We start from the raw sequence: 72,089 nt of genomic DNA, 5'->3' as shown, positions 1-72,089 counted from the left end.
TCTCCCCCAGTCAAAAGATCTGGGTTAAATCCATCGTTCTTTTGCCCACTATGCCACCCCAGTTTGGACCCAGCCATATGCAAATCAGTCTTGACCCTGTGCCCCATGGGAACAGTCCAGACCGACTGCCAGGCCAGGTCCTCCCTGGACCGGAAACAAGCATCCTGGGACCGATTTCAGGGTATGTCACCCTTCTTCAGCCAGGCTAGCTTGAATCTAGTGACGCAGAAAGCAAGGGACCCACGTCTGGGCATACCCATCCCACTTAGGGTGAAAAGTGTTGCAGCAAACAAATGATGGACGGAATGCTGGCAATGCAAACATTCTCCCCCAGTCAAAAGATCTGTCGTTCTTTTGCCCACTACGCCCCCCCAGTTTGGACCCAGCCATATGCAAATCAGTCTTGACCCTGTGCCCCATGGGAACAGTCCAGACCGAACTGCCAGGCCAGGTCCTCCCTGGACCGGAAACAAGCATCCTGGGACCGGTTTCAGGGTATGTCACCCTTCTTCAGCCAGGCTAGCTTGAATCCAGTGGCGCAGTGAGCAAGGGACCCACGTCTAGGCATACCCATCCCACTTAGGGCGAAAAGTGTTGCAGCAAACAAATGATGGATGGAATGCTGGCAATGCAAACATTCTCCCCCAGTCAAAAGATCTGGGTTAAATCCATCGTTCTTTTGCCCACTACGCCACCCCAGTTTGGACCCAGCCATATGCAATTCAGTCTTGACCCTGTGCCACATGGGAACAGTCCAGACCGAACTGCCAGGCCAGGTCCTCCCTGGACCGGAAACAAGCATCCTGGGACTGGTTTCAGGGTATGTCACCCTTCTTCAGCCAGGCCAGCTTGAATCCAGTGGCGCAGTGAGCAAGGGACCCACGTCTGGGCATACCCATCCCACTTAGGTCGAAAAGTGTTGCAGCAAACAAATGATGGACGGAATGCTGGCAATGCAAACATTCTCCCCCAGTCAAAAGATCTGGTTTAAATCCATTGTTCTTTTGCCCACTACACCACCCCAGGTTGGCCTCATGGATGTAGGCAATAGCTATGTATATATTCCTCTTCATTGATATTACGCTGAGGGCCCCAAGGGCTGCAAGGGATTTAGCTGTGTGCCCTCTTTTCTAAACATAAATTTGATCTATATAAATGTGGGTTACAGGTCCAATACTTATACTCCTTTCAGCCTTTGAAGTAAGCACACTTCAAAGGATAGTGTTTGTTGTGCACAGATCCTGCCTTGCCCTGTCCTGGCTCCAGACACACTACAGGGGGGTTGAGACGGCTTTGTGTGAGGACAGGCACATCCCTATTCAGGTGCCTGTGACAACTCCTCCCAGCACTGTAGCTCAGAAAGGCCCATCAGCCTGGTGATGGGTCATCAGGATATGCAGGGCACACCTCAGCTCCCTTTGTGTGACTGTCTAGAGTGAATGCACAAACAGCCCAACTGTCAGTCTAAACCAGACGTGGATCGCAAAGGCAGGCAGAGGCATAGAATTGTAAAGCAAAAAAACGCCGACTCTTTAAAAGTGAATTTTTCAAACACACAATTTAAAAACCACCTTCACAGAAAGATGTGGTTTTATATCCCGAGTTCAGGGAACACAAACTCCAAATCTCTATCTTTTTGGTGTCACAAGACCGCTCCAATGATAACCTATGGGAGATAGTCCTTACAATAATGACAAACAAAATTGGCATTATTTCACTGTCAGTACATGTAAAGCACACCGGTACATGTCCTACCTTTCACATACACTGCACCCTGCCCCTGGGGCTCCCTTGGGCCTACCTTAGCGGTGCTTTACATGTAGTAAAACGAAGGTGTGGGCCTGGCAAGTAGGTGCACTTGCCAGGTTGCCATGGCAGTTCAAAACTGCACTCACAGACACTGCAAGGGCAAGTCTGAGACATGTTTGCAGGACTACTCATGTGGGTGGCACAATCAATGCTGCTTGCCCACTAGTCACATTTGATGTACAGGTGCTGGGTACACACAGTGCACTTTTCAGGGAAGTTATCAGTAAATCTAATGTGCAAATCATGTACAACCAATCCAGGGGCGTAACACAGGCCCCCGCAGCCCCCGCGGTGCGAGGGGGCCCCAAGCTCCAAGGGGCCCCCTCAGCACTGCACTCTGGCCAGAGAGATCCTGATTGAGCCCGGAGGGGTCCCTGTACGTACAGTGCAGGGAGGCCCCCTCACTTTTCGTTACGCCGGTGAACCAATCATAATCACAAGTTACACAGCGAGCACTTGCACTTTAGCACTGATCAGCACTGGTTAAGTGCCCAGAGTCCTAAAGCCAACAAAAACAGAGCAGAAAAATTAGAAGGAAGAAGGCAACAAGTTTGGGGATAACCCTGCAAAAAGGCCAGATCCAACACAACCCCCTTTCAGCCTAAAGCCAGGGTAGACTAATCATCATCTTTATTTTTGCTCAAATGAGCCATAAAAGTATACAAGAACACAGCACATTAAAATAAATGAATAACCAATACATTGATGGACTTCTCTGCTTAGGGTGATAGAACATGGCCCCTGGCCTGCAACAGCAGGGGTACGTTCCCGTTCTACACCTCTCTGAACCCAATTGGATCACTCTGTCCATATTCTCCGGGCCCACTAAGCTAACTCATGGGTGCTCCTTCTCCTCACCTGTGGATCCCGTATGTGCAGCACCTAGGCTTACTTTGTACGCAGATTTCTCCTAGTAGGCAGACAGTACCACCCTGGCCAACACAGTGGTGTGGCTCATGCCACCCCTTGGGTGTGACTCTTGTACCCAACCTAAGGGTAACTCTGTTCACCAGGACAGCAACCCACAGTGACCACTGACAGTTGTCAGTGCCAAGAGCCAGGCCTCAGGCCTTTCAGGGCTCTCCAACCTCTGTGGTTTCTCAGAGTGGGGAGGGGGCAGGTGTCTGTCACCCTTTATCTTCTCTTCCTCCCACCAGTTCTGGGATGCTAGCGTTCGACTGGTCCCCCAATCCAGGGTGTGCCCGTAAGGCTGAGCAGGAGACTGGCAAGCCAGAACTTCCGGGGGAGTACACCCACCCCTCCAAGGGAAACATTTACTGTGAGTGTTGTGCAAGAGACTGCTTGGCAATTTTCTCCTGCACACTGTATATCTGATAGTGCATGGGGCCACCCAAGCAAGTGGTGCGCTCACCAAGGTCAGTCCTGGGGGGCTCTGACCTCAGATCAGGTAACCCCTGAACTGCTAGTCCTCCCACTGGGGACTGTCTCCCCCTCTCACCACACCATCTGGAAATCTGCACCCTCCCTTCTGAGTGGTGCTGTCAGACACCCGAACTGGTGTGGTGCTTGTGAGAGCCACCCCGCAGCCCTCCTGACACTATGGGGTCCTCCTCGGGGTATGGCCTCCTTGTACAGACTAGGCCCCCCCAGGTGCTTCTCTGGAAACCAGTCAGGCCTGGGACTGGGTGTAGGGCAAACTGGGCATTTGCCCACCCCCACCTCTCCTCCTACCCTAAGAAGGGACATGGGATCCTCTACCTTTCCCACTACACTGGGACCTATCTGGGCTTCTGTGAACCTCCCCCATTTCCCTAGGTTGGGTAAAACCTGAGCCACACCATTCAGGATCACTCCAAATAGCCTCTCCAGACCCTCTGGAATCCAACAGAAGGTCTGCCTCCAGTGCAAGCTCCATGGGGTCGAGAACTCTCACTCCACCTGGTGTTGGCATAGCTCTGGAAAACCGTGACTGAACATATGGTCTCCAGAACTCAAATTGTACAGCCCGACACATGTGTTAACCATACTACCCTTCACCCCACCATCCAGTGCCCTGAAAGAATACCCCACTTCACCATCCTGAGACTGGTGAGACAGTATCTGACTGTCTTTGAAATTCAACCCACACGCTTCTGGAGTGTCTCTATACTTCCTTACCAGGGCTTCTACCATCAGGGATGACCTCTCCCCATCACTCAACCCCTAGAGCTTGTAGAGTGTCCCTCCTACCATTAGGAATATGACTCCCCATGCCAGTTCCCCAATCCTCCTCAGGGACCCTTATGACCTATGGAGCTACCTAATAAACCTGAACCCCCCTCATGTATGTTGTCCCTCTCTGTGAAGTTAGGAACCAAGTCTCTGGGTATGTAAAACTTTCCTGCAGTACTGGACTTTACATTTTCACTGAGCTGGACTCTGCTCTCCTGGCTTTCAGCTCCAGCTCCTTCAGAAATCAACTCATGAGCCAAAAGCAATTTCTTTTCTTCAAGAATAAAGGTCTTATCCTACTTCTGTTGCTTTTGTTCCATTTCAAATGTCTTACTTAAAATTTCCCATTTGAGATTTTCCTGTTTCAGCTTGATCTTTACAAGCTCCATCCTTAGCTTCTTGGCCTGTCACCTGTTCTCCAGCTCCTCTGGGAACAGACCTCTAGATGATACACAGCTGCCAGTCCTGGAGGACGTTCCCACCCCCACAGGCAGATCCTGAACTCCAAAATCCCCCGTCTGGCTCAGTACCTCCACCTCCACATCCTCACTCTGTCTCCCCAGCTTCTCTTGCTGCCCACCAGGCTGTCAGTGCCTTTTGCAGCTCCTCTTTTCTAGGGGAATGTTTAACAGGGCATTTAAGGTCCTTCAAGATCTGCTTAAATTGAAGCACTTTACAGAACTCCCGCCTCTCTATCTCAAACACAACCTTTGCAGCTCCTGGTTCACCGGACTGAGACATGATTCATAGACCAAAAACTCAAGAGTTGTCAGGAACAGAAAATTTTAAAAAAAGGATGTGGTTGCGTAATTGTCTGTGCTATGAAGTAGTGTACACCAATCACTGCATCTCAAGTACAAACACAAGTCCAATTCTTGCCGTTGACCGCCAACGGTAGAAATGGGGGTCTCTAGGTGGCAGTGGCTTGCACCCTGTTTAAGTAGGGACCCTTCCTTCTAGTCAGAGTAAGGGGATTACACAGCTAAGATAACCACTGCTCACCCCCTTGGTAGCTTAGCACAAGCAGTCAGGCTTATCTCAGAGGCCATGTGTAACCCATTTGTGCATAAATCTCATAGTAACACAGTGAAAACACCACAAATGGACACCACACCATTTTAGAAAAATAACCAATCTTTATCTAAATAAAACAATGCCAAACAGACAAAAACAAACATACATAAGCAGAGCTATCCCTTTTTAAAGGTTTTAGCAAGTTTGTCCATAGAACTCTATGGATGTGTTGATTTTAGCGCAAAGTACCTTTTGATGCGCCAAAATCCAAGACGAAAAACAGCCACAGAGGAGGGAGGTGTCAGAAAGCACAAGCGAAGCGTAAATTCTTGAGACCCAGAGGAATGGAGGTGTCAATTCTGCTGTATAGCAGGAGAAGCAAGTACAAACAATGCCTCAAATTCTGAACTCAGCCTCAGCTCCTCACTCCGGGGCAATGTCTCTGGAGACTCGGCGGACAGGTGCAATGCATGGAAGACATCAGCACGCTGGGTCGATGCGGTGGTGAAACAGGGGCTGCGTCAATTTTCCCAGCTGTAGGCAGGTGACGCATTGATTCCTACAGCTGAACAGCAGGGCCTGCGTCGGAGTCAGAGCGGGGTCTCAGACATCAGAGACACGGTGCCCAGGATTTGGGCTGTGGCAATTCCTCAGCTACACTACAGGCTCTATGTCGATTCTTCCGGCTGCACTGCGGCAAAGTGTTGGTTTTTCAACTGCACAGCATTGTTGCGGCAGTAAAAACAGGTGCTGAAGGGCGATATGTGGATTTCATGTACTTGAAGCAGTAAAACCACCTCCAAGGGCCCATAACTGGCATTGGCACAACTTGGCATGTCAGAAATCCCAGGCCAGGAGTTCAGGAGAGCTGCAGATGAAGCCTTTAAAGGCCCAAGACTTCCAACAGGAAGCGAGCATACACAAGCCCTTGGAGAACCTTGACAAGCAGGATAAGAAAGTAAAGTCCAGTTCTTCCACTTCCCAAGACAGAAGCAGCAACCTGCAGGCCAGAACAACACAGCAACAAGCAGAGTGGCAGTTCTCCTCCTACAGCTTTTTCAGCTCCTCTTCTTGGCAGAATTTCCTCTTGGTCCAGAAGTGTTCTAAAAACGTGGGGTTACAGGTCCAATACTTATACCCCTTCCTGCCTTTGAAGTAGGCATACTCCAAAGGATAGTCTGTGTAGTGCACAGATCCCGCCTTGCCCTGACCTGTCTTCAGTAACACTTCATGGGGGTGAAGACAGCGTTGTATGAGGACAAGCACAGCCCTATTCAGGTGTCAGTGACAACTCCCCCACCATTGTATCTCAGGAAGACCAACCAGCCTGGTAATGGGCCATTAGGATATGCAGGGAAAACCTCAGCCCTCTTTGTGTGACTGTCTACAGTGAATGCACAAACAGTAGGCAGACGCACAGTATAGTAAAGCGAGAAAATGCCCACTTTTTAAAAGTGGCATTTTTAACACACAATTTAAAAACTACCTTCAGGAAAATATGTGTTTTTAAATCCTGAGTTCAAGGAAGCCAAACTCCAAATCTCTATCTTTTCCCAATTGAAAGTTACACTTGTAAGGTGTTATACAGCAGCTCCAATGATAATCTATAGGAAAGAGAGTCCTTGCAATAGTGAAAAATACTATTGGCAGTATTTCACGATCGGGACATGTAAATCACACCAGTTCATGCACTGCATCCTGACTATGAGGCTACCTTGGGCCTACATTAGGGGTACCTTACATGTAGGAGAAGGGGAAGGTTTAGGCCTGCCAAGTGGATGCACTTGACAGGTCAACATGGTAGTTTAAAAATGCCATCACAGACACTGCCGGGGCAAGCCTGAGAAATGTTTGCAGGGCCAGGGCAGTTATGTGGGTGGCACAATAAGTTCTGCAGGCCCACTAGTAGCATTTGATTTACCGGCTCTGGGCATAAAAGGTGCACGTTTCAAGGAAGTTACCAGTAAATCAAATATGACAATCATGGATAGCCAATCATAATCACAAGTTACACAGGGTGCATCTGCACTTTAGCACTAATCAGCAGTGGTAAAGTTCCCAGAGTCCTAAAGCCAACACAAACATGTCAGAAAAATTGGGAGGAAGAAGGCAAAGAGTTTGGGGATAAACCTGCAAAAAGGGCAAGAGAACAGCAGACCCTTTTATAGTGTTTGCAGCCTTATTACTGGTGGTAAGTCACTACTTACCACTACTAACAATCCACTTTCCAACAATAAAGACATGTAGGGGGATATAGAAGAGTACTACAGGAGTACTACTTCACATACACATACATAGCCTTGTAAATAAGATCCTCTATTTGGGGGTGTAATAAGCAATAAGAACAGATTTGTTGATAGTTGGGACAAAGGCGTGAATGGATTGGATTGCTCTCTTGAGCTCAAAACTGTAGCAAAACAAGTTAAGGTGGGAGTAAAAGGTGAGAGAGGGCAGCTGATTGTGTAGGCGATCCATAATGACCAGCCTCCAGAGTGGTGTATGCCCGGAGGAATTTAGAACATCAAAGAAGACAAGGTAATAAGGTTCAGCATTGGTTCAGAAGTGGCAGAAAGAGTGAAAAAGAAGGGACTCCTGGCAGGTTTAATGATTGTGTTAGTGTTTGTAATGGTTAAGTAGTGTGTTTATTTTCTGGGTGTATGTGAGTGTTTTCAGTTGCTGGCTTCTTGTGTGAGGGTGTCTTACAGTGTATGTGAGTGAGGACTTTGTGGGTACTCTGTTCTGCTTTGTATTGTGCGTGTCAGGAAGGAGGAAGTGTTTCAAATTTTGTCTTCTGTTGTGTGCGTGTGTTTGAGTGTCAGATGGCCCTTTGTGTTATTAACAATCTCCTGAGCTCATGGTATTCAAGGAATCATGTAGTCAGAGGATTCTAGGGGCAGGCGGATGGGCAACCGCATGGGAAGATAAAGTTCACATAGGGGAAGCAGTGGATTTTGATGTACTTGCAAATTATCCTTGGAATTGAAAGTGGAATCTTTCTTCTTGATTGGTATCAAGTGCTTTGTTGTGTGTATAAATATGAACTTATGAGAGGAACACTGCTCAGCATCACAAAGACCAGAAGGCATTGAGATTGCCGATGCCCACGGGAGCGTGGTTACGAGGGAATTTAGGTGCTGATATTGCTGGGTGTCAGCTGTGTGAGTCTGCCCATGAAGAAGTGCGGAAGAGCATGAAACGCGTTTGGCCAAGAGGGCTCGTGTATTGGTGGGAGTGACTTTCTTCTGAAGCTGTCACTATTAAAATGCTGATATTCATTTCCTGCTGTGGCTTTCTTCAAGAGGACAACTCTTTGCTGAAAATATATATAAATAAGGTGAGGGTGGAGCCGTATCTTTTATACAGCTGCATCTGAGGAAGGCCTTTCTGGCCGAAATGCATTATGTCTGAGCTGTTTGAATAAAAGATCTCCCGACGTTTCCCCTAGTGGCCTCTACTTCTTCCTTGTGGAGTGGAATGCTGTGGATATTTTTGCGCTTGCCAGAGGCGCATTGGAGGCCCCATTCCCTGAAGAGGCTGGAGTATCACTGGCACCCGCTGCTGTTGCAGCCTTCATGTTGTCAAGGGATTGAAATGACTCCGGCACACCTTGGAGTGCACGCCATGCCAGCGGCTGCTGCGGAATGCAGTCCGTTATTAACGGGGAGCCAGGTTCACTGATATGCTGGCTCACGGCCCGGCCAGCACACGCATATCAAGGCTGGAGCATTGAAGAGGACTCTAGGGCGATCTACAGAACACCGTTACACAAGAACTTTTTAATTTCGTCACTCGGCACATTTTAGTTTTATTACTATCACCCACAGAGGTTTTATTTTAAAAGTCCCTCCCAGGCAACACTTACCCAGAGATACAGCATTCTGGGAGCTGTAGTTGAACTATAGCGAAGTTGTGAACACGTGACTACTGGTCATCGGTCTACCGCCAATGGGAGATACTATGGTCAACTAAAGGTGAGGGTAGAGGCATATCTTGTATACAGCTGCACCTGACGAAGGCCTTACAGGCTGAAATGCATTATGCGTGAGCTGTTTGAATAAAACATCTCCCGACGTTTCCCCCGAGTGGCCTCTACTTCTTCCTTGTAGAGCGGAATGCTGTGGACATATATATATATATATCACTGAAAAAACCCTAGGATTCAGGCACGTTCTAGTTAGAACTTAGCATTTAAAAAACCTTAGAAATTCACTGAAAAAAACATAGGTTTCAAGGATGTTATAGTTAGTTGGACATTTCACTCGTGCAAAACCAGAGAAATTCCACCATTACAGTTAGTTCAGCTAACTATAACTCAGGCCCCCGCAATGCACTGCTGATGACATCACATATTACATCATTCATGACATGGTCAGTGACATCACTGACGACATCACTGATGACATCAACCATGTGACTGTGTGTTTCTATAAAGTTTAAATATGTTTTATATATATGCCAAGGTGTACTGAAGAATGAGTGGGTGTATAAGTGTCTGGATGGAGGATGTAGTAGGTGCATGACTGAATGTATAAGTGAGTGATTAAATGTGTCTTACTGAATGCATTGGTTAGTGACTAAACTGTGTGAATGTCTGTATCAGTCTGTCTTATGTTGTGTAAGCTGCTGCATGGATTGGTGAGTAGCTACATGTGTGTCTATATGAGTTATTGATTGGTTGCCTGAGTGTTTGTATGGGTGCCTAAGTGTGTGTAGGTGGGAGGTGTGTGACTGTGCATAAATGTGAGTGGTTGATTCACTGGGTGTATGGGTTCAAGAGTGCACGTGGAAACAGCTGTATGGATGGGTGAGTGTGTGTATGGGCGTGTTGGTGAGTGAATGGATGTCTCAGTGGTACATGTCCAAGTTACTACATATGTAAAAGGCAGTGTATGTGAGAGTTGGAGTATATAAATGGCTATACGTGAGAGTCAGTGATTGTGAGACTGGCTGTATGGATGAGTGTGTACTTGTATCAGTGATTGTACAAGAGAGTAAGTATGCGTTAGTATCTGTATGAATAAGTGAGGTGGTGTGTGTATAACTGTATAGGTGAGTAAATGGAAGTGTGATTGATTCTTTGCATGACTGACTAGGTGTGTGAGTAACTCTGGATGAGTGGCGGTGTGTGAGTGTCTGTTTAGGTGTATGAGTGCATATGATAGTGTTGTATTGATGAGTGACTGCATGTATGAGTGACTGTATGGGTGAATGAGTGGATGTGTGTGTAGACCTATGAATCAGCGAGTGCGTATATAGTAACTGGTAGTGGTGTGTCTATGGTTTCGAAAATGGTAGTCTGTATTTTAGAGTGGGCGTATCAAAGGTTACATTAGGGTGTGAGGAGGTGCATCGGATTTTCACGTGGATGATGTTATCAGTGATGTCATTTGAGATGTCATCAGTGATGTCATAAGTGATGTCACTGACCATGTCATGAATGATGTAATATGTGACGTCATCAGCAGTGCATTGCAGGGGCGTGAGTTATAGTTAGCTGAACTAACTATAACGGCAGAATTTCTTTGGTTTTGTATGAGTGAAATTTTCAACTAACTATAAGGTCCCTGAAACCTATGGTTTTTTTCAGTGAATATATATATTCACTGAAAAAACCATAGGTTTCAGGCCTGATATAGTTAGGAATTAGCATTTAAAAAACCTTAGAAATTCACTGAAAAAACCATAGGTTTAAGGGGTGTTATAGTTAGCTGGACATTTCACTCGTACAAAACCATTGAAATTCCTCCGATATAGTTAGTTGTACTAACTATATATCGCACGCCCGCAATCCACTGCTGATGATGTCACATATTACATTATTCATGACATGGTCAGTGACATCTCAAATGACATCACTGATGACATCATCCAGTGAATGTGGTTTGGTTCGTTATTTAAATATGTATTATATATATATATAGCAATTTGCATTGAAGAATGAGTGGATATATAAATATAAATATCTGGATGGAGGATTTAGTAGCAGTGTGATTGACTTTTTACTTGACTAATTTATAGTGTCTCACTAAATATATTGGATAGTGACTAAACTGTGTGAATATCTGTATCACTTTGTCAGTTGTTGTGTAAACTGCTGCACCAGTTGGTTACTAGCTACGTCAAAGTCCATATTAGTTATTGATTAGTTAACTGAATATTTGTATGGGAGAGTGAATGTGTGTGTGGTTCGGTGGGGGGTGTGTGACAGTCCAAAGATGTGTGAATAGTTGATTCAGTAGGTATATGAAGTTAAACTACATGTTATAACAGTTGTTTGGGTGAGTGAATATCTTTATGGGTGTGGTGATGAGCAAATATATGTCTCAATGGTACATATCCAACAAACTAGAAAAATAAAAGCCAGTGTATGTGTCAATTGTATTTAAATTAGTATACATAAGACTCATTGATTGTATGAGTGACTGTATGGATAACTGTATACTTGTAATAGTGATTTTCTAACACACTAAGTATGAGTTACTATCCATGTGAAAAGATGAAGTGGTGTTTGTATAAGTGTGTAGCTAAGTAAAAGTAAGTATGATCCATTGTTTACATAAGTGAGTAGGATGACTTCATAAGTGATTAGGATGTGTGCTGGTGTGTAATGTTGATATAGGTGTATAAGTATATTTGATAGTGTTCTATTGATCATTGACAAAAAAATGTTACTTCTGACACCATAAATAATACAAACTTTAGCTTAACAGATGGATTTTTATTTTCCACTGGTTTGCAATTGAATGCAGATCTATTTTTTGTATTCCATCAAGACATGTTGATCCTATGCAGCGCTTACTTAAACAAAAAATGAGTGCTCAGTGCAATTTTACAATACATTCATAGGGAGCAAGCACAATAAATAAATTATATAGTCAACACATAAACCTTCTCATACAAAGGTATCTATTTATATCAAGAATACAGTTACTAATCGAGACTTTTGAAAATGTGAGAAATATTTACAGGTGAAAAGTTTAATCTAAATGAGAGTATTAAAAGGGTTAAAGAAGTGTTAACCTTTTTTTAAAAAAAAAACATTAAAGTGACTAGCATGAAGACTTTTGATAGTAAACATGCTTTTGTCCATTTTTTTGTTATAGCCTAAAGATCCTTCCTCGACTAAGAGAGTTAAGGATTCTGAAATCCCCTAATCACAGACGTGGTACGTAATACTCTCATTTAAATTAAACTTTTCACCTGTAAATATTTCTCACATTTTCAAAAGTCTCGATTAGTAACTGTATTCTTTATATAAATAGATACCTTCAGTCCTTCGTATAAATACAACTACCCTGATGAAGACCTTTGAGATAAAAAGCGCCATGCAGAAGGTCGAAACGCGTTGGTTATTTTCGTGATGAGGCAAGCCTAAGAGAATCCAGGACAAATCGATGTCAAGTCGCTGTCACTACCTGTAAACTACACAATACGGTTTTGTAGACCTGGTTTCTAAACTCGGAGGCGACCTCACCCTGGCATTTAAAAAGACTATTGTACCGTGAGGGCCTTACGAAAAGGAGTCCCTGTACTCTCGTTCAAAAAGCGTAGGACTTTTCTTTGTACGTAAACTTCTAGAATTTGATGTTTGTAAATTGTATAAGAAGGTTTATGTGTTGACTATATAATTTATTTATATGTCATTGTGTTTACATGTAAGTTTGTTTTGTGCTTGCTCCCTATGAATGTATTGTAAAATTGCACTGAGCACTAATTTTTTGTTTAAGTAAGCGCTGCATAGGATCAACATGTCTTGACGGAATACAAAAAATAGATCTGCATTCAATTGCAAACCAGTGGAAAATAAAAATCCAACTGGTAAGCTAAAGTTTGTATTATTTATGGTGTCAGAGGTAACATTTTTTTGACTATAGTATTGGGAGTCCAACCTCTGTACTCCTTAACAGAATCAATCCCCTGTTTTTTATAAAGCAATTGATCATTGACAGCATGTATGAGTGAATCTATAGGTAAGTGATTAGATGTGTGTATAGATCTAGGAATCCCTGAGTGGGTGTTTAGAAACTTGTATTGATGTGTCAATGGTTTCAAATATGGCACTCTGTATTTTACAGTGAGTGATGAAAGGTTATACTAGTGTATGATGAGGTGTATCTGATTGTCACATGGATGATGTCATCAGTAATGTCATTTGAGATGTCATCAAAGATGTCACTGACATGTCATGAATGATGTAATATGTGACAACATCAGCAGTGGATTGGGGGCGCGCAAGATGTAGTTAGTACAACTAACTATATCGGAGGAAGTTCAATGGTTTTGTACGAGTGAAATGTCCAGCTAACTATAACACCCCTAAGACCTATGGTTTTTTCAGGGAATTTCTAAGGTTTTTTAAATGCTAATTCCTAACTGTATCAGGCCTGAAACCTATGGTTTTTTCAGTGAATTTCAAAGGTTTTTTAAATGCTAATTCCTAACTATATCAAGCTTGAAACCTATGGTTTTTTTCAGTGAATTTCAAAGGTTTTTTAAATGTTAATTCCTAACTATCAGGCACATGCATCAAAGGAAAAACCGGTCACAAACGGGCAGATTCTCAGAATCTGCCCCTTTGCGACCGGTATTTTTGCATTTGGGATGCATCATCCCAAATGCAAAAATCGCAATTTAAGGAATCTCTAAAATGCGATTACTTAAATTGCAATTGCATTTAAGGAATCCCAAATTGAGATTCTTTAAATGCAATGCATTTAAGTAAAATTAGCAATTTCGCTAATAGGGGGAGCAAATTACCATGAAGTTGAACTTTATGGTAATTTGCAAAAACTTTGAAAAATGCACTTTTGTGCATTTTTCAAAGTTTCATGTTGCGCACACACATGTCCTTAGGGCATGTGTGTGTGCAACATATGTGCACAGATCAATTTCAGGGCTGCAAAAGGGTGTCATTTTGACACCCTTGCACCCTTGAAATTGCATGAGCAATTTGCGACTTCCTACTGGTACTCGCAAATTGCTCATGCAATCTCCAATTCATTCCTTTGGGCCTGGAGGCCCATAGGAATGAATGTGACGGCATTCCTTAATTGCGACTCGCAATTTGCGAGTTGCAATTAAGGAATGTGTAGGAATCGCTATTTTTATAGCGATTCCTACATGCATAGGCTTTTGCAATTCCTTAATTGCGATTCCTTAATAATCGCAATTAAGGAATCGCAAAAGCCTACGTTGATGCATGTGCCAGTATATCAGGCCTGAAACTATGTTTTTTTCAGTGAATTTCAATGGTTTTGTAAATGACAATTATTAATGTATTAATTGTTATACTGATTTTTTTTATACTGATTTACTACATTTTTTAAACTATTTATTTTTAGATATTTTATTTTTTTAATTACATTATAATTTCATTATACATTACAATACAAAATACATTCTCAGAATGAATTACTTTAGTTTAAATACTTTGCAAATAGGCAATAGAATTTTAAGTACAGTAGTTACAGTTGTTGCAATGGGCAACACAATTTCAAACACATTGCAACATTGAGCTCAATGTGATTTTCTAGTCAAATGCAATTAGTTACTTTATGGATTACTTTTCTAACCACAGGACTGGATCCTAGATTCAGTCCTTGGACATCTCCTGTAAACAGTTGAGTAAAAGCGTTTTGGTCACAGTAGTGATTTTTAAGGAATATTATTGTATTTTAAAAGTTGACACTTAGAAATCTTTTCACATAGAATCACCAATGTTATCCTATGGCAGAAAATTCACTTAGCAGGTAAGTAGTGTTATCGTTAGTTTTTCTTACTCTTTGTGGAAACATTTTTTATTATTTTCCAAATCAACAATGACCGTTCATTACACCACGGGTCCCCGTGTGCAGTAAGAATATCTTCCCTCCCAACCCCAACTCGTCCCCCCCCCACCCCCATGTCAGTGCGCCTCTGTCCCCTACTTCTCCCCCGATGTGCCCCCCCTTCCAAGGAGATCATTTACAGTTGCTCACCCCTCCTCTGCGTAAGCAAATCATCCCTCTTGTCCAGGCCTCTGATTTATGTCTAGGGACCTCCTTCATTCCCTTCCCATCTCAATCCTCAGTTCCCCTCGCCTCTTGCCGATCCGGAGTGCTCCCTCCGTCTCCCACCTCAGATATCAGCCCCTGCAGCTCCACTACCAACGCTTCCCATGCCCTGGCCGTCGCTAACACTTTCTCATCGTCCCCTCTCAGAGCCATCTGCACCCGGAGTGTACCCTCCGCCCCCGCCCATCTCACTAGTGCTGCCCTCCACCGCAATCGTTAGTTTTTCTTACTCAGTGGTGGATCCTGGATCTGGTGCATCTCCTGTAAACCGTTGAAATAATGTGTTTAAGTCATACAACAAATTTTTAGGAATATTTTTAGTTTGTGAAAATAGACACAGAAACTTTTCTGCTGAAAATCACACAATGGATTCCTATGGAAGGAAATACAAGTTACTGGTAAGTACGCTTAGAATTACTTTTCAGGGTCAGTGCTGGGCTAAAAGATGCAGCACTGGGTTCTCTCCTGATAACAAGTGAGTAAATCAGAATTTGTAGTTCGGCTGATTTTAGAGAATTAGTTGTACGTTTCAAAAATCGACACTTAGATACTTTTCTGGTGAAAACCACACAATGGATTCCTATGGACGGAAATACAAGTTACTGGTAAGTACGCTTAGAATTACTTTTCAGGGTCAGTGCTGGGCTAAAAGATGCAGCACTGGGTTCTCTCCTGATAACAGGTGAGTAAATCGGAATTCGTAGTTCGGCTGATTTTAGAGGAATATTTGTACAATGGTGAAGGAAGAGGGCGGGGCCTGAGGTGACGTGTGCAAACACGCCCTGTGAGGCTTACTGGAGGTACCTGGTGGGCTAGTTGGCCCCTAGGGGACCTCTGGATTGAAGAGGAATTAATTCCCCAACTTAAAATCACCACAGGGCGTGTTTGCACACATATCACCTCAGGCCCCGCCCCCTACCTTCACCACTGTGCAAACACGCCCTGTGGTGTGTTTTAAGTTGGGGGATTAAGTCCCCTTGAATCCTGCGGTCCCCTGGCGGCCAACTGGCCCACCAGGTACCTCCAGTATGCACCAGGGAGTTGTAGAGAGATGTAGAAAGGGGCGTGGCCTCATTACACCTCTCTGCAACGCAGCCCTCGGCGTATACTGGAGGTTCCTGGTGGTCTAGTTGGCCCCCTGAGACTCCCAGTATTCAAGGGGAATTAGTTCCCCCTCTGCAAACGCGCCAGGGGGCTCGATTGCAGAGTGGTGCAAGGAGGGGGCGTGGCCTCCGGCCCGATCCCGTTTTTTTTTTTTAAGAAGGGGGGCTGTGTAGCCCCCCTTCTTTTTCTAATTTATTTGCCCTGGGGACCCCATCCCCCAGGCCTGACCTCAATTTTTTTTTTTAAATATAAAAATCAGGAAGGGGCTGCGTGGCCCCCCACCCGAGGCCATAATTTGCCCCGGGGATCACATCCCCCGGGGCATGGGCCTTTTTTTTTTATTTTGGAGGGGGGCTGCCTTGCCCCCCTCCTGTGGCCACTTATGATCCCGGGGACCCCATCCCCCGGGGCCGTTTCTTTTTGAGGGGGGGTTTGAGGAGGGGGGCCACGTGGCCCCCCTCCCGGGCCACTACTTGCCCCAGGGACCTAATCCCCCGGGGCTGGCCCTCTTTGTTGGGGGCCGTGGCGGGGTCCCCAATCCCCCCACGGTCCCAGCCGGCTCCCCGTGTCCTGCAGGAGCCGGCATTGCTTTTCCACATGGGGACCAGCTAACATGCTGCTCCCCTTGTGGAAAAGCAATCTGCTTTCCTATTTGGAAGAGAGAGCAGGTTTCCTGCTCTCTCTTCCAAATAGGAAAGGAGTTTGCAATGACAGGGTGGGAGCCGCGAAGCTCCCACCCTGTCATTGCAAACTACAGTGTCCCGGGGGGTGGGCACCCCGGGACACTGCAGGAGCCGGCCCTGGGGGGTGGCGGTCCCCAGGGCCTAGACAATGCTCCAGGACGGGAGCCTCCCCCACATTTTGAAGAAGCCCCAGGGGTGGCGGTCCCCGGAGCTGGGTGGGCCTGAGAGCCCCGGGGATAATTACCAAAGAGCGCGGGAGGCCGCGCTTCATTTTTTAAAATATTTTTGGCCGAAATTCACGCTGGGTGCGCAAATCTTGCCGACTAAGAGCAGTGCATTATATTGATTGTGTCCATAAGAAAATCTGTTCTGAGTTTCTGATACTTCATAATCTACAAATCAATTTGAAAGGCGAGTTGTACATTTGTGAGGTGTACTATGTGGTGCCTTTGTTTTTAAAGATAAAATATAAATCATGAACTTTGAAGTTTGAGATATATTTTGAAATGTAGAAATGTTTATTGCAGTTTGTTATAATGTATTTAAATGTTGTTTCATATAGATTCTGTATAGTATTATGTGTATTTTGGAATATGGATTGCTGATTATGGTAGTTTGTTTCAGTGTGTGGATATGTACATTTGTAGTATGCCGCATAATTGTAGGTATGCTTTCAAATTGGAAGTGCATATGTTGAGTTAAGGTATTAGTGATGAGGCTAGTTTTTATAAGTCTCGAGAGGTACAGTTGAAATATGCCACATAATTTTTGATGTTTGGTTTAAAATTGAAGTTTGTTCTGTGAATTTATGAGGTGTACATAGTGTTGTGGTAGAGAGATATCCATTTGTGTTTTCAGGAATATGGTGAGACTTATAGCAGAGAAATGTGAATGGTTCCTGCTTTGTATTTGGCTAGGAGTAACATTAAAAGTAGTTGGAAAATGGTGAAGTAGCAGCAGAAATTCATGCATTGCTTCAATTTCATAAGCACTATCCTTGCAGTGCAGCCATCTCTCTGTCAGTACTCATACACTCCTCCAATCACCCATCCAGCACCATATACGTATCCTATCACTCCGCCAATACTGAAGCACTTATAAATTCACCTTGCACTCTCTTGGAAGCACTGTAATCATTCAGTCACTACACACCTAGTCATGCAATGGTCCAGGCCCTAACATATGCACTGCTATAATCCTCTGTGCACTATCCATGCAGACCTCTAGCCAGCTACATAATACTGATTCATTCCTCTAATTACCCAGGTAGTACACATGCAGTCTAGCAGTCCCCCTGTCATTCTCCATGCACTCTTACAATCACCCATCCAGCACTATGTACTTTGCAATCACTCTGCCAATACCCAAGCACTTATAAATTCACCATGCAGTCTCTTTGCAGCACTGCAATCATCCAGTCACTACTCACGTACTCATGCAATGACCCAGGTACTAACATATGCACTACTGCAATCTTTTGTGCACTATCCATGCAGACCTCTAACCATCTACATACTACTGATTCACTTTTCCAATTACCCAGGTAGTACCTATGTGGTCCAGCAACCCCCCTGTCACTTCCCATGCACTCTTACAATGACCCATCCAGCACTATGTACTTATGTAATCACTCCGCCAGTACACAAGCAGTTATACATTTACCATGCACTCTGTTTGCACTCCTTTAATCATGTAGTCAGTATCCACATACTCATGCAATGACCAATGGTACTAACTCATGCAGTGTTAAAATCTCCTGAGGACTACCCTTGCAGTGCAGCCATCACCCTGTCAGTACCCATGCACTTCTGCAGTCACCCAGCCAGGACCATGTACTTATCCAATCACTCTGCCAAAACACAAGCACTTGTAAATTCACAATGTACTCTCCTAGCAGTACTCTAATCATCCAGTCAGTATTGTGTACTCATAAAATGACCCAGGCAGTAACCATACATTTCAAAATAGAAGTGTAGTCTGTCAAGTTTTAAAATGTGCATTGACTTGTGTGTGAAGTATGTCTGTACTTGCATATGTTCAGTTAAGTTATTTCTGATGAGACTCGTTTTTATAAGTCTCTAGAAAGGTACAGTTGAAATATGCCACACAATGTTTGGTGTTTGGTTTAAAATTGAAGTTTGTTCTGTGTATTTATGAGGTGTACATAGTGTTGTGGTAGAGAGATATTGTTCTGCTCGATTTTCCCGGCCTTCTTGTGAGGAAAAGATGATTAAATGTGACTTCAGTCTCTTACCATTCAAGTCTAAGGGTTAGAGTAGTGAATGGAGCCTATTTACTAGGCACTTCGACATGATTCTGTGCTCTTCCCCATAGATCAGGGCTTGCACACATAGCCTAGGGGATAGATTCGTTAGTATTAGGGATAACCTGTCCTGTAGTGAGGGTATTTCACGGAGCTGTGCTGAATTCAGGCCTGGTAGGCCTCAAACGGGAGAGACTCCATCTTTCTTTCTGCTCCGGCAGCTTGGGATGCTTCTAGGTCAAACGTAATGTTTTAGTTATGAGGTGTTATTCGCTTGGAGAGAACCGGTTCAGGCCGGCCCTTATCGAAGGATTGTATTTTTCTTCATGCCGAAGACACTACATCAGGCCGGCCGGCTGGGAACGTGTCCTTGGTACGGGGAGGTACAAGAATTTGGTGGGCGGCAGGTTACAGGCCGGAATTGTCCATGAGGAAACGCACCTCTATATTAGTGAAAGTCTGAGGCAGTTACATGTTCAGTCCGTAGGCGGCATCTAGCCGTTAGCAGTAAAGCTACTACTTATTCCAGGGAAGACAGACGCCATCTTGAAGGCGGAGAAGAACCGAGAGACAGATGCTTTCCTAGCAGAATAGCCAGAGAGGAGAGAGAGTAGCCGATAAGGAAGAGGTCCCAGTGACTCGGAGAAGGGTGATTCCAGGCGAGCCGAGGCACAGACGAGAAGGGAACCTAGATGACCACTGAGTGCAGGCTACATACTACTAAGGTGATGTCGACCCTTTCTTATTAGAGTGTACAACTTAATCTTTCACTTTTCTTTGCAGGTTATGTGTTATATCGTAATGTTATGTGATTGTGTATGTAATGAGTAATAAAGTATCCAGTTTGTAGTGAACCAACATGTGCTGCGTGTTCTTGTATAAGAGGGTAGCCTATTCTTCTAGTCAGCTGCGGCTACATGAACAGATGTTAACCCTGATCAGGTAAGTGGTAACTGAATAAGGGAAAGAGGAGCCCCTCGAACCTGAGAACAGGCTATGCTCGAACTGGCAATCTTTGTGTGATCTGATGAATAGTGAGACTGATTCCCTTTTTGTATGTTATGGTGATCATAGGATGAACTGTCGTATGAGACTGCCGTCTAGGTAGAGAGGTCTGGATTCGTAGGGGATCGCGAGGCCGCCACTTGTGATACTGTCGTATGGGCAGAGAGGTCTGGATTCGTAGGGGATCGCGAGGCCGCCGATTGTGCTGAGACTGCCGTCTGGGTAGAGAGGTCTGGGTTCGTATGGGACCGCGAGGCCGCCACTTGTGATACTGTCGTATGGGCAGAGAGGTCTGGATCCGTATGGGATCGCGAGGCCGCCGATTGTGCTGAGACTGCCGTCTGGGTAGAGAGGTCTGGGTTCGTATGGGACCGCGAGGCCGCCACTTGTGATACTGTCGTATGGGCAGAGAGGTCTGGATCCGTATGGGATCGCGAGGCCGCCGATTGTAAGATAAGAGGTCTTGGTATGTATAGTAGGAATTCCCTGTCCTTAGGTGATAGATATATGTGGTTGCACTATTGTAAATAGGTTCTAGGGAGGGGGTAACGTTCTGGCTGGGTTAGTGAGGCTCTGATGAGCGGGTTCTATCTGATCCGAAAACCCAAGCAGAACATTTGGCGTCACGAACCGTTTACGAAACCTGTGTGCATTGTGGTTGTATCGTGTTTGCCTTCGGCGCGTGCGTGGTTTTGTTTGTATAATATTTGTATATACCTGCGTGTAGTTTTCTTTTCTCTTTCTTCTTTTTCTTTTTCTCTTTTTCTTTCTTTTCCGAGATGTTTTCTAGAAAATCGAAATCTACTTTTAAATTGCCCGTTGATATTCCCGGCTGGGATTCAACGCCTTATGAAGCCTTAGCCCCTGAGTGGGCTGATTCTACTGGTTTGAGTGAGAATTGGAATTCTTTTTTGGAGCTGGCGGAGCCGGCTAATGTGATTACTTGTTTACAGAAGGCGCCGGTATCTAAGGGTGATGAGCTTCCCGTTTTGGGGCGCAGAGGTTGGATTGTTCTGTCTGCGTAGAGAATTCTGCATGAGAGGTTGTTGAAGTTGCAGAACTTGCATAAGGATTTGGAAGCGAACTTTGTTGAGATTCAGAATGCTCATACTTTGTTGCGGTGTCAAAATAAGTTGCTTGCTGATAAACTGGAGACGTACCAAACTATTGCCGAGAGGGCGGCTGTGCGAATTGCTCGTTATAAATACAAGAATCGTCGTGGTCGGGTTTCGACGTGAAAGGTGCGTCTGGTCGTGGCGAAAGCCGGACTGGATTGGAATCCTGATGAATGGGATGGTAATATCTGGAACTCGAGTGATTCTCCTTCCTCGGGTGAGGAGTCTGCCAAGCGCGAGTCCTCTCGCTACGGCCGTAATTGTAAGTCTGCTTCTTGCGCCTCTGATGGTGCACCCCGTGATTGCGCTCGTCCTTCGAGCGGAGTCGATGCTTCTTACACTGATTGTTCCTCTACGTGTCCTGGTCGAGCTCCTTGTGATGCTCGTCCCGCGGTCTCGGTGCATCCAGTTTTTCGGCGGAAGGTGCAGCAGGCTCCCGGTGCTCCGAATGGTATTGCTTTAGACTCTTTGGAGGATTTTACTCAACAAGAAATTAGTGATATTTTGCAGCGATTTCGGCAGCGAGCTGGTGAGACCTTACTCACATGGATGGTGCGCCTTTATGAACTGAGCGCTGCTGGCATTATGTTGGATGCTGGCGATTGTTTGAAGTTTTGTTCCTTGAGTTCGGATTCTACTGTACAGGATCATTTTCGTAACTTTAATGCTGGTGGTCAAATTTCTTTGCTTCAATTGGCGACTGAGGGTTGTAATCAAAAATATCCTACTGAGTCTGACTGGCCTATGAATGACAAACCGTGGTATACTTTGCGCGATGCTGCGCAACGTCTCAAAGAGGAGGTGATGAAAACGGCAATTTTTCTAAATACTGCCGACAGGTTGCTTGATGGTTTCTTGACATCTTCTGTGCGGAATCGTATTATTCGTTCTTCCCCTGTTGCTTATAAACAGGTCATGATGACTTTATTGATTAATCAGACTGGTAACATGTTATCTGTGGTGCTGGAATCGGTACGCCAACTCGGTGAGTTGGGAGAGTGGTTTAAACCTGAACGGCAGTCCCGGCCTGACACTCGTACTCCTGGTGACAATAAACTTACTAGACGTGATATGTTTTTTGGTCTTATGGCCGATGGTGTGCGGAAGGAGGACATTGACGGTGAGACTACTTCTCGTTTGTGGGAAATGTTTCGCAAACGTGGCTTGGATCGAAAGGAGGGTGCCCGGGGTGTTCGGACAACTGAGTGTGATCGTGGTTTTTCTGACGGTAGCGGTGATGACGACCGCCGTGGGCGCTCTGATCGTCGTGATGATCGACGTTATGTACGTGATTTGTCCCCCCGTCGTGAGAGAGACAGGGAGAGAGAGGGGGAAAGAGAGAGGTGGAGAGATGATTATGTTAACAGCAGACGTAGAGATGATAGGGATCAATCCCCTGAGTTGAGAAGGAGAGAGGATCGACACATATTGGCCGATCGAAACCCGCAGTACAATGCAAAGAACAGTAATCCATTTCGTAATGGAGATGGATATGAACAGGAGGTATCGATACCTAGGAAACGTGAGAGTCTTTATCCTGATTTATCCTGGTACACAGAACACAGTAAAAAGGACTAGGAAATAGGTCAAGCTCCAGTACACAGATGGGCTCACAGAGATAATAGACCCTATGTAGATATTGATATTTATTGGAGACATCGTAATATCCAAAGGGCCCGAGCATTGGTAGATACAGGAGCGAAGGCCACTCTTATTCATGGAAAATCAAAGAAGTTTAAAGGTCAGCCTTTTACAATTACCGGATTAGGTGGAAAGGAAACTCCCGCAGTTCAAACTTTACTTGAAATGAGAATAGGTAGAATTCCTAGAAAAGAATACTCTGTATTAGTGGTGCCACACTTAGAATTCATAATTGGAATTGATATTTTGAAAGGAATGACTTTGCACTTAGATGATGGATGTTACCAATTTGGAAGTAAACATTATATATCGTCCAGGCCTGTACGGGTTGGTCGTTTAAGAATGCCCCCCATAAAAGTTCCCCAGGCGACAAAAGTGGTTCGTCAGAAGCAGTATCGTATTCCAGGTGGTCATGAAGAGATTAGTACCACTATTCAGGAGTTGGTGGATGCAGGAGTTATAACCCCAGTTACTTCTGCTTGGAATAATCGTGTTTGGCCTGTACGTAAGAGTGATAATTCTTGGCGCATGACTGTTGATTATCGAGAATTGAATAGACACACACCCTCTTTGACTGTTGCAGTACCGGATGTTATTACCCTAATTGAAAGAATCCAAAAACATCCAGGTACATGGTATGCGTCCATTGATATTGCTAATGCTTTCTTTTCGATTCCGATTGCCCCTGAGTGTCAGGAACAATTCAGTTTTACGTGGAACGGGCGTCAGATGACGTTTAGAAGTCTTCCCCAGGGCTATGTGCATAGTCCTACGATATGTCACCGGCTGGTGGCAGAGCATCTGGCTGAGGTACCGGTTCATCCGCAAATTCAGATATGTCACTATATTGATGATATTTTGATCCAAGGTGAATCACAAGAGGAAGTTCAGACCCAATTGGATAGAGTCATTGAGTGCTTGCGTGAGAAAGGTTGGGAAATCAACCCGGATAAATTACAAGGTCCGTCCCAGGCTGTGAAATTTTGGGGCATTAATTGGCATGAGGGGCACCGAGAAGTGATCCCTCAGGTTAAACAGAAAATTCTTGATTTTGCAGTTCCGAGGAATAGGAAAGAAGCCCAAAGCTTCATTGGCTTGTTTGGTTTTTGGCGCCAGCATGTTCCTCATTTAAGTCAAATATTGGCCCCTTTGTACCAGGTCACTCGTAAAAAGAATGCATTTGAATGGGGTAAACCACAGCAAGATGCGTTCAGTCTGGCAAAAGAAGCAATTCAGCATGCTCTGGATTTATGGCCTGTATGTGATGGTGATGTGGATTTGAATGTGTCTGTACAAGGCCTTTATGCGAATTGGAGTTTGTGGCAGAAACAAGGCAAGAGTAGAGTACCGTTAGGTTTCTGGACTAAAAAGTTACCTGATGCTGGTGAGCGTTATACACCTTTTGAGAAACAGTTACTTGCATGTTATTGGGCTCTGGTGGATACCGAGCAATTGACTTTGGGACATGATATAGTTTTGCGACCTGAAATTCCTATCATGCAGTGGGTTATGAGTTCGCCGAAAACTCACCGAATTGGACACGCTCAAGAGGCGAGTGTGATTAAATGGTATATACAAGACAGGGCACGTGTGGGACAAAAAGGAGTTGCATCTTTGCATGAGCAGGTGGCACGGGCGCCATCAACTGAGACTGAGAGTGAATGTTCCGTACCTTTAGTACAGGAGTCTCCTGTTAAGTGGGGTAAACCTTTTGATGATTTGTCCGCAGAGGACAGAAACCATGTCTGGTTTACGGATGGTTCAGCAAGGTTCATAGGGACGAAACGGCATTGGAAGGCAGTGTCCTATAATCCGATCACACAAAAATTGCTGAGTACAACTGGTGAGGGTAAGAGCAGTCAATTTGCTGAACTCTATGCTGTTTATCAGGTTCTGAAACAAGAGTTACCTGGCACATGTCATATTTTTACCGATTCTTGGTCTACTGCCAATGGACTGGCAGTTTGGTTACCGACTTGGCATTCCCATAGTTGGAGAATCCATTCAAAAGAACTGTGGGGAAAAGAATTATGGCAGGAGATTTGGGAAATGCTCCCACAGAGTACTGTTACAATCTTCCATGTGGATGCTCATACCCCGATAGACTCTCTTGACAAATTCTTTCATAATATTGCAGATGAGAAATCTAAAATTGCTGAGGCAGTGGTGGACACGCAAGATTCTGATATTGCGGGATTGGCGAAATGGGCCCACCAGAAAGCAGGACACTTTGGAGAGAAAGCCACTAGCAGGTGGGCTGCTGATCGAGGAATTTATATTCCCCTAGATTTAATCAAAAATGTTATTCTACATTGTCCCATTTGTCAGCATATCAGGCAGCGCAAAGTGCCCCAAATTGTTAAAGGTCATTTACATCGCGGGAAATTGCCCGCTCAAATTTGGCAGATTGATTACATCGGTCCACTTCCTATGAGTAGGAATTGTCAATATGTTTGCACTATTGTTGATACATACAGTGGCCTGTTGGTGGCCCTTCCCTGTAAGCAAGCTACCCAATTGAATACTATTAAAAAATTGGAATTGATTATGATGTATTATGGTGTGCCATTCCAAATTCAATCTGATAATGCATCCCATTTTCGTGGAAGATTGGTACAGGAATTCTGTGTGGAAAACAATATTGAATGGGTGTTTCATATACCATATTATCCACAGGCCTCGGGTCTTGTGGAGAGGTTGAATGGCCTGCTGAAAGACCAATTGCGCATATTAACAGATGACAAGTATAAGAATTGGCGAGACTTTTTGCCTCAAGCGCTATTGATTTTGAATAACCGTCCTTTTCTAAATGCTGAATCCCCACTTATGCGTTTGTTTCCTCCGAATGTTGATGCTAAGCCCAATGATATCAGAGAGACTGTGATGTACTGGGAGATTACTCCCGGAGCTTTGGCTCCATGTAGAGCGACCCCAGGGTCGGCAGGTTTAGACTTGCATGCCATGAATGACACCGTTATAAAAAGTAAGGATCGAGTCATCATTGAAACCGGTGTTGGTGTTCATATACCAACTGGAAATTTCGGATTAAGCGCCCCTAGATCGGGGCTGGCTGTAAAAGGCATTCAGGTGCTTGGAGGAATCATTGATAGTGATTATCAGGGAGAGATTAAGGTGCTCCTGCTGAATAGCAGTGAGGTTGACTTACTGATACATCAAACTGACCGAGTGGCTCAATTGCTAATAATGCCTGTTTTCAGTGGTGAGATGATAAAAGGCACTGCCCCAACGTTGCTAACTGTACGAGGCCAGAAAGGTTTTGGCTCCACAGATAATCCTGGGGCCAGAGTTTGGGTGCAGTCGCCTAAGAATCCCCCTGAACAAGCAGAAGTCATTGCAACCGGTCAAGACAACACCATTTTAGTTATGAGACCAGGGAAAGATAGCTGGGAAACAGTCCCGGCTGACAAATGTTACTTACGAGAATGAATAATGCCTGTATTTGATTCTCTTTCAGATCATTCTTTGGACTGTTGCTGCAGGATGTGTCGGCGTTGGACTCCTTTTGGGCTGGTACGACGAGAGAGGAGGGATCCCATCAACCCGGGCTGAGTTGAGAACCCGAGTGTCGCGTTCCATCGCTGCGTGGGATTCGTCGCCGAACTTTAGGATTACATTGGCCAAGCAAGTGACTAAAGCCCCTCATTTCTGCTTGACACCGATGAGATCGGTGACGGACATTCTGGCAACTTGTTTAGTTGCTGTCCCTGCTTCATTGGAGACTTTGACTCATATTTTTAATATATCAAATGCTCGCCCCAATGTTCTTCTGGGCGATTTCGCTGCCCATGAGTATTGCCCCTTGTGTACTGTACTGTCAGACCCGATACCCCCCATCCAGTCCCAAATAGTTACCTATAATATCACACAGGGTGATTTATGTTTTTTCCTTACTTGTGATCCTAGTGCGATTTCTGAATGTATGCGTTTAAAATTGAAAGGGGCCACTTCATTCACCGCTCATGAACGGACTTTGTGCCTTCAAAGGACACCGAAAACATGTACTTCTGTTCAGAATAACATGACTTGCAAGAGTATGGTAGTTACCCCCAGTCACTATCGCACGATGTTACTACCTGCCGGATGGCTTTTCTCATGTGGTAATACTTCCTGGCCATATATCCCCGCAAATATTTCTGGAGGCCCTTGTGCCATTACTAGACTGAGCTTACTAATGTTTTCGTCACATCCGAATGCCAACTCTCGTGTGATTCGAGATACAGTGAGGTTACAGGAGGATTGTGACTCATCTTTGCATTTATATTCCAAGTCTGAATACCTTAGCCTGGCTGTTTCAATTGTTGGTGTTCCTGCTTTGGCAGTTTATAATGCCAAATCTATTGGGAAAATGGCCTGCTGGATGGTAAAATCCATCAATCATACTTCTACAGTCCTGTCTGACATGCTATTAGACGCCCAGGGTGAACGTAGGGCTATCTTGCAAAATCGAGCGGCCATTGATTATCTTTTGCTTAAACATGGACACGATTGTTCTGATTTTGAGGGTCTTTGTTATTTTAACTTGTCGGATCATACAAAATCCATTCAAGCTCACATTGATAAATTACATGACTTGACAGAAGAAGTTAGAAAACACATTGACCAGGGCTGGTTTGACTGGCTCTTTAATTGGTTACCTGATTTCCATATGTTACGTCAAATATTAGGAGGTATTCTGATTACTATCGGCATTTTGATTTCAATCTGTTGCTTTATTCAGTGTATTCCTTCACTACTTCAATTCTGCACACCAGGTACTAGACATAGATCAGTTAGTCTTGTTTCATATTATTCTTCCACAGATATTAGTTCCGTTTAATTAATGTATAATAGACTGAAGTCAAGGGTGAAATGTTCTGCTCGATTTTCCCGGCCTTCTTGTGAGGAAAAGATGATTAAATGTGACTTCAGTCTCTTACCATTCAAGTCTAAGGGTTAGAGTAGTGAATGGAGCCTATTTACTAGGCACTTCGACATGATTCTGTGCTCTTCCCCATAGATCAGGGCTTGCACACATAGCCTAGGGGATAGATTCGTTAGTATTAGGGATAACCTGTCCTGTAGTGAGGGTATTTCACGGAGCTGTGCTGAATTCAGGCCTGGTAGGCCTCAAACGGGAGAGACTCCATCTTTCTTTCTGCTCCGGCAGCTTGGGATGCTTCTAGGTCAAACGTAATGTTTTAGTTATGAGGTGTTATTCGCTTGGAGAGAACCGGTTCAGGCCGGCCCTTATCGAAGGATTGTATTTTTCTTCATGCCGAAGACACTACATCAGGCCGGCCGGCTGGCAACGTGTCCTTGGTACGGGGAGGTACAAGAATTTGGTGGGCGGCAGGTTACAGGCCGGAATTTTCCATGAGGAAACGCACCTCTATATTAGTGAAAGTCTGAGGCAGTTACATGTTCAGTCCGTAGGCGGCATCTAGCCGTTAGCAGTAAAGCTACTACTTATTCCAGGGAAGACAGACGCCATCTTGAAGGCGGAGAAGAACCGAGAGACAGATGCTTTCCTAGCAGAATAGCCAGAGAGGAGAGAGAGTAGCCGATAAGGAAGAGGTCCCAGTGACTCGGAGAAGGGTGATTCCAGGCGAGCCGAGGCACAGACGAGAAGGGAACCTAGATGACCACTGAGTGCAGGCTACATACTACTAAGGTGATGTCGACCCTTTCTTATTAGAGTGTACAACTTAATCTTTCACTTTTCTTTGCAGGTTATGTGTTATATCGTAATGTTATGTGATTGTGTATGTAATGAGTAATAAAGTATCCAGTTTGTAGTGAACCAACATGTGCTGCGTGTTCTTGTATAAGAGGGTAGCCTATTCTTCTAGTCAGCTGCGGCTACATGAACAGATGTTAACCCTGATCAGGTAAGTGGTAACTGAATAAGGGAAAGAGGAGCCCCTCGAACCTGAGAACCGGCTATGCTCGAACTGGCAATCTTTGTGTGATCTGATGAATAGTGAGACTGATTCCCTTTTTGTATGTTATGGTGATCATAGGATGAACTGTCGTATGAGACTGCCGTCTAGGTAGAGAGGTCTGGATTCGTAGGGGATCGCGAGGCCGCCACTTGTGATACTGTCGTATGGGCAGAGAGGTCTGGATTCGTAGGGGATCGCGAGGCCGCCGATTGTGCTGAGACTGCCGTCTGGGCAGAGAGGTCTGGGTTCGTATGGGACCGCGAGGCCGCCACTTGTGATACTGTCGTATGGGCAGAGAGGTCTGGATCCATATGGGATCGCGAGGCCGCCGATTGTGCTGAGACTGCCGTCTGGGTAGAGAGGTCTGGGTTCGTATGGGACCGCGAGGCCGCCACTTGTGATACTGTCGTATGGGCAGAGAGGTCTGGATCCGTATGGGATCGCGAGGCCGCCGATTGTGCTGAGACTGCCGTCTGGGTAGAGAGGTCTGGGTTCGTATGGGACCGCGAGGCCGCCACTTGTGATACTGTCGTATGGGCAGAGAGGTCTGGATCCGTATGGGATCGCGAGGCCGCCGATTGTAAGATAAGAGGTCTTGGTATGTATAGTAGGAATTCCCTGTCCTTAGGTGATAGATATATGTGGTTGCACTATTGTAAATAGGTTCTAGGGAGGGGGTAACGTTCTGGCTGGGTTAGTGAGGCTCTGATGAGCGGGTTCTATCTGATCCAAAAACCCAAGCAGAACAGATATCCATTCATGTTTTTAGGAATATGGTGAGACTTATAGCAGAGAAATGTGAATGGCTACTGCTTTGTATTTGGCAAGGTGTAACATTAAAAGTAGTTGAAAAATGGTAAAGTAGCAGCAGAAATTCATACACTGCTTCAATCCCATAAGCACCATCCTTGCAGTGCAACCATCACCCAGTCAGTACTCACACACTCCTCCGATCTCCCATCTAGCATCATATACTTATCCAATCACTCCGCAAATACTCAAGCACTTATAAACTCACCATGCACTCCCTTTGCAGCACTGTAATCATTCAGTCACTACACACGTAGTCATGTAATGGTCCAGGCACCATGCTACAATCCTCTGTGCACTATCCATGTAGACCTCTTACCAGCTACATACTATTGATTCACTTCTCTAATTACCCAGGTAGTACCCATGTAGTCTAGGAATCCCCCTGTCACTCCCCATGCACTTCTCCAATCACCCATCCAGCAATATCTACTTATCCAATTTCTCCACCAATACCAAAATTCTTATAAATTCACCATGTACTCTCTTTGCAGCACTGTAATCATCCAGTTACTAGTCACCTACTCAATGGCCCAGACACTAACACAAACACTGCTGCAATACTCCGTACACTATCCATGCAGACCTCTAACCAGCTACATACTATTGATTCACTCCTCTTATTACCCAGGTAGTACCCGTGCAGTCTCGGAATCCTTCTTTCAGCCCCCATGCACCTCTCCAATCACTCCTCTAATTACGCAGGTAGCACCCATGCAGTCTAGGAATCCCCCTGTCAGTCCCATGCACTTCTCCAATCACCCATCCAGCACTATCTACTTATCCAATCACTCCGCCAATACCTAAGAAGTTATAAATTCACCATGCACACTCTTTGCAAGACAGTAATTATTCCAGTTACTAGTCATGTACTTATGCAATGGCCTAGGTACTAACACAAGCACAGCTACAATACTCTGTGCACTATCCATGCAGACCTCTAGCCAGCTACATACTACTGATTCACTTCTCTAATTACCCAGGTAGTATCCATGCAGTTTAGGAATCCGCCTGTCGGCCCCCATGCACTTCTCCCCTCACCCATCGAACACTATCTACTTATCCAATCTCTCCACCAATACCGATGCTCTTATAAATTCACTATGCACTCTCTTTGCAGCACTGTAATCATCCAGTTACTAGTCATGTACTCATGCAATGGTCCAGACACTAACAAAAGCACTGCTACAATACTCCGTGCACTATCCATGCAGACCTCTAACCAGCTACATACTATTGATTCACCCCTCTTATTACCCAGGTAGTACCCGTGCAGTCTAGGAATCCTTCTTTCAGCCCCCATGCACTTCTCCAATCACCCATCCAGCACTATCTACTTATCCAATCACTCCGCATATACATGTGAATATTTTTATATAATAATTTTAATTATATTAAACTGTTTTCAAAACTGTTCTCTTTTTACAGATATTTTGCATAATTATTAAGAAGGTTTTACAATGACAAGAAAACAGCAAAAAAAAGAAAATGAAGAAAAGAGGTCTATGTAAAGAAAATAGCAGAAGAGCAATTCGATCAAGTACAACATGGATCCTTAAAGAAAAAGCCTTCTGATAAGAGAAGTAAAGATTTTTAAAAATATTTTTTAAAGAGTATTCTGAAAATAAAGACGATAAAGATAGAACAAGTACACTGAAACGAAAGGAAAAGATAAATGTACAAAAAAGTGCAAAATTGGATTATCAGAAAAAGAATTATTTTGGAAGCAGGAAGAAACAATTTTCAGAAATTTGAAAAAGATTGTATAAAAGTAGAGTACTCCAAAATGTATTTAAAAAAATAAAAGGAGATCAGCATTATACAAACAAAGAAAGGAGATTCTAAGTGTCATTGAAAAAGCATTTGAATTGAAAATAAAATTGTTTATATAATTTTTAAAAAGATTGCAAAAGTTAAATTCAATAATGCAGTCTACGAAGGACAAATGTTAAAGAAAAAGAATTCTAAATAGAACTAACTTTTGTAAAATATTTTCTGGGGAATGGAAGCATACTTCTAGTACAGAACCTTTTTTTAATGAAGAAAGCTATTTTCAACAAAATACATTAGTTCATGCGGTTGATACCTGTGGTCGTTGTTACGAACTGAAAAATGGTTGTCCAATTGAAAAAGAAAAGATGGTTCCTAGAAATGTGTAAGAAGTAATAGCTGAGGAAGTTCAATGGAGACGTACCCAGGCTCCAGTGTTTACATGGGATTGTATTAGTATTTGTAGTATACGTCAGGAATCTATTGATATCTTATTAAATTTCTTAAGAGAATATGGAAGAAAAACTGTGAAACAGCAGATTAAGATATTACAAGGACTGGATCCTTGCAAAGTGAGAAAAAATACAGGGCTGCAAGGTAATTCTCTGGCTTTTTTTTTCTAAGAAAGTGGGTCATAGTCGTTTTCATCATTTTAGAATGTTAGCAGTACATCATTCCGAAATGCGGAAGTTAGTAAGAAGATCATACTATGTGAAAAGTCCTGCATTATCTCTAAATGAAATTAACACAGCTCTTTTGCATGGTTCAGTGTTGGATGTACAAAAAGTTTGTGATGATATAGAGTTATGTTTCTTTGCTGGTTAAGAGGAGTGTAGAGAAAGTGAGAGTTTGATAAGTGTAGGTGTTGAAGAAGAGATAGAAGTTACAACTGATGTGAAGTTTGAAAAAGAAATAACAAAGTTTAAAGTAGTTTCTGGTGAAAATCCCAACTATATTTGTATTTGTTGTCGACGTACTCACTATAAAATTCAAACTAGGAATGTAGATGTGTTTTTAAAAAGTGAAAAGGAAAACAATGATAAATGGAGGAAATTTGCTGCTTATTTGTTTTGTGGAAGGTCGTTTTGAGTTAGTGAATTGACCTGGTTCCAAGAGTTGATGTGACACAGCAGACGTAGCCAAGATAGATCTTTAGGATATTTGTTAAGTTAATAAGGTCCATAGAATAGCCCCACCAGGAGCAGCCTGCTAGCTGCTCAGCCCATCCTCCCAACTGTCTCACCCCACACCAGCACCCAAGCATTCCAGTCAAGTCAACATTCCACATGGAACTCTTACACTGGCTTAGCAGCTAATTACAAGATAAAGGGGAACAGTAATAACATTAGATGAAGATACTACAATATCTTCCTTCTTTACAATGAAAATTAAACAAACAATACTAAAAATTCAAAACAACTATACACAAAATGTACACAAGAAATAAATAGTCTAAATCCCAGGGGACTATAAAAAGGAAGAAGAAGGATGAAAAGATAAAAACAACTATCACCAACCTCCTCTTTTAATAAGACACAAAAAGAACGTTAGACTCTCAAACAGAAATTGAAAAGACACCACATAGGATACATATGAAACAAAACTCAAAGAATCACAGTAGAAAACGATTACAGGTACTCTACAGATTGATGAATCATACGGGAAGAATCACTCTCAGAACAAATACACAATGGGTGGATCTCACCCGTCAAGATATTCCTAAAAAAAAAAACAACCAGAACCAAACGTGGGACAGAAACCCATACAGCATACAGTAAATGGGACTAAAACCCATTACAAATTACATAGGTGGGACTAACACCCCCTAAACACAGAGTAGATGGGACTAACACCCATTACCAATAACGTAGGTGGGACTAACACCCCCTAAACACTAAGTATATGGGACTAAAACCCATAAACAATAACGTAGGTGGGACTAACACCCCCTAAAGACTGAGTATATAGAACTAAAAACCAATATTACTTACATAGGTGGGACTAGTACCCCCTATACACTGAGTAGATGGAGCAAACACCCATTTCCCCCAATGGAAGTGGAACTAATACCGCCTGAAAACCGAGTAAATGGGATTAAAACCCATTACCAATAACGTAGGTGGGGCTAACACCCCCTAAACACTAAGTATATGAGACTAACACCCATTACTAATTTAATAGGTGGGACTAACGCCCCCTATACACCGACAAGTGAGTCACAGCATGACTAACACACAGAATAAAAGACAACGTGCAGCACAAAGTGACTGATACACGCTACACGACGAACACAAAATGAAAGTGGTACTAGATCAGAACACCAAACAAAAAAAACAAAAAAAATCCACCCAACAATAGTAAAGGATGCCATACTTGTCAAGCAAGAGAGGCAGGATGTAAAACAGAAACAGACATAAAACTGTAACACCTCAGTCATGACAAGTTAGAAATATCCTTTAAAAACATCACGCGCCTCACAGGACCAATCCCGCTGAACAAGACAAAACTCTGTAAATGGAAGTACACAGAATTAAATTTGACAGGTTATAACCCTTACAAGGACTAGAACAGTGAAGTGACTTGTTGCAAACACCTCAAGAATCTCAGCGTGAAGTTTAAACAACTGATGTCTCTTGAATTCTAAGAATATGTGGAGGCAGACTGATTTTCCTAATACTGGTGAACATTGTGCCAACAAGACACTCACCGGTGAGCGACCTCTCACCCGAGTTGCATAACGCTAGGAAAAATGTAGTATGATATGCCCAAATTCCCAGTTAACAAACCCACCAGATAATAATAATGCCTATGACCACTTATTTTCAGGACAATACTTGTGTCCGAAAAATAAAATATACACTCCAAGAATGAACCAAAGAAGCCTGTAGAGCACGTTTGGTCCGACGCTTGCCTTGCAGAAACAATCTTTGCTCCAAATAATTCAACACTATGCTGTTGAGTCGCTAAAGTCGTCGCAGAGATGCCAAAAGTCACCATGGCTCACCTCGAGGAGGATCTTTACCCACACACTTGTACGATGAAACCTCAACACAATGTAAGTTGGAGTCTTCACTGAGAACACTGCGTGCTGAAAGAAAACCCAACATCACCTCAGTGTGAGCAACAGTGAAAGAATCAGGAAACTGAAGATGGCGGTACGTAGAGGATGCCGTGCCGGATGGCTCCCGGCGTAGATCTGCTCCAAAGAGTCTAGTAACATAGTTGCATGTTGCCAGGCAACAAAGACTTCGGAACGTTGACTTCGATTGAATGGATCTGCGCGACTGAAATATGCAGGTAGGTGTGCGCGCGCTACCTGAGACTCGAAACAAGATTTAAACCAAATTGAAGCAGCTTAACTGACTAACGGAAAAGGGCTTCAATTAATCAAACAAAATAAAAGATGAAAATAGCCTCACCATACTTGATCCACTCCGGCAGTAAACACTGGCACGACATCTCACAAAAAGAGGAAGCATTCAATCTGTAATCAACTAACCAAACGGACTTGGCATAAGCAAAGATTTCCTTAATCCCACGAAGACCAGAACGATGTCGCAATGTCGACTGTGAGGCACACATCACATCACACTTGAAGTCTTGTCAGAAAGTCACAACACTGCAATAGGATGTAAATCTGTAAACTGTAGCAGAAGATGCAGCACACGATTCCACTTCCTTTAAGGTGCCAGACAGTAAATAATTGAGCATGAGGATGGACACCAATCTAATTTCTTTAAGGACCAACTGATGTTAAGTTTGTGAGTACAGCACGCCTTGGGCTGTCCGGTGTAATGGACACTGGTGGGGCTGCAGGACGTGATACTCCAGTTTCTCTTGTTTGTTTCGGTTTCTCTTGTTTCTTCATGCTCCATTTCCAAAGTATCTTGTGGAACTCTAGCCTTTTCTGTCCACACTTTCTCCAATGTCTCATGTGTACCATTTCCTCCTGGAAATAAACATGTGCTGTCCATGAGCTCATTGGTGAATCTCGAAACTCTCCATGTGACATCAGTGCTTCAAGTTTCAGTAACATCTTTCCAACTTGAAGAAGACGATGGCTAATAATTTTCTAACTTCCTTTAAGGCTTGACATATTAAAACTTTGTTGAGGCACCTTGTAAACGCGGATAAGTCTCCAAATCGTCGCCAAATGAGGTGACCTGGTTCCAAGAGTTGATGTGACACAGCAGACGAAGCCAAGATAGATCTTTAGGATATTTATTAAGTTAATAAGGTCCATAGAATAGCCCCACCAGGAGCAGCCTGCTAGCTGCTCAGCTCATCCTCCCAACTGTCTCACCCCACACCAGCACCCAAGCATTCCAGTCAAGTCAACATTCCACACGGAACTCTCACACTGGCTGAGCAGCTAATTACAAGATAAAGGGGAACAGTAATAACATTAGATGAAGATACTACAGTTAGGTACTGTAAAATGTATTTGTAGATATTGTTACAATAAATTAGAAGAGAACAAAATGCCAGCTGAGCTGTCCATAATGACCTAGAATTAGTAGCTATACCTCCAGAACTTAAAGATTTAAATACATATGAGTCCATCCTTATTCAACCTGTGCACCCGTTTCAGGCTATAATTCGTATGGAGCCTAAAACAGGTAAGCTGCCTCCAACAGATCTACAAAGAGGTTTAAAAGGAAGAGTTGCGTATTTACCTTTAGATTTTAAGAAAAATGTTGAAACTGTTGGTGTAGAAAGAGAGGATACTGAACCTGTAGTCATTCTTGTTAATGTTGTACCTACAAAGAGTAGGAAAATATGGCAAGAGTTAGTAGATGTCACGAAAGTCCAAAAGGCTACATTATATCTGGTGCAAAACAATATTTACTATAAAACTGTAAATGTAGAACAAGAAATGAGTTTAGAAGATGAAACAGGCATTTCAAGTGGACAAATAAAGTGGGGAACTCCAGAAAAAAAGAAATGTATTAACATTATACTATACACCCTCTACATTCAAAACAACTGATAGGAGATACTATTGAATTGTTTCAGATGAAAAAAGCAAAGGAACTCCCATGAGTGCATGGGGAAAAAGTTTGGGAGCTCGTTGTTTTCCACAGCTGTTCCCTACTGGAAAAGGTGGACAATATGATGAACGACCAGTTCAGATTCCAGCTCCAGAATATCGTACTTTACGACTATACTCAGAAGAACCAAGATTTTGCCAGTGTATTCCATATTTGTTTAATCTTTTATTTGAAAGTGACCTGTCTGCACTTTCATATGCAGTCAACCACATATTAAAAACACAAACTCATCTTTCACATATTTCTGCAAAGGAATTCATGCACCAAGTTGAAGAAAGAGACGAACATTTAGAATCACAGTTAATTAATTTGATGGCATGTCAACGTGTCACTAATGAATATTGGTATCATTGTCATGGGGAACTGAAATGTATGTTAAGGAACTTAGGAACCCCTACGTGGTTTGTTACACTTAGCTGTGCTGAGTACGCATGGGATGATTTACTTGATTTTCTATGACAAGCAAATTCAAATATAGAAAATATTGAATTGAAGAAGACAGCTGGAGAACTGTGTTCCCTGGATCCTGTAAATGTCTGCAGATATTTTATTCATAGGTTTGAAGCTATGATGTCTTTCTTCTGTAATAAAAAGAATCCACCTATTGGCGAAGTTATTGATTTCTGTTGGAGAAAGGAATACCAAGCTAGAGGTGCACCTCATATTCATATGCTGTTATGGATCAAGAATGCACCTACATTTGGAACTAACACTGATGAGACTGTTTTGTCTTTTATTGAACAACTTGTTACCTGCACCATACCAAAAGAAAAAGCAGGAAACAACTTGAGACAGCAAGTTTTACGGTTTCAAAAACATCGATGCGGAAAATATTGTCGACGGAAATACAAGTCAAAGGAAAAATTTTACACAAAATGTCGATTTGGATTTCCACTTCCAGTAATTTCCAAAGGAAGAATGAACAGTTTTATGTCAGCAGTGAGGCATACTATCACTCGAAAATCACCAAAAAATACTTATAATATAAAAAGAACAGAAGAATCAAGGTATGTTAATGATTACAATCCAGTGAATTTGACGATGTGGAATGCAAATATGGACATACAGTATGTTGCAGATAACTCGATTGCTGTTGCTCGCTATGTTACGTCATATATAACCAAATCTGAAAAGACAGAATTGAAAGAAATGTGGGAAGAAATTTCACAAGAGAAGGCACTTAGCAAACAATTGTACAGCTTCAGCTTGAAGATGCTTTCACTTTGAGAAATTGGATCCTACGAATGTTCGGATCGATTGACATCTGCAAGTTTATATTCAAAGTCAAGAGGAATCATCTGGATAAGTTTATTTCTTGTTGCGGCACGAAATCAAGTTTTGAAATCTGTACAAGAAATTGAATACTCAGCATTGAATGACCCAGAAAGTACAGATATTCTTAAAACAAATATTTTGGCTACGTACTATACAAATAGAAGTCCACACCTGGAAAAGATATGTCGATATGAAATACTGCAACATTATAGATTAAACATTTTTTTTACGGAAAATATAAATGAAGGAAAATATGCTGTAATTGGATCTGAAGGATGTTTGGTAAAGCATGCCAAAGGAAATCTGATTAATCACAGGAAACTAAGTTGCGATACTCCAGATAAAAAGGAGTTTTTCTATTTAGCTCTTCTGCAACTCTTCAAACCTTAGCGGACTGAAACGGAATTACTTGGAGATTTTGACTGCTATGAAGATTCTTTCAATGCATGTAAAGATAGCATTGAATGTACAATTTTTCCAAATTATCTCCAAATGTTGAACAAAGAGATTAATCAAGAAAATACTATTGCAGCTGAAATAGCTAGAGATAGTTCTCAAGATAGAGTTCTGCTGCACAAAGTCAAGATCCTCTAGGAGAAGCCATACTTGAAAATGAAGTGGCAATAGCAATGAGTGAAGTGGAAACGGTGATGCAACATGCACAACAGGAGAATATTGATTTGAAAAACTTAAAAGAACATCTGAATACTGAACAGAAAGAAATATATCACCAAGTTACACAACAGATAGAACATGGATTACTTCATGAAAAGAATAATTGCCAATGTACATCATTTAGACCTATTCTTATGTACATCAGTGGACAAGCTGGAACGGGGAAAAGTTTCATGATTAAATGTTTGTCAAGTTATCTACAGAAAACAACGGATTCACATTTGTCTTGTAACTGCTTCAACTGGGTTAGAAGCACACAACATTAAAGGGATTACATTACATTGTCTACTTATGTTACCAGTAGAACATGAAAATAAGTTGGAATATCACAAGCTATCTGGAGAAGCTTGTTTAGCAGTTTCAAGAGTACTGAAGAAAATTAAACTTCTGATAATTGATGAGGTAAGCATGGTCTCAAACTTAATGCTTGCGTTTGTACATTTGAGGATGCAGCAGATTTAAAAAACAAATTCCGATGTTTTATTTGGAGGAAAACATGTAATTGTATTTGGTGATCTACTACAACTCACACCTGTGAAAGGCCAACCAGTTTTTAAGACCCTTCTTCATGAAGACACTAAAAAATCATTGGGAAGTATTGGAAATGTGAACCTTTGGACTTATTTTGAATATAAAGAACTCATTAAGAACATGCGACAAGCAAATGACGAATATTATGGAAACATTCTTCAAAATATTTGAATTGGTGTCTTAACAAAGGATGGAAAAAATGCTTTAGAAAGTCGGCTACTAAGAAACTTGTTTCCAAAAGAAAATAATGTACCTGAAACAATCTACCAAAAAATTGCAGAAAAGAAATCTATAATTTGCCTTATGCCATCACTGAAAGAATGCTCTACATTCAATGAAGAACTCTTGAAACTGGAGAATGAACCGATAATGAAAATGGTAGCCACTGATAAAATAGAACATGAAGAGGTAACTATTCTTCTGTCAGAGAAATTACAGTTAAAATTAGACTCTTTGGAAATATCAATATCTAAGACTGCTGGTTTGGAAAAACTGTAAACTGTCAGGTAATATTACGGCGTAATTTAGATGTTGAGAAAGGTTTAGTAAATGGAGCAATGGGGAAAGTTGTTGACTTTGTTAGTTATCCAAATAGAGATGGAATTGAATTTTTGAAGATTTAATTTGATCAGATTGAAGAGGTGAAACAGATTGCATGTTGTTCTGTTCGTTTCTTGCTAGTAAAAGATTTGTATGTTCGTAGAAAACAGTTTCCTGTTTGTTTAGCATATGCAGTGACCATTCATAAATCTCAAGGTTTAAGTGTAGACAGTGCTTTGGTAAATATTGGAAGCTCTGTGTTTAAAGAGGATATGGCATATGTTGCATTGTCTCGAGTAAGAACATTATCCAGATTGTATGTGATTGATTTTGATGAGCAAAAGGTTAGTGCAGATGTAATTGTGTAAAAGAGTATAATAGATTGAGAAGACTCTATGCTCCTAGTTTAGGTGAATATACTATTTATAAAAAACATTTGATACGTCCAAAATGAAAATATGATAAACACTTTAGAGAGGTTGCAAAGAAGAAAAGAATTTAAAACAATAACGAGTCTGAAAAGAAAATGGAAGTGGACACCGTTGCTAATATTGTAGGATATCAATTAGAAAATAGTTCAGGTATAAGTCAGGCAGTCAGAGTTAACTTTATTCGGTTAATTAAAACCGTCAAAGTGCAAATAACAAAACAGGACAGATCCAATCTACAAACATAAAATACATAGATGTAAAATCAGTTAAATTCCCCCATCTTTTGACAGTATGACAGACATTAGATTTTTAAAAAGAACAATAAAACAATTGTTACTCTTCGTAGCGTCTTGCTCTACTCAGGGTCATTATCTACAATGGGTTAAGATGCACTTCATAGGGTTACACGACACTTCATGCGAAGAAAAGGACACCCCAAAAATCCATAGCGGGGGAATAACAATGCAACCCACCAACACATAAAAAATTAGGCCTGGGAGTTAAATAAATAAGATAAAATTAGCCCATCTTGCTCTTATCCAGTGTCACATATAAAAAGACATTTTAAGTAACATGGTTCAAAACAGAGTCCACAGCGTGGTTCAATGGTAACCTATTCCTGTACCTGATTGCTCCTGTTAGAGAACTTGCTACCCCGAAACAGACCATAGGTGACGCTAGCATTTGCAAGTATGCCAGCGCCGGCCTAACTTGTTCAAAGTTACAGCCTCTAACTAGAGGAATAATACATTTCCTGCATAGTGAATTATAATATGCACAGAAAAATATTATATGATGGGTGTTCTGGTCAGAGAAGTTATCACAGGGGCAAGGATTTGATGTTCCTTCTTTGAAATACCCTTTGGGAAATGCTAGGAGCCAGGGCACCATATTATGCCTAAATCGTATTAGAAAAAACAGATTGTATGGTTTGTTTATATAGGTTAAGTATGGTTGCAACTGTCTACCCAGGCTCAGTGTGACAAAACTTCTCACAATGGGTTATTTCAATTCATTCTCCTCCCTTAGTGACACACGTCTAACTAAGAACTGCTGCTTGAGGTCCCTTATGGCTGGTTTGCCCAGTGCTATAGGTCTCAAGAATAAATCGGAGCAGACAAGGGTTTCCATCTGGTCCTTAATGTATCTAATCTATGGGCTATCTAACACCTTATCTAAGGAGAGGCAATCTTGGATAATCAATTGGTTAAGATTTGGTGTAGGTTGTGCCCAAATTCTCAGCCAACATAACAAAGGGGCAACCGCAATCTGGTCGGAAATAAAACCTACTCCTAGCTCCTCAGTATGTTAAAAATTGGCGTGGAAGCCGGGACCGACAGCAATCTACACAAAAAAGAGTTTTCGGCCCCCTGAATTTCTCTGGCATCTGTGTATCCCCAGATATCGCTCCCGTATGTCACCACAGGGAGACACTTGGCGTTGTAAATCTTCATAAGCGTGGGGAGTGGATTTTGAGCCAATTCTTTTCGCAAAGTCTAAAATAGCCCCCGAAGCTCTGGCTAATACATTCTTTTTGTGTTTACGCTGTTTGCACCATGTGCGCCGGTCATCAAAAAGAACCCCTAAATATGGAAAAGCGGAGACTTTTACTAATTCTAGATCATTGCAATAGAATTTGACCTTCGTTGCCCTCCTTGAACCTATGGACATAGCATGTGACTTTTTAAGGTTGGTGATTAAGTCCAAGAACTCCATAAAATCTATAAACAATTTAAAAGCGGTTGCAGCCCCCTTGCAGTCCTTGCCACCAACACCGCATCGTCGGCATACAAAAGTGCGGGAATCATTTTGGTGCCAACTCTAGGGATATCTTTACAGCAAGAAATCAGGGAGTCCCGTAACTTATTGATAAAGAGTGTGAACAGCAAGGGGGCCAAGATGCACCCCTGCCGTACCCTTATTTTAAACGGCCAAGAATCAGTTAGGGTGCCATCTTCGTTAAAGCGCATTGATGCTGTTGTATTTAAGTGGATGGCCGCCAGAAAGGAGATGAAGTCAGCATCTAACCCTATGTCTTGGAGTGTCGCCCAGCGTTTTGATCTGTTAACAAGGTCGAAAGCCGAGGTTAGGTCCATAAAGGCCAGATGGAGATCCCCGTGCTTAGCGACTGTATACTTCCCTATCACCAAGGCATTGGCTCAGCATACCTTTCCCTTGCCTAAAGCCATATTGGAGGTCGGAAACTATACTTGCTTGATCAAGCCACTCTGTTAGGCGTGCAAGGACGACTTTCCCCAAGATTTTGGCCGCGGAGTCAAGGAGCAAAATGGGCCATTAACAGGCCGGATCGTCTCTTGCTCCCTTCTTGAAGATCGGGATAATAACCCCCTTGGCCCAAGACAGGGGGAAACCAGACATGGTGGCTGCATTAAAAACATGGGTTAAAATCTTGGCCCAAAACTTAGGATCTGCTTTATAGAGATCAGCCGGTACTCCGTCTGGGCCTGGGGCTTTCCCCCCTGAAGTTGATGTAATCGCCTTAGTTACTTCATCCATAGTAAAGACTAAGGGATGTGACACGATCACTGCCTACTGTCCCTGCAGGGGTTCCGGTGATCACATCACTATACACTTTCCCAAAGTGTTGCACCCACCTCTCACCAGGAACTAAACAGTCTTTACTGGAGTTTGGTGATTCATCAAACATTGGGCTATTTACAATAGACCAGAATCTAGTACTATTGGCCAGAACACTGGCCTGACTGAGCTCCTCCCATGCCATCTCCCTTAGTTGCCTTTTCCGCCTTTCTACTGCAAGTTTGTATGCCCTCCTTGCATTTTTAACCCGTAAGGCTACGCTGGGTTTTGGCTTAACCCCTTCGGTGCTCATGACGGAACGGTTCCGTCATGAGCCACGGTTGAGCTGTGCTCATGACGGAACCGTTCCGTCATGACCACGCCCGCGCAAGATTCCGTCAGCACAGCGGCGGAATCTGCGCAGCATGGAAGGGGTTAAGTTCCTGCATGAGTTCCTTATGGGTACTCGTACAGGTTTCATCAAACCATTTTTTAAATTTTGGGGGCCTTGGTCTGCGGGAAACAGTTAAGTTTGAAGCAACCTGCTTTGTGATTCGGTCAAAGGCATCGAGGACTGCTAGTGGATGGGAATCCTGATCTGAGCAAATCCCAAAATCCTGTGCACAATTAGTGATTAGATTGTCAATAAAGCTGTCAGGGGTGATCATTTCCCACCTTATTCTGCGCGCTTGTTCTGTGGGTGCAATATTAGCATTGGCAAGTTGGGTCATGGATCTTCCTTTGTTTACAGCACAAATATTAAGGTCCAGTATCAACGGGTTGCGATCACTAAAACAATTATTTGTTGCACTTAATGTGCCTAGTGACGACAACAATGAAGAGGAGACCAAAATATAGTCAATTATACTTTGCCGGCCATGACCAACATATGTAGGTACAGGAGGCATCCTATCCGACTGTGCAGGGCAGATCAGGTTATGGGTTCATAAAAAACTTTCTAAAAAGGAGCCGGAAGAGGTGTGTTCAAAATGAGTTAACCCCTGGGGGCCATACTCCTCTTCCACCCTTACTAAACAATTGGTAGGGCAAACATGAATATTAAAATCTCCCAGGACTAATATGTTATAGTGAGTTTCAGTGCTGTCAGCATAATTGTCCAAAAAGGCAGTAAGAGCTCTTAGGTGCTCTAGCTCATCACTTCTAGTGAACGAGTTATAAAAATGTACCACTAGAAGAGTTGGCAGATTCTTCCCTGTCAGTTCTACTGCCAAAATATTGGGGGAACATGATTCAATCAACTTTGCTTTGTATAACAACTTAAGGTTGATCAACAGTAGTAGCCACCCCCCTTGCTCTACCCATCCTGGACGATATTGCACATTTACAAAAAGATATAAACCCATCCAGATAATAGGTTTCGTTAGCCTCCCATATTTCCTGAAGGGCTATGATATAATGTGTAGCAAGGAAAAGTTCCCAACTGACATCACCCCTTTTAGCCCTTAGACCAGCGATATTCCATGATGAAACTGTCATACTGCCTCCATCACTTAGTGTCAAGGTAGAGCTAGAGTTTGCTATACCAGGTGGAGGAGGCTGGTGGTTCAAAGGAGAAGATGTAATCGAGTTCGGTGGACTGACCGTGGGAGCGTGTGTTTCATCATCAGGGGTTTCCACCAGATTGTCTAATGCCGCTGATGCCATATTGCTAACGGGTTGTCAGTCTTGGGCATCTAGTCCAGAGAGTACCTGGAACCCATTTGACAAAGAGATGGAGGGAACTATCCGCGTCAAAGTACTCAGTGGGGGCTTGTAAAAATATCCCAGTGGCAAGGCTTTGATGAAGGTGGCAAACATGGGGCATGGATCCTGTGCCCTTAAGATCATCTGGACAATCGAGGGATTTCGAAAATTAATAACCACACAATCCCCGTCGATATTCTTGAGTGACCGTCCCACCCACCCAACTCTGCGCACCATAAGGATGTTATTGCTCATGGATACCCTAAAGCCTTTATGTCTGGATAGCCAATCTACGGTTTTATTACGCAGTTGGATCCAAGATTCAGTTTGGTCTGATCTGAGCAGGGGAGCACCAGCCAGAACCAAGACATAGGGACATGCGGCCGGGGGCAGATCTAAGACATCCCCAGAGGGCTTAGTGGTCACAACATTCGGCACAATGGGACCGTCTCTATGGGGATTACTGGGTTTCGTGGTGGGCTTGGCCTGATCAATAGATAATGGTCCCAGAGGACCCACGGGCCTAGGCAGGATCTGTTCAGCTGGGCAAGAGGGATTCACCATGCCACCTACCCCTGGCCTCTCGGACTCAACTGTGCGATGTTCCCCCCCGAACCAGATGTCAAGCATGATGGTCGGGACGTAACAAAGCATGCATTACCGGTAGGCTCCTTCCCAACCCCATGGGCCACTTCCCTGTTGTAATCCCCCACACGGCCAATGGCCTCCAGCAACAACGGGGCTGCGGGTGCTTTAACACCCCCTCGCATTGCACAGTGACACCCGCATGCCTCCGGATTAACTGGGTAATTGCTTAATTTTAAAAGATATGACAATTTTTCTTCATTCACCCCTAATTTACTTTAAAAAGGCACTAGGAGGACAGATATTAAAGTCTCCAAGCGTTTCCAGTGCTCGGGGTTGCCTCTGTGATCCACCATAGTGTGGGGGTCGGGTTTAGAATAAGAGGCGTGCCACCATTGAATTTCGGGGAGAGACTCTCACATGTCCCTGGAGGTTGATTTTTAAACTTAGCTTTGGCCTTATTTCTCGTTGCCACACCTCCCCTTGTACGTTTTGCAGGCGGTTCTCCGTTCCCCCCCTCACCATTAGCTCCCATCCTGGTTTTGGAAGAGCATGCCACACTTTCCCTTTCCCTAACAACTCTTTTGGATCTATAATGCCACAGGTCGATGCAACCTAGTTGCCTGCCGAACAGCAATATGTTCAATCAAACTCAAACACTGCATCTTGTTTCATTTTATGCAAGTATAACATTACAAAACAATAATAAGCATGGAATTCACGCAATTGCATTTAAATACGGTAGCTATTTTAAAACAAGTGACATCAGCACCATGATTATCTTGAATAGATGCTATTTGGTGAGATTTACTTTGCAATGAGCAACATTTGCCAGTATCAGCAATAATTTCACTGTAACTGCATAACATTGCCAGTTCCTATACTGCAACGGCATAGTATCTTTTGTCAATGACTGATTCCATCAGTTCCGAAAGCTAATTGTAATTTTGCTTTGTTTTATTTTAAGACATGACTATGGATGGCTTCTCCGCAGAATAATATTGGAACAGGTTATGCCCAGCCTTCCTAATTTCCAGGTGTTGTTCATAGTTGCATATTGAAATGTTTCCATAATGTTAGTTCTGAAGTAGATGGAAAATGGAACCTCAGACCCTCCCCCCGATACAGCGCTCGTGCCCACCCAAGGGCTACAGTACTCTGCTGATCACCGTGGTTCGGCGTGTCATTACTTTGTTTTTTATTGCCTGCAGAGCTGCATCAAACCCATGTGGGATGTCAAGTGGGAGGCAATGCAGTGGTACAGGGTGTTTCCTCCACTCTGCCACTCATGGAGGTCCCCACAGAGGTTGTTTCTTGCCACAGACCACTCTGCCCATATAGGGGACCACATTGAGGCTGCTTCTTGGACTACTCTGGTAGTTACTAACAACAAACTACTTTCATGTTTTAATACATATGTACTTATCACAATAAATCCTCTTTGCTCTTCCTTTCCTGTTCCTGTGTTCCCTTTCTCCTATCCTTTTCCCCTCCTCTGCACCAATTGGTTACTGGACTCTTCCCCGGCATGTTCATGTCATGGGGTTCTATGGGTTGCCAGTTGAATGTGATGATTGGTATTATTACTGTTCGAGGCGTGGCGATCAGAGGTTGAAACAAGATATTACTGCTACATACAAGACCTTGTGATATCTTCATTCAAATCTACCTGCATTACCAAACGTATGTCACCCAAAGTAGCCCAAAGAAGCCTAAACTCAAGCCCAAACTTGAGTCCAAAGAAGCCCAAACTCAAGCTTAACTCAAGCGAGCCCTCCCTTCTCAGCTGCCTTTACACTAGTATTGCCGATAAATTTGTTCAACTCATTCAGGGAGCCAAGTGAGCTGGGCATCAGCAGGGGGGCAGGTGATCTGGCGCTGATGGGCTGGGTTAGGTTTCAGCACCCTCAAATGGGGTTACATGAGCGAGGTGAGGGTCCTGTGGGCGCTATACATACCCCAGACCACCTTCCCCTTCACATTTATAGGGCTCATTGCTAAATAAGTGGGCACAAGAGGTGTATGATATCCTTGTAAGGTTTGTGGATTTGCGCAAGAGACATTGAAAATACACTGGAAGACACCGGGGCTACAGTTTTTGAGAAAGGGCACCCAAGTGTTCCTTTGTGTGAGCCTGGGGGTGGTCATCAATAGTGACCAGGGGAGGAGGTAAGTTCATTATAACAAGGATCCTTAACTTAGGGGTTTCATCTGTCTGCACAGCCTGTACTTCCTGAAGTTGGAAAGTCATGCTCAATAGGCCCAGGCTCGACTGGAATGCTTTGACTTTCGTCGTGGTATACTGCTAAATCCCTACCCTCCTCTTACATAGTACCTTTGGACTTTACAGATGTAATAGGATGTTGGTAATAGGTCTATGGACTCTGGTAGCTGTATGCAAGGTAGTGTTTTTGACCGTTGCACTTGCTGCTTATGGACTGTGTTTTACCTGTTTATTATTAACCTGTGTATTTTTAACTGTGTTGGGGGTGTTGTATGAATTTCCCATCGTCTGGGTCTGAGTCCCAATAGCCCACCTTCTCTTTTGCACACCTGGGGCAAATGGGGAAATGAAAAGCCTCAGACAACGCAGGGGAGTCAGGGAAGGCTAAAACGCAGGCAAAGCATACGGGTCAAATTGTACCCTAGAAGAAATAGAGGGGCTAATTGAGGAAGTAGAAGGGCTGCTGTGCAAAAAAGATAGAGGGGTGAGCCTATACGTAACAAGCTACAGACCAAAAGCATTAAGGCTTATTTTAAGAATGGCCCAGAGCAGAGTAGGAGTTACCATGCAGTCAAGCCAACTCCCACCACTGTTAGTGGGATGCCGCCTAACCCCAAGAAGGTCTAAACCATTTTACCACTAGAGCAGGAAGAAATTTGCCCCGCTGTCTTTTTGGTTAATGTTGTGTGTTCCCGTAGGTTTGTAGCACTCTAGCCAAGGGAGGATTCTCAATCAGGAAATGATGCAAGCTCCGTTGCCAAAGAGATTGCTGCTCAGCTGTTGATTGTAAGGGGAGAAATATGTGAATAAGGAAAGTGCACCCGATACTCACGGAAAAGGTGGACAAGCTAACTGTCTTAATAGAAAAGACCAGGGAGAAGGGGAGGTATGGCCCACTCCCAAATGCTAATGTAATCGGAATACAACCCCAAGGTTTAAGTCCCCATATCAAATTGTGTGAGATCCCTTAGCGCTACATATTCTGTGTCCAACCTTGAAGCATATATATTATCGATAAACCCCCCAGAAGGAGGCACAAAGTAAGTACAAGACAAGTGGATGTGGTTAAAAATAACCAGATAGACAAACAACATAGCCAACACATTTGCTTCAGCCCCTCATTAGTCAACACTAGGGGGACAGGTCAGATGAAGCTGGGCGATCAGCTAGCAAGGAAAGGAGGAGACCCCTGGCCCCTCCCTAGTTTGAAAGATCTGAGATTTCATTTCAATTCCCTTTCTTCCTTCCTTGTACGTTAGCCAAGCAAAGTTAAATGCCGCACTCCTAGTAAAATTGGGGACAACACATGCAACACATGATCAGAATTAGCAACTGATCTATACAGCAGGGCCAATATCGATGATAAGAACTTCTCCACACATAGTAAAATGTCATAGTGGGCTCTTCCACCACCTGTCCACTCCCCTTCCAGATTAAGTAACTGCAGACATACTTGGTGCCCTGTGGATGGAAATAAATCACAATTCAGAGAAGAATTCATTGAGCCCATTTAAGAAACGCGCGAAGAAGGTGTACTACTATACAAGGCTGGTAATGATGGACGACTAGGTAAACAATCCAGATACAAAGTCAAGACCAAGTCTTGGGCAAAAGGTGATTTTTAACTTCACCTCCCTAATTTGATTCTACTCAATGAGGGCAGCAATGTCCGGCATAGAATAATCCTCCAATGCGCTAAGGTCCCCGTCACATCCCACAAATTGACACCAAGCCCCCCCATGAATGACTCCAAGGGTCTACTTAGATGGCAACATTTCCGACCCAGGGGCCACATCTTTGCATTCCACTGTTGACTTAAAGGATTCTTCCTAGAGACAATACCGTGGCAGTGGCAGCAGGCATGCAGACTAGCTTGGGTGCAGAGAAAACTCCAATAACTCCGCTGAAAAACAGGAGAATGTCAGAAGAAAAGGAGAAAAAGGTGACAGTCCCCCTTCACTGTTACCGTCAGGTAAGGCATGCCACGGGGGGGGGAAGTCTCAATCACGCCAGCTCCCCCCCGCACTGCTCCGAGCCACTTTGCTGAGACCTCCAAGTTGCTCTCAGCTAGCAGGACTGCTGGGGCCACGGACTACACACAAAAAACAGGAGACAGCCAGATGAAAATGAAAGTCAGGTGAGAGGCCCCCCTTCACTGTCAAGGGGAAGGTCCCAACCACACCAGCTTTGCTTCACTCGCTTGTCGTGCCCTCCAATCCCTCCAAGCTGCTCCAGCTTACCGGGCTGCTGGGCTACTGAGGTCATGGGCCACACACCGGTGCTGGATCCAGCACAAATGCTGCCCTGCCCTGCCTCCCTCTGCACAGCAGACTGCTCAGCAAAAGCTGCGCCATGGTCGTAAGCGGGTTGTATTGACTAACTCACTGCCTCACTGTTGTCGAAAGTGTGTGACGTCACATGCATCGTACCCTTGTATCCAATCTCTCATCCAGTTGTAAACCACCAAGTTTTACTTCCAAGTCAAGAGAAGTACAAAGAAAGGCCAACCATCAATGGGATTGAAGTACAAGCTCTGAGGGATACATGAGCCAGTGTCACCATGGTGGCAGCTAGACTGGTATACCCAGACCAAGTGACCCCTAGTGTTAATCTCTAGATTACAAACGATGACAATGAGACTAGGATTAATAAAATAGCTTTGGGGAACCTGTGTGGGGAGGAGTCACAGGCCAGATGAAGGTGGTTGTGTCTTCTGTCATACCAGTAGAGGGTCCATAAGACAACGATCTGGATACTTCTGCACAGGCATAGGCAGAAGCAGAGAGGACGGCTCATGCTGAAATCCTGGGTCTCCCCGAGTGGGTGTGTGTGGCAACTAGGGCACAGGTTGCATTTAAGGGAGTCAGAAGGAGTTGACTGTCTTGGCCTGCCGTTCTCGCATACCACCTGCCTCCCCGCCCTTGCATTGTTGATACTTGGCTCCGGCCCCAGGACAAATTATGGCTCAAACTTCAGAACCAAGAGGAAGGGCAAGAAGACTGGTGACACAGCTTCTAAGAGGTCAGAGTATCAGGGGGAGAAGTCTCCCCAGGACGATGCCCTAATGCATGAGGAGAGAACTCCAGCTGTGAAGTTTGTGCCTGACCTGGCAGAGCTCCTCGGTGCAGGGGGGCCCTCCCGAGAGGACCTATGCCTAGAGCAAAAGAGATGCCCTACTCTTGAGTCACTTAGCAAGCTGCCAGGCAAGAAGAGGGAGATGCCAGTGGCACTCACAAGGTTTATTAGGAGGATGGGCTGAATACTGTGGCCAGGGACCCCAAACCTGGGGCATCCAATGGTGGTCCTCGAGGTATACAGAGAGTTCATTTTAACTTGAGCCCATGTCCTCACCCTTGCTGGACATCTTGGACAGACCAAAACCTGGGACAGGTTGGCCACCCATTTGTGTTGGCCCCAGATGTCTAAGAAAGTGCAGAAGTTCTGCTGCTCCTGTGTGACCTTTTAAGCCAGTGGCAAAACAGGTTCACAAAAAAGACTCCCTTAATTCCACTTACTGTGTTTTGGACTCCCTTTGAGAGGGCAGGCATTAACATAGTTGGCCTTCTTGACAACCCTATTGCATATGGAAACAGGTTTATCCTACTGGTAGTGGGCCATGCCACTAGATATCCAAAGGCAATTGCCCTCAGGGCTACCATTCCTTCTGCAGTGGCAAAGACACTCCTTGGAATCTTCACCAGGGTTGTGTTTCCTAAGGAGGTGGTCACTGATAGAGGGACAAACTTCATGTCTTCATGAATGTGGAGTGAGTTACAAATTCACTGCCACCTATAACCCCCAGACAAATGGCTTGGTAGAGAGATTCAATAAGACCTTCAAGGGCATGATCATGGGACACCCAAAGAAGCTCAGAAAGAGATGTGATGTCCTATTTCCATACCTGTTTGCATACAGAGAGGTGCCTCAGAAAGGGGTTATCTTTAGCCCCTTTGAACATCTGTCTGGCCATCCTTTAAGGGGTCTGATAAGTCTAGCGAGGGAAGAACAGAAGAAGCCTCTCAAACAACCCAAACAGGACATAGTGGACTAGGTGCTAGGCCTGCACTCATGCATGGCAGTGTGCATGAAGAAAGCAAACAAGAATTTGCAGGCCAGCCAGGAACTTGTCAAGTACTTGTATGACTAGTAGCAGCCATGATTAAGTACCAACCAGGTCAGTTGGTGTGGGTGTTGGAGCCTGTGAATCCCAAGGCCCTTCAAGATAAGTGGACTGGGCCCTACCCCATTTTAGAGAAGAAGGGTAAGTCACCTACCTTTTGGACTTAGGCACCCTAAAGCCTCACCGAGTACTCTATGTAAATTACCTAAAGCCACACCAAGACAGGGCATTTTAGGACCATGTTGATGGTTACTGATACAGGACAAGAGGAGGAAAATGAACCCCCACTTGACCTGTTATCAACTAACCCACAAGCTGGTACAGTGAAGGGTGTAGTCCTGTATGACACTGTCTTTGTACTGCCGCAGGCGGACTGCAAGAAAGTCTTTAGCAAGTTTGTATAGCTATTTATTTGACTCCTGAACAGACAACCTGGTGTACCCATGATGTGGACACTGGAGACAATCTCGCTGTCAAGAAGAAGATTTATAGATTGTCTGACCAAGTCAAAGCATGCATCAAGCTGAAGTAAGCAAGATGCTCTAGCTTGGGGTAATTGAACCTTCCAACAGCCCAAGGACCAGCCCAGTGGTACTGGTCCCAAACCTCACTGGAAAGGTGGGAAACCTGATTTGAGGTTTTGTGTGGATTACAGGGGTTGAATGCTGTGACAGAGACTGATGAACATCCCATACCAAGAGCAGATATGCTTATTGATAAGCTAAGGGAATCCAAATTTCTCAGTAACATTGACCTGACATCAGGGTTCTGACAGATTCGACTGAAGTAGTGAGCCAAGGAGTGATCTGTATTCCCCACCCCAGTTCAAAGGGATGCCTTTTGGAGTAAAGAAAGCACCTGCCACTTTTCAAAGGTTGGTGAATCGAGTTCATGCTGGCCTGGATGACTTAAGTACAGCATATCTGGATGATATTGCTGTCTTTGGATCCACCTATGATCACCTGGTCAATCTGAGAGAAGGTTTGCAGGCCCTGCAGCAGGCAGACCTCACGTTCTAGGCCAGTACATGCCAGACTGAACATAATACTGTTGTCTATTTGGGCTACCTTGTAGGTGGAAGCCAAGTGAGACCTCTCTAACCAAGATCCAGACTAATCTGGACTAGAAGCCTCACAAGATTCAGAGACCGGTCAAGGCATTCTTTGGCCTGACTAGATATTTTAGGTTTGTGAAGGGGTATGGTACCATTGTGGCCCCTTTCACTGACTGTACATCAAAGAAGCAGCCAAATAAGGTAATTTGGACCAACGGTTGTCAGAATGCCATTGACACTCTGAAAGCAGCTATGTGATCAACAACTGTCCTAAAAGCACTAGACTATAGGAAACAGTTAATTGTACAAATAGATGCTTCTGGGCATGGCTTGTGACAACACTGCCCCAATCAAGATCAGCCAGTAGCTTACATAAGCAGGCGACTCCTCTCTAGAGAGCAGCGTTGGAGTGCTATTGAGAGGGAAGCCTTTGCTGTGGTTTGGTCCATGAAGAAGGTGAGACCTGTTTAGGACTCACTTAAAATTTCAAACCAACTACACACCTCTCAGGTGGTTAATGCAGAAGGGCCCCAAATTGCTGAGGTGGTCTATTTCCCTACAGACGATGGATTTTGCAGTCGAACACTGACCAGGGACTGACCATGTCAATGCATTTGGCCTTTCCAGGTTCCTCCACTTAGACGATGAGAACTACCAAGAGGGAGGTTGGTGCTCATCACCTTTTGTCTATAGGAAAGTGCCCTTTTTGGAATGTCACCACCCACTTTTGCTCTGAATGCTTTTGTAGTAGAACTGAAAGCGCACTGGGACCTGCTAACTAGGCTCCAGTGCCAGTGTTCTTTCCCTCAAATTGTAATGTGAATTGGTACACCCAATTGACAAGGTACTTTACCCCCCCTCTGCTCAAGTGCGACTCTGCACACACTGCATATACACAGACATATATACCTCTACAGGAACCTTGCCATTCAAATTTCCTGTAATAAACGGTGGTCCATAGTTGAACATGGACTGGCTACCAGACAAAACTGAGATAGCCAGCTCCACCATGACATCAATACATTTAGTCGTGTTTAGTATCAAAGACCATGCTTTTTCACTCCTGACATGATTCTCGTGTTGTGGGTGGACTTGCATGCACCCAGGTGCCACCTTTAGAGGATGCCCACAAGTTACCAAGTTCCCTGTGCCTTGCCGGGCTTTTAGAGTTCTTTGCCGCCAAGACAGAAGTCTGACCTCCTGCTGGTGAGTGTTTACACTTCCAGAGGCTCTGAGACAAAAGACCTGGGCAGGAAGAAAGTCACACCTTCTCCCTCCCAGGATGGCTAATGAAAGTTCCATGCAGCTAACAAGCCTCAAAGGCTTCGCTGCCTCTAATATATAAGTGACTTGTCTCCCAGTGGAGACAAAGGTCCCCCCTTCCTAGTGAGCAGGTGGAAAATTAGGCATGTGGGAGGTGTAGAGCCTCCAAAAGCTAGTCAGAACCTACAAGGTAGGCTAGTTGGTCTGTGCCATCTCAAAAAGTCACAATAATAGTGGGTTCTGAGTAGTTTGGTGACATACACCCATCAGATGTTGTCACCTCAGGGGGCAGATTAGCCACAGGACTAGTATCCCATTAGCTACTAGCCCTCACACCCATAAACACTCCCTAAATCCAGGATTTGAGGGGCAACCCTGACACAAGAATGCCAGATTGGCTCTGAAGAAGAAGGAAAGAAGAGAGCCAGGTCAGCACAAGACGGAACTCCACAAAGAGAAGGAGCAAGTTCTGCACCTGTGGCAGACCCCTGCACCCCCCGGACCACGACTTATCCAGAACCAGAGACCAGTTCCACAAGGAAGGTGAACCCCTCTGCAACTTAAAGACTTTATCAGGACTCCCTAGGACTAGATTTACTTGTCTCCTACAGTCGGGAGGCACAAACTGCACTTCCACGATCCAAAGAAACACCGACCACTGGTTCCCCTCGTGGACCAGCCTGAAAGTAACCAGCCAGGTGCTTTTTGGGACCCGTAGTCCTGAAACCTCCTTGAGTCTCAACCCTCTACAGTGTTCTCTGGACCTCTGAAAGATGATTGATCTGGTCATGACCCTTGCCGGGACAAAGGTTTGTTGGTGGTCTAGCTGACTACTACCTGCTTGATTCAACACCCCACATAGAGGGAACCTCTGACATTCTCCCATCTCCTATTCTGTGGTGCAGTTGTCGAGCCCTGGCATCCCAAAAACGTCTTTGTAGGCACGCCTAGTAAACCAGTTCCTGCAGTCCCGTTCAACACCACGGATAGCCAGGTACACCTCTGTGCCAGAGATTCCCGATGTAGACAGAGCTGCTGGGCCAGTAATATGGTAGCGGTGCCTAGCAGGCACCACCAGCCATATTATGATGTGGTTGGTATACAGGCCCTTCCATGGCGGCGATGCCACAATGGAAGGGCTGGTGGGGATAGGCTTTGGGGACCCGTTGCAGGCCCCCGGGAAGGTGGGTGGTGGGGGAGGGCAAGGAAAAATTGTGACTGTCAGAGCTTGATCAGAGCACCCGCAAGACCTGAACTCCAAGCGTGTCTTGTTAAACGTAGCCCCCAAGGGACCGCATGTCACCGTGTAGTTTTTCTAATTTACTTGAATGTTAAAGTTTGACAGCTCTACAAAGTAACAATTTAATTATCATCGTAAATTCTATAACTCTGGTTAGACAAACTGTACATGCTTCATTATGGTGTCGAAATTTATATAGGAAGAGGTATAGCACCGCGGCCAGGGCGACTGACTCCGGAATCTGGGGATCACGGTTCGATTCCCGGCGCCAGCGGCAGATTAGCCCAGCACCATGTGACTCTGGGCAACAGCTTGCATAATCTTCCCGACGGCCCCCAGCGCCTAGAGACCCTTACGGGTGATTGTTCGCGCTTTACAAATGTGGATTATTATTATATAAAATAAGCTCCATAATAATAAATTGGTGTCAATTACTTATCGTCACTGTTGGTACTGTAAAATGCTTTACACATGTTCCTCTAAATAAGCCTGTCTGCTGTTTGCTAGTTTACCAGAACAGAGAGAAGGATTACTAGTGTTAATCTATGGTCCACTTTTTGGTACTGTGTTAATATTACATGGTAAGGGCCTTCCAGCCATACCACACAATGCTTTCACTTTGCTACAACCATTAAGTTGGTCAACAGTAAATGTGTTAACTCAGTGCCAAAAGACCTATCGTGAAGGTGCACTTTACAAATACACCTGTTATTTTATTTCCTCTGGGGACTTATTCCAAAAATATCTCAGAACTTACTTTTTTCTGTTATGACTCAATAATGACTTCTTGGAGGAAACCATAGCACTCTCACTGGATGCCAAGTAGGTATTTGAAAGATTAAAATGAGGGCATCTGTTCCTAACACTTGAAAGAATTGGATTAGATAGGGATTACATGCCAAAAATGTGCTGACTATAGTACAGCACAGGAAAATTATGGGTGGGGGGGCAGCAATTCATACTTTGTAGTTCACAGGTGCATAAGAGAGGGAGGTTGGTTAGGGCCTCTTCTGTGCTTGTTGGCTCTAGAAACTCTAGTATCAGCAATCCATCAGAAGGATGTCATAAGGAGCATACATCCTAGTACCACCGATTCTACCCACTGTTGTATGCAGCTAACATTTTGTTTAAGCTCACAGATGTTGGTTCCTCACTGCCTCCCTATTTTCCCTCATTTCAGAATTTTCAATTTTTGTGGGTTATAATGTTAACTGAGGCAAGAGTGAGTTTTTACCTCTGTCAAGGGTATTGAGCATTCATTGTAGGCTTTGATTTCCAGTGCAGACAAAATAATCGTAAGTCTTAGAATACTGGTTAATTGAGGACTTGAATGCATGATCGATAAAATCTGAGTTCAATTATCTCCTAAAACAACTAATGATTTCATACAGTGGTCACAATTACAGTTATCTCTGTGGAAGAGGGTCTGAGCAGTAAAGTTGGTGTTTGTTCCACATTTTACATACTTGTTAGCAATGATACCACTGCCCATCCAAGTAGCTCTACTTCATCAAGTAGACAGAGGCATACTATCATTTGGGGAGACAGGAGAGCACACCTAAAATCTTCTAAACTGGGGCAGGTGGTCTAAGTTTACCACATATAGCACCTTTTTATTTAACATTCCAACTCGGTTGCATCTCAGACTTTCCTCTGCAGAAATATCCTCTGACAAATCTATAGTGTTCTAAATATTGTTTACCTAGATACAGTGCCATTGTGTATAGATTTTCTATTAACTTCATTAGGGCAATATAGTGTAAATTATGTAATCAAGCTATCCTGGCTGAAGAGGGGTGAAAACCCGAAACCGGTCCTAGGAAGCTTGCTTCCGGTCCAGGGAGGACCTGGCTTGGCAGTTCGGGCTGGACTGTTCCCATGAGGCACAGGGTCAAGACTGATTTGCATATGGCCAGGTCTAAACTGGGGTGACATGGTGAGCAAAAGAACGATGGACTTAACCGAGATCTCTTGACTGGGGGTGAATGTTTTGATTTGTTCTGCATTCCTTCCATCAATTGTATGTCTTTTAAATTATGTTTAGGACATAATATTTATATCAGACAATATTCTGACAATGATATTCAGGTACCATATGTTTCAGTTCTCATAACTTGTGGACTTGCTATCACACTCTCAGACCTAATAACTATGGACTGTACAGGCTAAAGAGCAGAAAGACTGCCCAAAAGATATAGCGCACACGTATTATGATTTCTAATCCATGGAAGTAATAGACAACCCGGTCATACAAGCAATGACCCTAGCCTGGAAAACAATCCCCAAGCATCTGAAATTGGTAATGCCAAAATCACACATTGAGCCAATTGTGACCTTGAAAACTCAATTTGGTGGATAAGCCATCGGGGCTAAAATCTCAACTGAATGGTAACTGTACTTCCAGAGGACAGTTTATACACCTGCACAAATTCCAGTACCCAGAACAGGGCTGGCTATATGGCGGGCAAACAGTGCCACTGTACCAGGTGTTGTGCATTTTGAAATATTTTATGGGATCATATGCGCCTGCTGCAGAGCTCCTTGTGTGTGCATCAGTTTTCAGGTAGTCAATAAAGTGTGAATCTAACTCTGGTGATCAATGGGTTTTTTTTGTTGCTTTTAGTAGGAAATATTTTATTAGCATTTTGTAAAAACATACAATTTTAACAGGTAATTAACATACAGGCCGTGGTACCACAACATCCTTCATCCAGTATCTATAGCTTAACAATGTTACCGTAAATCACATAATCATAGTGCAGCTGTTAATCATAGTCATTGAACTTGGTACGTGTGTAAATATACTCTGGTGATCAATGTTCCTACTAGGGAGATCTGAGTTTTGTTTAGTTGCAGTTTTGACTGATCATAAATTAGCGGAGAGAGGGGTAAGGTGCCTGCTGCAAAGCACACGTAGCATGCAGATCAGATCAAAATTGTACTCATTTAATAGCTCAGTGGGTTACTGCTTTTGTCACAGAAATCCTTTTGTTACTTGCAGTTCAGAAGTTACAATCCTTCTAATATAGCGCAGTGAGCTTTGAACTGGCATCAAATAACTGCATGTAAACTACAAGACATGGGTTTAAAACTGTATGTTTTCCCCATTCTTTTGTTCTTAAAAAGGGTTTGTATGGGTAGAAATAAATTCTTATTGATATAGCCAACCCCAACTACTGTGTTATGTTTTAAATCCTGCCTACCCGTATAGATCACGTGTAACTCCTGAGCCTTATAATCCTCGTTGTCTTATTTAAGATTTCCTATACATTGATTTGAACATTTGTGTGATTCGTTGCATAATGTGTGTGTGAGAGACATAAAGTGCTCTAGCACTGTACATTGACATGAGTTGCGCTATAAAAGAAATTAACTACATGTGAGAGAGGAGCTTGGAGAGATGAGGGGCACCTTTGGAGGGTGGTAGTGAGGGAACGTGGTCATTGGGGGGAGCCAGTAAAGAAAGTTGCCCGGATCCCAGCAGCACTAAAGCTGGCCCTGGCCCAGAATGAGGGGCTGTGTCATGTTTTACATATTAGCTTTGTGGTAAGAACGTACAATATTGACCAAAATGACTTTGTCTTTGGATGCAGCAAAATACTAATCACAATTAGGGGGTATCAGTAAGCAGCTCAGATCATTTATAGTCTTACAAGTTATTTTGCTCTATAATTTAGTGAAAAAATGCAAATTGAAAAGTAATATCCACGGGAGGTTTTTAGGTGGATTTAATGTGGCTGACTAAATCTGGTTAGGCAGTACGCTTTGGTAACACAGAACCCAATGTATTACTGAAGCCCACGAAGAACACCAACCTGAGCGCTTCTGTGTATTGTCACAATGAGAGAATTCGGAAAATAACATCAAAGCTAGCCTATGTTGGTCAAGCTTAAAAACATAGTGAAAAAGTGGTATTGTATGAATATTTTTTAGTGTTTGCAAAGTCTGCCACAATGCTGCAGCACTTTTTCAGCCAGGTAGCTTTCTACTCCGTGGCAGGTTATAATGGGAAACAGTTGGATTACCGTGGTCTGAACCACGCGTGTTCTGACTATGCAAGCTGGAGCACACTTGCCTTAACCATGCATATTTATGGCACAGCATGGGGGGGGGGGGCTGGGAAGTGGTGACCTTAGCCATACATACCCCTTTACCATTCATGTCAATACCACAAATTTTTGTGGTAAAGGCACGCGTGGTAAAGGAATGTGTGGTTAAGACGCATACGTGGTTTGGGCTGCGTGGTAGAGACACGTGTGGTTTAACCATGCTTGCTTCCATCATGCAACTGGCTATATATAATGTTAGCAAATAATGAATATTCCAAGTACATGGATTGTAGTTAGTCATGCTGAAGTTAAAATGGGTTTCTCAAGGGAGTGCTTTATTCTTTTCATTCCAAAGCGATTTGACTGAACGATGATACAGACATATTTCAAAAACTTCTATTTCAGACCACTGGCTTCCTATGGTTGAATACCATTGGAACCAGGCATCCTTATATTTGGGGAACAGTATGACCAGCAAAGAATGTTATTTGTCTTTCCCCATGTATACAATTTATGCATGCACTACTTTCTGTTTAGAGCTAGCTAGACCTTTAAAGCCTTCAGCTATATGGAAGCAAATAATGAAAGAAAAGACATTTTATATAGTATTATTAACCCAATAGTCGAATATATCTCTGGATGCAGTTTATAATAAACACAAATGTGTGGACATGTCATAAGCTTCTGTTGACTGTAGAGATGCTACAATAATTAAGGGGTCATTTTTGTTGTTAAAAGAAAGTGTATTCGTAATGAAATTTACTAAGTGTGGGTGAGATCTACCAAGCAGGGTGCAAGCATACACCAGCTAATGGCATTCAAAGAATGTCACGTCAGCTGATGGTGCTAATGCCATTATTTAAAAAAAGAATAAAGATACAAGTGCAAGATCACCGAATAAAGCTAAAAACTGTTATTAAGTATTCAATGCTGTTATTTTCCAAAGGCAGAATCTACAGAGGGCTGAGCTGGCACCAAATTGAACATGAAAATAAAAGAAAGCAGGTAAACGCAGGTTAAGTCAAACAGCTTGATGGTGGTTCCGTGGATGAAGTAAAAGTGCGGTTCAACTGAGTTAATAACCGAGAGAAAATGCATTCCATGCATTCAGTAAGATACGCTTAGTCGGTCACTTATACAGTCACTCACACACCTACTAAATCATCCATTCACACACTTATACACCCACTCATTCTTCAATACACCTTGGCATATATATATATATATTTACAACATATTTAAACTTTACAGAAACACACATTCACTGGATGATGTCATCAGTGATGTCACTGAGCATGTCATGAGTGATGTAATATATGACGTCATCAGCAGTGCATTGCGGGGGCGTGAGTTATAGTTAGCTCTACTAACTATAACGGCCAAATTTCTCTGAAACCTATGTTTTTTCAGTGAATTTGTAAGGTTTTTTAAATGCAAATTTCTAACTATAACGTCCTTAAAAACTATGTTTTTTTCAGTGAATTAAAAGGTTTTTTAAAATTCTAATTTCTAACTATAATATAGCAGTCGCATTTGGAGAGTGGTGGAGAAAGGTGAGCGTGGCCTCCAAAAACTTCAGTTCCTATTCTAGGTGAAGGAAGCTTACACTGCTGCCAGGCTATACCTGTTCTAGGTGAAGGAAGCTTACACTGTTGCAGCCAGGCTGTACCTGTTCTAGGTGAAGGAAGCTTGCACTGTTGCAGCCAGGCTGTACCTGTTCTAGGTGAAGGAAGCTTGCACTTCTGCCGGCCTATACCTGTTGTAGGTGAAGGAAGCTTGCTCATCTGCTGCCAGGCTATACCTGCTCTAGGTGAATTAAGCTTGCACTGTTGCAGCCAGGCTGTACCTGTTCTAGGTGAAGGAAGCTTGAACTTCTGCTGGGCTGTACCTGTTCTAGGTGAAGGAAGCTTGCACTGCTGGTGCCGGGCCGTACCTGTTCTAGGTGAAGGAAGCTTCCACTGCTGCCAGGCTGTACCTGTTCTAGGTGAAGGAAGCTTGCACTGCTGCCAGGCTGTACCTGTTCTAGGTGTAGGAAGCTTGCACTGCTGCCATGCTGCACCTGTTCTAGGTGAAGGAAGCTTGCACTGCTGCCCGTCTGTACCTGTTCTAGGTGAAGGAAGCTTGTATTACTGCCATGCTGCACCTGTTCTAGTTGAAGGAAGCTTGCACTGCTGCCTGGCTGTACCTGTTCTAGGTGAAGAAAGCTTGCTCATCTGCTGCCAGGCTGTATCTGTTCTGGGTGAAAGAAGCTTGCACTGTTGCAACCAGGCTGTACCTGTTCTAGGTGAAGGAAGCTTGCACCTCTGCTGGGCTGTACCTGTTCTAGGTGAATGAAGCTTGCACTGCTGCTGCCAGGCTGTACCTGTTCTAGGTGAAGGAAGCTTGCATTTCTGCCGGGATGTACCGGTTCTAGGTGAAGGAAGCTAGCACTGCTGCCAGGATGTACCTGTTCTAGGTAAAGGAAGCTTGCACTGCTGCCACACTGCACCTGTTCTAGGTGAAGGAAGCATGCACTGCTGCTGGGCTGTACCTGTTCTAGGTGAAGGAAACTTGCACTGCTGCCAGGCTGTACCTGTTCTATGTGAATGAAGCTTGCTCATCTGCTGCCAGGCTACACCTGTTCTAGGTGAAGGAAGCTTGCACTGCTTCTGCAAGGCTTTACCTGTTCTAGATGCAGGAAGCTTGCACTGCTACAGCTAGACTGTACCTATTATAGGTGAAGCAAGCTAGCATTGCACACTTGTCACACCAGGCCCACCCCTTCCTACACCAATGTGCAAACGCGCCTCCTTGGCACGTTGTAAGTTGGGGGTTTAAGTCCCCTTGAATCCCAAGGGTTCCTGGGGTCTAACAAGCCCACCAGATACCTCCAGTAAGGGCCACAGAGCTGCGTTGCAGAGAGGTGTAAAAAGGGGCATGGCCTCAGACCACCTCTCTGCAACGCAGACCTGTGGCACTTACTGGAGGTACCTGGCGGGCTAGTTGGCCCCCAAGGATTCTCAGCATTCAAGAAGAATTAAACCGCCAGAGGGCCCGTTTGCAAAGTGGTGCAGGGAGGGGCCTGATGTGACAAGTGTGCAAACGTGCCCTGTGGCATGTTTTAAGTTGAGGGATTAAGTCCCCTGGAATCCTGGGGGTCCCTGGGGGCCAACTAGCACACCAGGGACCTTCAGTAAGCGCCACAGGGCTGCGTTGCACAGAGGTGGTCCGAGGCCATGCCCCTTTTTACACCTCTCTGCAATGCAACTCTGTGGTGCCCTGTCATAGCAAACAGCAGTGTTCCAGGGTGGGCACCCCGGGACACTGCAGGAGCCGGCCCTGGTGTTGGCGGTCCCCAGGGCCATCAAGGGCTCTAGGAGGGGGGCCGTGCTGCCCCATCCCAACCATTGCAAAGCCCCGGGGAGGTGGTGGTCCTAGTGTGTGTGGGGGGGCTCGAGCTCCCCTACACTGGTTATATTTTTTAAATGAGCGCCCCTGAGAGGTGACGGTCCCCGGGGCTGCGGGGGGCTATGTGCCCCGCCGCATTTTTTTCATCAAAGGGAGGTAGTGGTCCCTGGGGCATGTGGGGGGCTCATGCCCCCCCACACAGACTAATAATTGAAAAAATAGAGCCCGGGGAGGTGGCGGTCCCCGGGCCTGTGGGGGGGCTGTGTGCCCCCCTGCAAAGCAGAAATGAAGCCCCGGAGAGGTGGTGGCCCCTGGGGCTGTGGGGGGCCCCTCGGGCCCCTGCTATACATTTTTTGCATGCCCCCGGGACCTGGCCCACCCGGGGGCTAAAGAATAAATAAGCGCGGGAGCCCACGCTTTGTTTTAAAAAAAAATAATCATCCGTGTTCACGCGCCCAGCGCAAATTTGGCCCATTTTGGTTTAAAAAAATGCTTTTTCTGGCCCTGGGTGTCCTTGTGGGACCCCTTGAGCAGGCCTAGCGGGTCAGGGTGTTTCTACCCCGCCCCCTTTTATTGTTTTTTAACCTCTTTTTTCTGTTTTCTTGTGACTCTGTTCTGCCGAGTCACAAGATGGCTGCCAACACTTCCTGGTTTGGAGTGTTGGCAGCCAATTAGTATGAAGCTCATGGTCCGGAGGGTTCGCGAACCCACCGCGGCCATAGATATCGAAACTTTTATTTTTTTAATTTCTCAGCAACTAGTGAACGGATTTACACCATTTAAAAAAAGGTCGCTTTCTGAACCAAGCACTACCTTTTTGCCAAATTTGGTGTAATTCCATTCAGCAGTTCGGGCTGTTGCCTTTGCTAAAGTTTCCTATGGAAATTAACATGGAGAAAACACTTTTTGGGACCCCCTTTTTTCTCAGCTCCCACTTGATGAATCACCCCCAAACTTTCAGGATAGAAGCTGACCTGGATATAACTTTTTTTGGGAGAATTTTGCGAAGATTCATCAAACGACGCCAAAGTTATTAGCAAATCAAAAAATGCTTTTCCTATGGAAACTAGGTTCTAACTATAACTACCTACTGGCGACCGCCAGTAGGTAATATTTATATATATAAATATATATATATTATATATCTGACCTAGCTATAGCAATAAAGTGGAGGGACGACAGTGGATATGACTTGTGGGGGTCAATAGAGACTGCACCTGTGCATGATTCATGCATCTGCTAGCACTACTGGCAGGGACCAGCCATTAGGGAGTGTTCCGAGGTGGGTTTAGCGCTGAAGGGGGAATCAATGAGTTTAACACCAAGGGAAAGGCATTACCGAGTGTTACTTGTGCTTTAAATAGAAGTGTTTAGTGTTTAGTGCCACTGTATGATTAAAAGTACCTTTCTTCTTTTTAAAAGATAACCACTGGGATGGATATTGAAGTTATTATTTCTGTTGGTTGACTGTTGAGTGCTGAGCTCCAGCATCCCACACTACCTCTGTGAGAAGCTGGTGACTGCTCGGCCTCACTACCCTCAGTGTGAAGTGTACATTTTGTTGTTCTTGGCCCAGTTTGCATGACCATAATAGGACGGGCCTTTAGCATCAGTGGCAAATGACCTCAATCCACATGGCTGAAGGCCATTAGCCCTGCCTGCCCTGTGGCCCCCGAAATGTATCTGGCAGCCATACTCTCAAAAAAGCCCTGAGCTTCATGCCCAAGCATACCTTGTGATGTGACAAAACAGCTCCAGCCATGGAAATCCCACTCTCCTGCAAAATGTTCTCCCTGCTCGTACATGTCCACACTACCTCCCTGAGAATCCTATGTCTGCTTTCCCTAGCTACCCTGAGAATCAAATGCAGCAAGGGCTGTACTTGCCCCAATTTGCAGAGCCATAGTAAGATCAACCCCACGTCACCAGTGGCAATTGACCCCAATCATCACAGTTATGGACCCAGTAGCCTGTGTCTCCCTTGTGGCCCAGTGGACGGATGCCTCCCACCTCCTTAAATACTGCTAGGAGTAAAGCACCCTGCCCAAAGGGGTACCTAGGGCCTACCTTAGGGGTGACCTATGTGTAGTAAAAGGGAAGTTTAAGGCTTGGGAAGTAGTTTTAACTGCCAAGTCAAAGCTGCAGTAGACTACTGTAGGAAGGTGGATATCTGACTATGGTTACCCCCAATGTTTTGCCTAGTGTCTAGCTGGTTTTTCGACTTAGTTGGCCTGAGATCCTGCCATTCAGGATCACAGCCTGGCTGTTCTCTCTTTAAAATGGACTCCATGTACCCTAGGTACATACCCAATTGGTTGGATCACCCTGTGAGCCCCTGTACCAGTGTACACTAGGTACCCAGGGCATTGGTGTATCTAAGGCCTACCAGGGGCTGAAGCATGTATTGTGCCACCCCTGGCCTGGCCTAACAATTTGACACAACTGGCTGATCACTCAGCTGGGGTAAGTTGGTGTAATCACCTCTTACTTAGGTGTAGTATACCTATACCTAACCTTAAATGGGACACATATTAACCTATAAGTCACTCCTATGGCAGGCCTTAACAATCCTGAAGGCAGAGTGCTTGGTTTCATGTGAGATGGTGCTCTGGCATGAGCTGAGCCTGTCTGCAGTGATCAGAACCACTTCCTTTTACTGTTTCCAGATATCGCCATACCATATACTCTTAAGTGCATTATGAACCTCACGGTTAAATGCTATCTTTGGTTTGGCTTTATCAAAACATGTCGAGTAAGGTGTCATACGAATCGGAATACTAACCCCTCGCCAATTCTGGCGACGGGGTTAGCATTCCACCCTTCTAGAGGGACACGACATGTACAGTACCTGAAACCCGGGTAAAATCAGACATAGCCTCAGCTCCACAAAATGGATGCTGCCACCACAGACACAAGTCTGCCCTCCTGCTGCTGGGAGTCCTTCCAGCTTGGGAGGTGTGGACAAAGGGTTTCCTGCCAGGGGAGGTGCGAGCACCACCCCAGACAGGATTTTGTGTATTGGTCAGGTAGGGCTTCAATAGATTCAGACATGCCTGAGGCTCACAAGGAGCCTCGGTGCATATGCCAGTTCAAACCGGTCCTGGGGCACACCAGCCCCGGACCTGGGGCGAGCTGGACAAAGGATTGGGGGTGTAACCACCCCCCTTCCTGGTCCCACTCATAGGGAGGGACCTAGCAGGTAGTCCGGCCCCTAGAATCCGTTTAAAGGTAGGAGCTGTGTCCTAAGACTTCAGACATCCTGGAATCAACTTAACCGCAAGAAGAAGACGGGAACTTCGACGCTCTGCTGCACAGAGGACTGAAGGAAATCTCCCCTATGGTCAGGGAGTGACCATCTTGCTAATGCAAGCACCAACCAGCTATTGAACGTCTGCTTTGCCGCTGCCTCCTGCCGGAGCCCGAGCCCAGAGCCTGACAAGACCTGGACCTCCAGACCTCTCATCGCCTGATCCACAGTCCCTGCAAAGAAGGAACCCGTGGAGGCACCGAGACACGTGGAGCCAGCCATCTTGGAAGACCGACGAGAAGCTGCAAGCGCAACGACAGAGGCTCCCTCCAAGTTGTGCTTTGGGTCCTGAGAAGCCCAACACCCGAGCAGCATCTGCACCAAAGGTGAGCCCTCCAGCATCTCCATGATCTGCGTGGGGCCCCTCTGCACTTTGCATCTCGACACGCCTTCCCGGTCCCTGGCCCGTTGGCTAGTGGCCATTTTGGCGACGAAACTTGAAATCAACGATGCTGGTCTGGTTGCTCCAGACTGGCCCTAGCTGCTCCCCAAAAGAGCCGCCCCTCTGACCTTGCTGGTCAGAACAATCAGCTTTCCTCTCTTTCCACGACTCCTGCCTTTGCCAAGGCTTGTTTGCTTCTTTCGAGTCGCCGACACCGCCGACAGCGAGAGCCTGCATCGGACAGATCGTGACTCGACTCCTGGACGTCGTCGACCTACAGGGACCACGTGGCTGCGGAGACAAGCTACCCCTCATCACCTGTTCGCACCCGACATCGCCTGGTACCTACCTGGTGCCACGCTGGTCACTGGCTAGTGACTGTGAACACTGTCCCCTCTGCTTTCAGGTCTTCTACAACTCCGATCCACCCTTGGATCCAACGCAGCTCTTCTGGACCGACCGCCTGCAGCATCTTTGTCATCAGGCTCCATTGAATCGATAGAAGAAACCCGACGCACTTCGAGACCTATGCACCCGCTTCCTGTGGGTGAGGTAACGCTGGCACTCCGGTGCCCAAGTGTAGAGAAACATCTCTAGTGTCTGTGTTTTAAATCTTGAGATCGTAGTCCATCCAGAAGATCCTTTCTGCAGTAACTTTTAAACTTTTACGCACCCATTGAAAACCTATTGGAGCCCGCGGGTGACTTTACTCACTGCACACGCGACCCGTGGACCTCCTGGTCACTAACTAAAGTTAGCTCCTTGTAGGCCCAGCGATTCTAGAGGCCCTAGGCCTTTTCCCTTTCCTGTTCGTGGTACTTATACCACTATTTTAGTACATGGTTTGAGTGGCCACCAGGGCCCATCCATATAAAGTGCAACTTCTGTATATTATAACATTGTCTTGTTTAACGATTTGTGCTCCTGTGCTCATAAAGAGTCTAGGGGATACTTTGAGAAATAAATACATATATATTTTGAATATATATCTGTGTGGTGTCCTTTCATTGGTATAAAAGGGGGTTACATTTGGTAAAACAGCCTGCTTAACACGCTTTAACGAGTTTAGCCTCAAAGACTGCTTAGCCTACGCTACCACTAGGGCAGCTAGTCCGAAAAGGTTGACTTACAACCACACCATAAGGGTTGCTTGGCATGGTACAAGGTGGTCCCTTTAACTAGTGAACATCATATACCAGGTCAACTTCTCACATTGGTGAGCAGCGGTTGGATTTGAGCTTGCTGTGTTTTACCATTGTAATCTCTTTGTTACCAATTGAAAGATCACATAGGTACCTGTAGGTACATATAAAACAAGATTAGTTATATACTTAAGTTCTACTGAACTTAGTTGTTGTAGAGCAAAGGGAGTAGCACACCCTGACTACAACTACTAGATAGGTTTAGTAGGTAAACCCAAGTGTAGGTAGATTGCAACACATCCACCCACACTTAAGAGCAATGGAGGGGGCAGAGGGGTCCAAGGTACCCATCTCTGTCGAGAGTGACCCTCAGAGGGCACCAACTCTCTTTGCTACCCTATATCAAAATGAGCTCAGGCAGTTGGCAAATATCAGGGGCCTTAAACAGCCCAAGAACCCTACTTCTGCTGAACTCAGAGAGCTTTTGCAAACTGATGAAGATCAGAAAGCTCTCAAGAAAGCCTCCCAGTTAGGCCCCTTAGGGACTGGAACAGGAGGCCCCCCTTCTGAAGATGCCACCGAGGTACCCCTTTCCAATAGTCACCCCTTAGATGAGATTCATACTACAGAGGATGAAAGTGATAGGGATACAGATGGTAGTGAGGATGAAGGGAGAAATAGCCCAGTGCCAAGTGTTATACTTGGCCCAGCTAAACTACGGCTATTGGGGACTGACAATGGGATCACCCCATTGGATCTCCCCAGTGGACTTAACCAGGGGCTTGGGAGGCAAAGGAATCACTCAGGTGACTCTAATGCTTCTCATGCCTCTAGAGGCTCTCAAGGTCACTCCAGGAGAAGGATGACCACCCCTCAGAGGAGGCAACATGAGGCCAGAATGCAGGAAGCTCAGCTGAGAATCAGGAAACAGGAGCTAGAAGTAGCTCTCATGGAGGAGAAACTGAGTAAGGCTAGGCAACCTAAAGAGAGTGGGTCTATACCCACTGGTGGCAGCATTGTCCCTAAGGACAAAGATAGGGTCTTTGACAATAGGAACCTGTCCAAGGTTGTGCCCCCCTACAAAAGTGGGGATGACATCCACAAATGGATGACTGCTCTTGAGAGAGCCTGCAAAGTGCAGCAGGTTCCTGAAGACCAGTGGGCAGCAATCTTATGGCTCTCCTTTGAAGGTAGAGGCAGAGATAGACTCCTCACTGTTAGGGAGGAGGATGTCAGAAACTACAGAGTCCTGAAGAGTGTCCTAGTTGATGGGTTAGGCTTAACCACTGAACAGTACAGGTTAATGTTCAGAGACACCCAGAAGGCACAGACTCAGGACTGGTCTGAATATGTTGAATGTGCCACTAAGGCTTTGGAGGGTTGGTTGCTGGGAAGTAAGGTTTCAGATTATACAGGATTGTACAATTTGATGATGAGAGAACAGATTTTAAGTAACTGTCAAAACCAGCTCCTCCATCAACACCTGGTAGACTCAGATTTGACCTCTCCCCAATAATTGGGAAAGAGGGCAGATAAATGGGTCAGGACCAGGATCAGGCCTAAAAATCAGGGTGGTGACCAAAAGAAAGATACCACCAAACCTCAAGAGAAGGGTGGGGATAAAACAAAAGAGAAATCTTCCTCAGGGCCCCAAAACTCCACACAGGGTGGTGGGTCCCAAGCTCCCTCCTCTACCACAGGTAAAAAGCCTTACTGCCATGAATGTAAAATTCCTGGGCATTGGAAAACTGACAGCAGTTGCCCAAAGGCTAAAAACAAAAATGTTCCTCCCATTACTCCTGTCACACCACCTATTGCTGTCAGCAGTAATCCCCCAGGTGGTGGGAGTGCCCCCAAAAATTTGGGTGGGTTTACTTGGGGAACACAGGGGGACCCTGGCTTAGCCAATTCCCCTACAGCAACTACTCTTGTCTGTGATGGTGGCATGGGGTTTGCCAACTTCACTGCCTGTCCCAACACTTTGGGTAGGTACAGACAGGAGCCCAACATCAATGGTACAAAAGCTGAGGCCTACAGAGACACACGAGCTAGCATCACTATGGTGGCCCATTGGCTAGTTCCCTCTGAGCAGCTTTTGCCTGGTTGCTCCTACCAGGTAACTAACATTGATGGCAAACAGAACAGTCATCCCATGGCAGAGGTGTGTCTCAGCTGGGGAGGTGTCACTGGCCCTAAAAGGGTGGCAGTGTCCCCAACCTTGCCTGTAGACTGCTTACTGGGGAATGACTTAGAACTCTCAGCTTGGGCTGGAGTTGAACAAGACACCCATTCTAAAATGGTAGGCCTTTCAAAAAAGGGTAGTGGGGTTGTGTCAATCACAACCCCTGTCCAAATAGATTTCCTCCCTGAAAATGTTGGAAGGGCAGTGGTAGCCACAGCCCAGGCACAGACAGACTTCCCTGTAGAGACTGGCAGAGCTGTGACAGTCACAGCTCAAACCCAAACTGAGTGCCTCCCTGAAAAGGTTGGCAAGGCTGTAATGGTCTCAGCCTATACTCAGACTGACATAGGTGTAGTGAAGCCTGAACCTATGGATCACTCCACACAAACAGAGAGTAGTGGGGAGGAAGAAAAGTCTCCCTCTCCCCAGACATTAGGAAAAGGTCAGCCTCCTCAGGGATCTGACCCCACCCCTTGTGAAGGAACTGCCCCAGAGGTAGCCAGGCCTGGCCTGGCAGAGCCTCTGATGTCAGTGGACCTTTCCAAAGTGGGACCCAGTCTGGTGCAGGTAGCCTGCCTCTCTCTACCCTGCCTCAGTCAGCCCAGGGCTGCAGAGGTCAGGGGGGCCAGTGGCCCCCAAGAGGGCCCCTGTCCACAAGAACCCCCCCATCAAAAGAATGAGGATTGCCTGGCTAGTAGCCCTAGCCAGGTGATGGTTAAAAACATTCCTGAGGGATCTCCTTTACAGGTAGTTAGGGACCTCCCCCAGAGGGATTCTGGTGGGCACAGGCAAAACTGGGACCTTAGGGCTCCAAACCTGACCTGTCCCTCCAGTAAGCCCACCAAAGGGACCCAGCCTCCAGCTTTAGGTAGCCAGAGGCTGACCCTGAGAGCACAGTGCAACTCAGTTAAGGAAAGAAAGGCATCCATGGTGGAGGATGATTGGAGGAAGCTGAGGCCTCACTTTAAGGACACTCACTTCAGTACTCCATCGCAACACCAGCCTCTTACTTTGCCAAGACACACCAAAGGTAGAGATTCCCTATGGTGGAGACCCTCTGATACCCTTAGGGTGAGGGATTGCTTAGTGGACCATGAGACAGGGGGTAACCATGCCAGTGCTGGTTCTTCCTTATATGGCCACTTGGGAAATATAGGCTTACCTGGTCAAGGACAGCCTTATCTCCCTTCGTTTGGGGGGGGTTGTGTAGGAAGGTGGATATCTGACTATGGTTACCCCCAATTTTTTGGCTAGTGTCTAGCTGGTTTTTCGACTTAGTTGGCCTGAGATCCTGCCATTCAGGATCTCAGCCTGGCTGTTCTCTCTTTAAAATAGACTCCATGTACCCTAGGTACATACCCAATTGGTTGGATCACCCTGTGAGCCCCTGTACCAGTGTACACTAGGTACCCAGGGCATTGGTGTATCTAAGGCCTACCAGGGGCTGAAGCATGTATTGTGCCACCCCTGGCCTGGCCTAACAATTTGACACAACTGGCTGATCACTCAGCTGGGGTAAGTTGGTGTAATCACCTCTTACTTAGGTGAAGTATACCTATACCTAACCTTAAATGGGACACATATTAACCTATAAGTCACTCCTATGGCAGGCCTTAACAATCCTGAAGGCAGAGTGCTTGGTTTCATGTGAGATGGTGCTCTGGCATGAGCTGAGCCTGTCTGCAGTGATCGGAACCACTTCCTTTTATTGTTTCCAGATATCGCCATACCATATACTCTTAAGTGCATTATGAACCTCGCGGTTAAATGCTATCTTTGGTTTGGCTTTATCAAAACATGTCGAGTAAGGTGTCATACGAATCGGAATACTAACCCCTCGCCAATTCTGGCGACGGGGTTAGCATTTCACCCTTCTAGAGGGACACGACATGTACAGTACCTGAAACCCGGGTAAAATCAGACATAGCCTCAGCTCCACAAAATGGATGCTGCCACCACAGACACAAGTCTGCCCTCCTGCTGCTGGGAGTCCTTCCAGCTTGGGAGGTGTGGACAAAGGGTTTCCTGCCAGGGGAGGTGCGAGCACCACCCCAGACAGGATTTTGTGTATTGGTCAGGTAGGGCTTCAATAGAATCAGACATGCCTGAGGCTCACAAGGAGCCTCGGTGCATATGCCAGTTCAAACCGGTCCTGGGGCACACCAGCCCCGGACCTGGGGCGAGCTGGACAAAGGATTGGGGGTGTAACCACCCCCCTTCCTGGTCCCACCCATAGGGAGGGACCTAGCAGGTAGTCCGGCCCCTAGAATCCGCTTAAAGGTAGGAGCTGTGTCCTAAGACTTCAGACATCCTGGAATCAACTTAACCACAAGAAGAAGGCGGGAACTTCGACGCTCTGCTGCACAGAGGACTGAAGGAAATCTCCCCTATGGTCAGGGAGTGACCATCTTGCTAACGCAAGCACCAACCAGCTATTGAACGTCTGCTTTGCCGCCGCCTCCTGCTGGAGCCCGAGCCCAGAGCCCAACAAGACCTGGACCTCCAGACCTCTCACCACCCGATCCACAGTCCCTGCAAAGAAGGAACCCGTGGAGGCACCGAGACACGTGGAGCCAGCCATCTTGGAAGACAGACGACAAGCTGCAAGCGCAACGACAGAGGCTCCCTCCAAGTTGTGCTTTGGGTCCTGAGAAGCCCAACACCCGAGCAGCATCTGCACCAAAGGTGAGCCCTCCAGCATCTCCACGATCTGCGTGGGGCCCCTCTGCACTTTGCATCTCGACGCGTCTGCCCGGTCCCTTGCCCGTTGGCTAGTGGCCATTTTGGCGACGAAACTTGAAATCAACGATGCTGGTCTGGTTGCTCCAGACTGGCCCTAGCTGCTCCCCAAAAGAGCCGCCCCTCTGACCTTGCTGGTCAGAACAATCAGCTTTCCTCTCTTTCCATGACTCCTGCCTTTGCCAAGGCTTGTTTGATTCTTTCGAGTCGCCGACACCGCCGTCAGCGAGAGCCTGTATGGGACAGCTCGTGACTCGACTCCTGGACATCGTCGACCTTCAGGGACCACG

This window comes from Triturus cristatus, chromosome 7 (assembly GCF_964204655.1).
Source record: "Triturus cristatus chromosome 7, aTriCri1.1, whole genome shotgun sequence".
Classification (NCBI taxonomy): domain Eukaryota; kingdom Metazoa; phylum Chordata; class Amphibia; order Caudata; family Salamandridae; genus Triturus; species Triturus cristatus.
Note: the sequence above shows the minus strand (reverse complement) of the source record.